The sequence below is a fragment of the Erinaceus europaeus genome, chromosome 1, assembly GCF_950295315.1.
Source record: "Erinaceus europaeus chromosome 1, mEriEur2.1, whole genome shotgun sequence".
NCBI lineage: Eukaryota > Metazoa > Chordata > Mammalia > Eulipotyphla > Erinaceidae > Erinaceus > Erinaceus europaeus.
Genome location: NC_080162.1, coordinates 62,482,767 through 62,554,855, shown reverse-complemented (window position 1 = coordinate 62,554,855; position 72,089 = coordinate 62,482,767). Strand labels below are relative to the sequence as shown.

General features: G+C 38.1%; 1 non-coding gene across 1 annotated transcript; it reads right to left on the bottom strand.

The window, feature by feature from the left end:
* Positions 1–38,075: 38,075 nt before the first annotated feature.
* On the bottom strand, positions 38,076–38,270 carry LOC132542613 (U2 spliceosomal RNA). Its single transcript, XR_009553573.1, has one exon. It is a non-coding gene; the product is annotated as a U2 spliceosomal RNA (small nuclear RNA).
* Positions 38,271–72,089: the final 33,819 nt, after the last annotated feature.

Here is a 72,089-nt window from a genome sequence, read left to right as displayed (position 1 = left end):
TGGAAAATCCATAAACAAATACAAATGGAAATACTTTGTGATCCAGCAATTCTACTCCTAGGCATTTATCCAAAAGATATAATAACACTGATTTGAAGGGATATATGCACCCCCATGTTCATAGAAGCTTTATTCACAATAGTGAAATCTTAAAAATAACCAAAATGCTCTTCAACAAATGACCGGATAAAAAATATGGAACATAAACTTAGTGAAGTATTATTCAGCAATAAGAAAGATGATATGGTGTGATTTTTGGAAAGTGTATGGAACTAGAGAAGATTATACTTAGTGAAGCAAGTAAGGAGGTGAAAGATGACTACAGAATGTTATCTTTCACTCATATGAGGAATATAGAGAATTAAACATACAAATGTGAAAAAAATGTCAGTCTTCAACCTCTATCTAAGACTGTGGGAGGAATATAGTGGTTATTTATGGGGTGGGAATGGTGACACAAATATTTGGTGATGGCAGTGGTAAAAAAAAAAAGACTAGACTGTAAACAATTACTCATTAAAGCTCTAAAGTTCAAAATAAAATAAAATGAAAGAAAAAAAATTGTCCTATAGCAGGCACTCAAAAACAAAGCAATGAATCCTATGCATTCACATTGCTCATTTGACATGAAATGGAAGCACAGTCCTTTATTGCATTCACTAGAGTCACTAAATCATATGTGGATAATGTCTTGACCGAGTGCCAATACAGCAAAAAGGTTAACTCACCCTCTGTATGAGTCCAGTTGCTAGAGACTATTGCTAGAAACAGATCCAGCCAAAGCCACCATCTTCAAGATATTTAGAGCTCTTTTAAGTGAAACAAATAAACAGGTAAATAGATATTACATGATATAAGTGATAAACTTTTCTACTAGAAACATAATTTGGGAGAGAAATTGACTAAGGGAAATGTGTTGACTAATAACATCTTCCAGTTCCACGGCTTTTGGGGGAGCTCTTAATTTGAAAATCAAATCCATGTGTATCCTCAAGGCCTGTGGACAGTGTTGTGCCTTTTTAGAAAGTAAATGATACAGCTAGATAGTATAGAATTTTGTACCTTAGGATTTGCTATCTCTGCCAGCTAAAGAACAAAGGAAAGGGCTAATGCTTAAGGGTTGTTAGTTTCTATTACTTGGGAATAGAGGCAGCACTGTCATTATTACAGTGTCTCTCAATTATGCCACATATCTAAACTGTTTCAGAACCTTCACTCTATAAAGAAAAAGAGATCTCCTGCTGAGGTTTTCACAAGTCTTTGTGGAGCCTCTTTGGATATGATTTGGGCATTCTGAGAGGAATGAATTGAGTATTCTTTCAGCTATTTGTATTTTTTCGCTTATCTCTCTAACCCTACTTCCATCTCTGCTTTAAGATAGTTTCTTATCTACTTTTATGAAGTATGCACTACCATTATTGTCATTGGTGACACATGAAACATACTTTCAGTACGATTCAACTTTTAGAAAAAAAAAATATTATTCTCTTTCCTTCCTTCCTTCTTGTCAAGATTCAGTAGGATGAGTCCTTCTAAAAGAATGAAAACACAGCTTGAATTGAATATCACGTATGCAGTCACCCTCGCTGCCAGTTTGGATGCGAAGAGCAGATAAAAATCACCATTTATGCATAAGTTTCTTCGGCCGGCTCTTCCATGTTAGTTTATTATTTTTATTTTTTATATTTATTTATTTATTTAATTTTCCCTTTTGTTGCCCCTGTTGTTTAACATTGTTGTGGTTATTGACGTTGTTGTTATTGGATAGGACAGAGAGAAATGGAGAGAGGAGGGGAAGGCAGAGAGGAGGAGAGAAAGACAGACACCTGAAGACCTGCTTCACCACTTGTGAAGCGACTCCCCTGCAGGTGGGAAGCCGGGGTCCAACCGGGATTCTTCCTCTGGTCCTTGTGCTTTGTGCCACATGTGCTTAATCCTCTGCTCCACCACCCGACTTCCCCCTGTTATTTTTTGAAGACTTTGCTATTCAAGTGTATCCCATTTAACTGAAATCCTATGGAAATGGTGCTACCTTCAACAGCTATTCTCGCCCCAGCCAGAAATTGTTAAGGGTTAGTATAAAAGAAGATTCAAGGACCTGGAAATGAGAGAGGAAGATAACTTTGGAATAATAGTGTGACCATGAAGGGGAATTGCAACTGTTCATTATCGCTCTCCAGGCAGTCCAGCTGCATTCCTTGACGCCATTGCTTCTTACACTATGGTCAGTCTAATTCCAGTCTCCATACAAGCTGGGAATTTCTTAGATATGCAGGATCTCAGGCTCCCTGAGATCCGCTGAACCATAATCCTGGGGTGGAGTCCAGAAAAATGTATTACTACAAGCACAGGGAGACACAGAAGCACATACTAATTGGAAAAACAGTGATCAAAGATACTTGTACAAGTCCACTTGTCTCTAACTTTTCTGCCCAAGTAGCAGTAGCATAAGCTCACAAAATATTAGACTTTCTCTGGTATAAGGAGAGTTTAGTGAGTGTGTCCTCCATGAATCAGTCAATATCCTTACAGTGCTTGTGCTGAAAACATACACTGTGGAATAATACGAGTTCTTTTTTACTGTATCTTTGTTTTCCTCTCCTTTTCAGTTGCCACAAAAGAGCAACTTTTGAGTCAAATTAATGATAATTTCAGTGATGCCAGAGATAATTTTCCACAGTTCTTTTTGATCCAGAAGAGTCTATCATAATTCAGAGATAATTACATGAAATTTGGGACTGTCACAGGTTTGTGTATAGAACTGAACACCTCTATGGATAGGAATACAGAATATAAAGAAAAAATGCATGGTGGCCTAAAAAGGAGAAGCAGCTGTTGAATATCTAAGAATTCCATTTTTTTTTTTTTACTGCAAAGATAGCAGGAGAAGAGATCTCCCCCCTCTCTTATTCCTGATGATATTTTCTACTGAGTAAACATCATTTAAAAAAAACATTAAAGTCAGTAAAATTTCTGAAGTGAATTTTAGAATACTTGACTTTCATTCTATCATGGAGATTCACAAAAGTCATGTGATCTGAAAAAAGTCTATCACTTTCTGAGTCCTTGTGCCTGTTCTGTAAAATGGGATTATAGTCCACTCATTTTCTATTTTGAAGGTTGTTATAAAGATAAAATGGGGTAGGTAGGCGGTTGTACACCTGATTAAGTGCCGACATTACAGTGCGCAAGGACCTGGGTTCAAGCCCCTGGTCCTCACCTCCAGGGATGAAGCAGGACTGCATGTATCTCTCTGTCTCCCTCTCTATCCACCCCTCCCCTCTCAATTTATTTCTGTCTCTATCCAATAATAAATATTAAAAAATAATGATAAAGTGAGGAAAATGTGTATAAGTTAATATGAGGAATACAGGATAGTAGTCTGAGTCACCCTATAAGAATTCTCAATATCACAGCCCATCTGCTTCCTCTCTGTCAAATAAAAGGGTGAAGAGCCAAAAGGTAATGCTTGAGGTCACACCTAAGCTTTCTAACACTGCCAGTGGAAGGAAGAATATGGGAAGCCAAGCAGAGATGGCTGGCTTACTCTGTAGACTCACATTGATAATTGCAGATTTTGCTGTAAAGAAATGTGTTCAGCAGAGATCTTGGAAAGGAAATGTACTTGCATACATGGGCCCCGTGAATTTTAGAGGGATTCTCTGAGATTATGATCTGGGCATTTCTAGCTGCCAAATAGAAAACAAGTAGCTAGAAATTTTGGGAAATTTTAATAAATCATAAACTCAACACTGCTACTGAGAAGTCTTTAGAATTCCAAACAGCAAATAAATAAAAAATAGTAGCAATTTGTTGAATGATATAATTATTAAATTTTAATTTTGAACAAACTTCTTAGGATATGACCAGCATAGTGAATATGAACATCTTTGTTACTTTAAAGAATTATAAATAAATGAAGTTCATTTTCAAGTTAAGAAATTATGAGAATAAAAGGGACGAAAAGAAACAAGGAAAAAAGAAATTGCTACTGTAAATTAAAAAAAAAATAGAAAAATAACAAAAAAGAAACAAATCACTGTAAAGATGTATAAAAGATTGGCAGATGAGCATGATTAATTGAAAATTTTTTTAAAGGTGCAATTTGTGGTTTGTGGAAAGGAGGGAAAACTACCAATTTGTGAAAAATTTAAAAATGTATTAGAGAATGCTACATATAAAAAACTGCAACAAGTTTTATTTCTTGGAGAAGTATAATCAAACAGTCCGAGGCCAGTAGAATTTAAAGTATAAAAATTAGGCTAATCAAAATAATGGTAAAAAAATTAGATAGCTACCATTAAAAAAAATCACTTGGAAAAAATATCACTCTGGGGTTAGATGGTGACATACTCAGTAATGCACACATTATCGCCATGCACAAGGACCTGGGTTTGAATCCCTGGCTTCCACCTGCAAGGGAGAAGCAATGTTGTAGGTGTCTGTCCTCTATCTATCCTCCTCCTTCTGTCTATTTCTCTTTGTTTCTATAGAAGAAGTAGAAGGAGAAGAATAGCGGTGGGTGACTGCTGGGTGTGATGGTTTATGCACTGAGTCCAAGCAATAACTTGACTGGCAACATAAATTTAAAAAAGAAACAAATAAATAAACATTACCAGCCCAGATAGTTTTAGAGAAAAATGGATTTGCCCTTTAGAGTGTCAGAAATTTCCTGTAATTTAAGTAATTGTTGACTGCAGGAAAGTGACAGAAAACCGATTTACATTAAAATGAAAAAAAATTAGGGATAAATTTTACGATTGCTAAAATTAAGTGTTTGACAAATTCCAATTGATATAGTGCAGCCATTAAACAAAATAATAATGATAATATAGCAGGTGAAGATATGCTGTTGTTGATTTGTCTTATACTTTGTGTGTGTGTGTGTGTGTGTGTCCAGGGTTATCACACCACAAATCCATCAAATTCACTGCTTGTGGCAGCCATTTTTTTCCTTCTATTTCATTTGATAGGACAGAGAGACATTGAGAAGGGAGGGGGGGATAGAGAAGGAGAGAAAGATAGACATTTTAGACCTGCTTCACTTCTCATGCAGAATCCCTACTGCCAGTGGGGAGTAGGGGATCAAACTCTGGTCCTTGTGCATGATATTATGTGCACCTAACTATGTGAGTAGCCTGGCTCCCTCTTATGTTATTCTTTAGTTTACTTTGTCTTATTTCACAAAGGAAGAAACCATCACTACTAGGAAAGATCCATCTGACCTAGAAACATAGCTCCTTACTATCAAGTTATCAAGGGGGGAATACCACAAACTTCCAGTCCAATTTCCTTCATGATCACACCTGGTGATGCCTGTTGACTGTGAGAAAGGGGCCTTCTCCTGGCTGCATGCAATAATCTATGGCCTCTGTTTCTTAAACTGCTGTTCTCTTCTTTAACTATGAATAGAAAATGACAGGACTGCATTATCTGCCTCCAGCACTCAACCGTCATTCTTTCCAGGTTGAATTCTAATCCTAATTAAGGGTCTTAGGTGGGAATCTGTTGACTGTAATGATGGATTAAATGGGTGCTTAAAGCTGATAGGTTGGCAAGAGGGACAGGATTTGGAGAACAATTCTGATAGAAGGTTGCTATTTATAAATTAATTTAAGGTAGATAAGGTAAACAACAGACTCAGCTTTGATATGTCATACCTATTCTAAAGTAGGGTCAACACTATAGTTTTTTTTTTTTTTCTGACACGAGGTTGAGGGAAAATAATTCTCTTAAATTTTATAAATGTAGTGTCAGACATCTAGATAGCCCCCACTCTCTCTGCAATTACAGTGTCAGATTTGTCTACCACAGCGACAGATTTTACACTTAGAGATCAGTGAGGCAGTCTCTTTTGTCCCTGAATCACAGAGAACTTTTATCAAGATCTGGGCAGCTAAGTTTGGATTTAACCAAAATTGGTTTATGGCTATGGATGCTTAGATTCTGCAGAAACAGCCTCAAAGGTTACAGCTGGAGTATAAATCAATTGCGCAGGCTGAATGTTCTTACAAGGGAATTGAGACAGTAAAGGGAAAGAAGCCTAGTATGTGTTAATGACAGGTTATACCATAGGCCACCATGTCTCAGTATCACCTGGGACTTCTAAGGAGCACTGTACAATATACTCTGGCCTCATCACAAATAAGTTAGTAATGAAAAACTGGGGTAGTCATTCACCAACTCCCACCCATCACTGATTTCTGGAGGAATGAGCTCTCTAGAACTTCTGATTAGTCAGTCAGTCAGTCAGTCCTATGTGGAAAGGCCTCAGGCAGGGAGCTGGCAGTTTGTTGTAGTAGGTCACCAGTACTGGGGCACCCACACCATCTGTCACAATGTCCTTCTGGAAAGATAGTTCATATCTTAAATTTTCACAACTTTTTTGCACAAATAGGTCAGAATTTCTAGTTTGACCTCATAAAGATGATTTAACCTATATTCTTAAGCAGAGTACAAACAGTAAATTCATTTATTGATTAACATTTTGTCTTTACTTCTAGTTAAAGGGGAAATAATATTTTTAATTAGGATTCTAAATCTTTTTTTTTTCTTGTTGTTGTTACCTGAAAATACTGAGAGTGACTGATAAGACCTAGGCCATTAAACAAAAGACCTATGATATTTAACACACCTACAATATTTAAAACCATTTTATCTCAGTTTTATCTCATTGGCAGTAAATGAAGCTTCCACAACCAATTACTTTTTAAACTGTCGATCAGTTAGAACTGACAGCAAGGTATATACATTTAAAAGCCCATGTTCAGATGGGAAGCAATTATAGTAGCCAGACTTTCTACCTTCTGCATCCCACAATAACCTTGGGTCCATACTCCCAGAGGGTTAAAGAATAGGGAAGCCGGAATAGTGCAGATGAAGAGTTGGGGGCCCCCCATTTTGTAGAGAGCTAGTAGGCATATTTTAGTTATATTCCAAAGGGCCTGTGGCTATACTAGTTTTTTCTTTTTCTTTTTTTCCCCTGAGCCTGAAATCTGATGTGCATGTGGATGCAAGTTATTGTCTGGGAAGATGATGTCATGGCTGGAAAAAGGACCAGAAAGCTGGATCAGGGAAGAGAGTAGCTCCCTAATATGGGAAAGCGGTATAAATATTGTTGACTGTAAACCCCATCGATTTGATGTGGTCTGATCTGGGGACCATATTCTCTCTTTTCAACCACCAGGTTCTAAATGCTAGCATGATACCGACCAGACTTCACTAGACAGACAACCCCAACAATGTGTCTTGGAGCTCTGCTTCTCCTAGAGCCCTTCCCCACTAGTGAAAGAGAGAGACAGGCTGGGAGTATGGATCAACCCGTCAACGCCCATGTTCAATGGGGAAGAAATTACAGAAGCCAGACCTTCAACCTCCTGCATCCCACAATGACCTTGTGTCCATACTCCCAGAGGGTTAAAGAATAGGAAAGCTATGGTGGGGGTGGGGGGAGGGGGGAAGGGGATACCGAGTTCTGGTGGTAGGAACTGTGTGGAGTTGTACCCCTCTTATCCTATGGTTTACTCAGTGTTTCTTTTTTATAAATAAATAATAAAAAAAAATAAAGCTTCCCCTTCCAATAGAGAAGATGGGACATATAACTCTGGTTATCAGAACTGTATGAAATTGCACTCCTGATATCTGTATGAAATTATAACCCTTTTATCTTACATTATTAAACCACTGGTAAAAAAAATCTAAAAAAAGAATAGGGAAGCTATTGGAGGAGGGGAGGCGATACGAAGTTCTGGTGGTGGGAATTGTGTGGAATTATACCCCTCTTATGCTATGGTTTTGTCAATGTTTCCTTTTTATAAATAAATTTTAAAAAGTATTTAATATACTCACACTGAGTCTAGAAGTCACCATAGTTATTCAGTTCACAAGTTCTGGTCAATGGTGACAGATATAGGTCTTTATGTGTCTGTTTCTCCGTATTTTTCTGTATGCATTTCTTTCTCTGTTTTTTGATATCACCACATTGGGATATACCAAAGAATAGAGACACTAAAACCAATCCTGTTTTTGCTTTCTGTGAGAATATTCTCTTGCAACAACAATCTCTTTTTTTTTAAAGTGATTTTCTTCAAATATGGACTCGATATTGCATTATTAAGGCTGGCACCAATATGCCATAGCTGCATTTTCATTTGAGACTTGTGTCATTATCAGCCGGTGGCAAATCCCACTTTCCTAAGACATAAGGGCAGAAATATGTGTGTGCCATTATAATATCACCTGCTCTGTTTGGTTTATTGGAGAAATTTCAGTCAAGATTTAGAGCTCATCCTGAGCAGACAACTATGCTGATAGTATTTAAGGATTTATTGAAAGTTTTCAACTCCATCTCTTTTTCCCCTTAAGTTTCAGTTGATGGATTTAGCTGTGAAGTTGGAGTGTTTCAGATGCACTGGAGGAAGATATGCACAGAATGCTATGGAGATTTGTTAGGTCTGGAAACATAGCTTCTTGCCTTCCTTTCCTTTCTTACACTTGACCTGGTTGGATGGAGTTTTTGACAGTATTCTTAGATAGGAAAGGCCTAGGGTATCACCCAAGGCTCTCTAGCACCTCCTGACTGTAGAATCTGCTGCCAGTATGTTAACATGTTGGTCTTATGAGAGGACACAAGGACACTCAGGAGGGCCAAATGAAAGGGGAACTTGGTGTTTAGCAACATAAAGTGAACTTATTTTACTGGGTGCATAAAAATTTACTGGCAATATAAAAACCATTTCCCTCAATATATCATTATATTTTTTAATGATCTATTTTTATAATTAAGGTTTAGTTTATTTAGTTGTATGCATGTTAAATGCCTGGGTCAATGAATACATATGTCCATGCCACATGCATCCTTATCAAGATACAGATCATTTTTTAAAAAATTTCTTTATTGGAGAATTAATGTTTTACATTCAACAGTAAATACAATAGTTTGTACATATATAACATTTCCCAGTTTTCCATATAACAATACAACCCCCACTAGGTCCTCTGTCATCCTTCTTGGATCTGTATTTTCCCCATCCACCCACCCCAGAGTTTTTTACTTTGGTGCAATATGCCAATACACAGACCATTTTGGCCACTCCAGAAATCCCATGCCTTCTCTAGCTAGCACTCCATACTTAAAGCCAGTCACTCTTCTGCTTGTTGTTACTATAAAAGCTTTTTAAAAAAAATTTCTTGAATTTCACTAAATAGAATCACTTCAGTGTACTGTTTGTAGGCAGCTTCCTTCACCCAGCGTTATATTTGGTTTTTGATATTTGTGTAGGTGAGCATATTTGTTTTTTATTGCAGAATAGTATTCTATTGTATGAACATACAGTGTTTCTTTTTCAAATTTCCTGTTGATAGATATTTGTATCATTTCCATTTTTTGGCTGGTATGAAAGAAGCTGCTATAAATATTCTTATACAAAACTATTTGTGGGCATATGTTCTCACTTCTCTTGAATAAAAACCTAGGAGTAAAATTGCTGGATGAGAATAAAGGTTCATACATAAATTCCCGTTATTTTTATAGGTTAGAAATATTTACTTAGGTTCTATAATGAAATATAGTAGACTTCCGTAGGTGACTTTTAAGATTTAGAGTATAATTTTACCTACATATAGTATTTCAGAATTCCTACAGATATACAACCAAATGTTCAGCAACTCAAGGTGTACTTAAATTCACTGACACATGAGGATGTAATATAAAGGCCATACTGAGTAGTATATTCATCCTGTGCCATACTTCAAATCCAATTAACCTCTCTAGCAAGAGAGGAGCCTATGACATCAATTAATGCATATTGTGTTACCCTAATTCTATTACATTTGAATCTTTCCCTGGGAAGTGATCACTCTTGGTATCAGATCCTGTGTGAACTAGAAAAATTGATGACCACTGTGATGAATAAAAATGATGTGTATGAAAGGGTATGTGACTTTTTAAATGACAAAAAGAAAATGTGAAGTAAAAAAAAAGACAAAACATACAAATGACATAAAACATGCCACCAAATTGCAGATGCAACTATGATTCTATCTTGATCTCCCAGGGCAGATGACCTCAGCAATGTGTCCTAGAGTCTTACCTCTCCAGAGCCCTACTCCACTAGTGAAAGATAGAAATAGGCTGGGGGTATGGATAGACCTGCAATTTCAAAGTCCAATGGAGAGGCAATTACAGAAGTGAGAACTCCCACTTTCTGCACTCCCAAAGTAATTTTGGTCCCTACACCCACAGGGGGAGAAAGATTACGGGGAGATAACTAGGCGGCTCTGAACTCCAATTCCACTAAGTCCTGAAGCATTTGCTAAGAGGAATCTTGTTTTTATACCATCATTGAAAGGGAAGTGAATCAAGAAAATACTAGAGAAAGACAAGCATTTGTTGGGCTGAGCCTCAGAGGAGAGATAGAGGAGATCCGGAGTGAAGAGGGAACACAAATCTTTATTCACACGGGCACCTCAGAGTTGGGTGAAAGCGTAGTGGTTTGGGCCACATGGAGCTAGCAAAAATGGCTGTGTCCCGCTACCTGCAGCACCCTTCCTTGCATCTAATCACCGAGGTGAAAAGCGAACAAGAGAGAGAAAGGCGGAAGTAGGAGGGCTTTATAGGGCAAAAACCAGGAGTGACGAGTTGGGACAGGATTAGTTGGGAAAGGTACTCTGAGAATATCGTGTTAACTCTCGTGGGAACTGGAAATAACTTGAGGGGACAACATGGCGGAACAGGCACTCCGAGAATATCATATTAACTCTCATGGGAACTGGCAATAACCTGAGGGGACAACATGGTGGCTGTGGCTGCATCTGCACTATTTCCCAGCAAGCACTGTTTCATCTATCTGATAGAGAAGAGGAATCAAAGAAGAGCATTTGGAAGTAGTATTAGTTGTAGATGTGACTTAAAAAGGAAATGAAGCTAGGACAAAAAATGACCAAGAAATTATATAGATAGTTATAGATAAAAAGTCAGCCCATATCTGTGATCTTGGGAGAACTATTATTATTTCCAATGGAAGGGGTGGAAACACAGAACTCGTGGTGGAAACAATGTGGAATTATATACTATGTCCCTCTTTTCTTATAATTTTATAAATTAATATTAAGTAACTAATAAAATAAATAAATACAAAGTTTTTGGAGTAGCAAATAAGGATGGAGTGTTGTAGACAGAGAGCCATTTCAGCTGGTAGAGCAGGAGACTGGCAAATCTGAGGCTCCAGTTTCATGCCAAGTGCCACACACACTGAAATGGTGTTCTGGTTTCTCTCTCTCTCTCTTGAAATTCTGTCTCATATGAAGTAAATATTTTTATTAAAAGCAAGAATGTGATTAGTATTTCATTAAAAACAATGGTGGTGTAGTTTTAAATGTATAATTTACTTTTATTTAAATTGTTTTCTTCTCTGTGTTTTCTATGCAGTGATTAATGAGAAGGTAAATAATACTCTCAAAGTGTGGGAGTGAGAATCTTCTAGAGAAGATATACTGCATTTTGGCAACTGGAAAGATACTCTGGGATAGATTGAGTTATAATAGAAATGGAGTTATATGCCTGTGTACCCATAGAAATTCCTGGTCAGATAGATGGTCTAATTCCTTCAGGTCCTTGAGGGCCAGGCTAAAAACAGTATTGTAAAACATATCCATTTACTATGAACTGACCAACTTCTGACCTTGTTATGGTTTTAGAAATCTGTGAAACTAAATCTCTCACTGTTATCATTGTGTAACATTAACAAAATATTGGGTTTTAGCAGACAGCCTCTGTAGTTTTGCTTCTAGGTATAATGCTAGATCTTTCTGAAGCAATTCTTTAATTAGATAATGGGATTTCAATCTGGGTTTACATTTAGTCTGTGGATTTCTTACATTAACAATCATCTAATTTGATTATGTGAGAATTTCATTGCTTGGATGGAATATTATTGGAAATTCAACATAATTAAAGTGTCTGGAGAGCATCTTTAAGTAGAGTTGTCAAGGTGTCCCTTTGTCTTCTGGTCTTTGAATGGTTATATATTTCTCATACCTTTGCACTCAACTTTATACCATTTATGAAATAATGCCAGGTGAGAATAAGTCTCAGGAAGATCTGGAGAGATTAATGAATACTTAGTTATTTGGAAACTAGAGGGCTATCACTCTCCTCTTGTGAGAGTGCTGCACTGTGGCATTTATGGAATGTAGGTTACCCAAAAAGCAGGTCCCATATTCTAATATATATATAAATTAGGTGCCCTCCACTGCTAGATATTGAATTATAAACAAAATCCAGTGTTGGATTCTAAATTTCTTGAACAATTTTAGCCTGAAACTAGACTGAATGTATTTGCTTAATTTTTTGTCACCACGTGTCCTTGGTCAACCTGTGAGAATGGAAACAGATAATTTAATTTGTTCACAGTATAATCTTGGGCCCCTTTTGAGTAAGAGTTTTTAGCAGCTCTGCTGCCTAATTATTGAATTTACTACCAGTTTCCTGCCACAGTACCCTGCCTGTCTCTTATTAAATAAGCAAAGATTTTATACACTCCCTGGTGTTTGGAACTACCAGGTGGGGCTAAAGGTAATATGAAAGATGTGAGAGAAGTACTCATTGCTCAATGCCCGGATTTTCTCCAGAAAAAGTGGGTGCACTAATTTTCACTCATGTTTCTTATTTCTGCTTCAAGAGTCTGAACAAAGAAAATAAGAGTAATAGTCATAAAAGCCAAGAATACATTTGAGGAGAAACATGGAGAAGTAGAAGCAGAAAAAAATAGAGGGAGGACAAAGCTCTTGAAATGGCCAAGGAGGGAATGAATCAACCTATTCTCTCATGTCCTTTCCTCCCACTTCTCTGTAACTGCAGTGAATTTAGTGGCTTTCTTAATTCAGTGACGTTCACATATATCACAGGGCAGTTCTTTTTGCTGAAATATTTATTTGCCTTGAGTTGGACTGTATGAAATATTAACCATAGACTCAGTAGCTGATACACATTATGTTCCCTTACTTTGCTAGTAGCCTTTGCCTGGGGAATCAAGACTTGAAGGAAGGTGTGAAACACCTTTAAACATCCTACTCCCCACCCCTAACAGCCCCCAGAGTCCTAGAGATGTGTGCAGTGACAATCACAAGTCATCTCCATAACCATCTTATCCTCCAGTCTCTGAGATGAACTCTTTAAGATCTAGCTTTTCCTTTGTTGCTTATTCATTTAATTTATTAACTGTAAGGCAGAGGGAGCACATTTGCAAGAATTCTGGTAAAAGCAAAGTGGTGAAGTGAACAGATTTATGAATATGATTTCATTATAAACTCCCCAGGGGAGTTGGAAATCCTTTCCCATTGCTATACAATGAGGTTATATAAAAACTCCCTGCAAACACATGCCACAGCATAGGGTGCAAAAGATTTTGTGACTCCCAAGACTCCTGATGATCTGTGTTGGGGTCATAAAATGACATGATGAATAGAGATTTTAGCTTTCAAAAATATGAGGGTAAATTGTTGATGGCACACACACACACACACACACACTTATAAGTTAACAATCACCATATTTTCACAATAAGAAGAGGTGTGTTATTTCAGTGACTAAGCTATTCCATGGGGTTCTGAGACTCTACTCAATATACCCTACATTTGATTTTTTATGCAGTTTTGGGGATTTAGGGTAGCATTTAGGAACATTCCAAGCTGCCCCAATATCAGGACCCATCTTCCTCAGGTATAGCATAGAGTATGTTGTCCATCCTCCCTTCGGAGGATGCAACATTCTCTACCATTGTTGGTCCAGTTTGAGGGCAAGGTCCTATGGGGGGGCCCACAAAGAGGTCTATTTTGTTGTTTCTGATAGAAATGACAGGTATCAATGGAGAGAGTGATTTATTCGAGGTCTAGGCCCATCATGTCTCTTTAGGAATCTCAGGACTCCCTGATTAGGGTCCCAGCTGATGAGGTGGCCTGATAGTGACTAAAGAGTTACCATTAAAGTATGCCAGTCTCTTGTCCTTATTAATCTTTTGCAGTCCTTAGTTTGATGAGGTTAACTTTGGAGTGAATGAGAGAACTCTAATAGGAAGTAGGTGAGGAGGGTATCTAAGTCTAAGTGGACACTATTTCATTATGAACATTGTACTGACTCACTACAGACTATTGTGTATTTTTGCTTTCAGGTATATATTTTGCCTTAATTTATGGATACATGTGAACATATGCTCTATCTTATGGGACCTGGTCTATATCTAATTTTGGGACTTTGTTAGGAAGTGAACCTCATGGAATGGAATTAGAAAATATGAAAGGAAAGTTCTCATCCAAGTAATGAGGATGAAGGGTTGACATTCCATGCCTGACGTCTCTGGACACAGTCTGAAGTGAAGCATGCTGAGGTGATACTGGTTGCGTTGATTAGGCTGGGATCAGCATCAGCAGATGCAATATCATTTGGTATGAATTGAGAGGAGCATGCAGGAAAAAGAGCTCCACCATAGATGTTCCAGGACTGGGGAAATATAGGCTCTATAGAGGAAGCGGGAGGTTCCTGCTGTCTTAGTGTTTAAGAAGACAATATATAGTTACTGCTATAATCACATTATTTGGCAATTGGATTAACTTTGAAATATCCCTTTGTTAGGATTTGCTGTATCATATACAACATCACCATAATTTATATCCTTTGACATTATTTGTATATAGCTATGCCACCAGTGTCTTCTGTTCTCCCTGGACTAAGCTTTTAAGAGTCAACATATCAAAGGCTCAGCCTATGTATTAAAAAGATTCAGTCTGTACTTTAAAATGTGTGAGACATTCAATCAATTTTTCCCCTCTCATATTAATTAAATAGTGATTTATATGACTATAATTTAATAAAAGTGAGCTTTCCTTATTTTTATCCCTGTGGAAGTATGGATCATTATGGGGTGCAGAAGGTGGAAGGTATGGCTTCTGTAATTGCTTCCCTGCTGAACATGGACATTGACAGGCCGATCCATAACCCCAGCCTGTCTGTCTCTTTCTCTAGTGGGGTGAGGTTCTGGGTAAGCCGGGCTCCACATTTTTTAATGCCTCCAAGGATATTGGTGGGGATCAGTGCTCACACTACAAATCCACTGCTCCTGGAGGCCATTTTTTTTTCATTTTGTTGCCCTTTGTTATTGTTGTTATTGCTACTGTTGTTATTGCTTTTGTCTTTGTTGGACAAGACAGAGAAATCAAGAGTGGAAGGGAAGACACATGGGTTTATGTGTGCTTAACCCGTTTTGCTACCACCTGGCCCCGAAAAACTCATTTTAAAAGTCATGTTCTTCTCCATCTGCACTATTCCAGCCTTTAAGTTTATGATTAGACAACAAGATGTTTGGCTTTGTATGTTAACTCTCTTTTCAGCCACCAGATTCCAGATGTTAGCATGATACCAACCAGACATCCCTGGACAGACAACCCCACCAATGTGTCCTGGAGCTCTGCTTCCCCAGAGCCCCACCCCACTAGGGAAAGAGAGAGACAGGCTGAGAGTATGGATCAACCTGTCAATGCCCATGTTCAGTGGGGCAGCAATTATAGAAGCCAGACCTTCCACCTTCTGCATCCCACAATGACCCTAGGTCCATACTCCAAGAGGGTTAAAGAATAAGAAAGCTATCAGGGGAGGGGATGGAATACAGAGTTCTGGTGGTAGGAATTGTGTGGAGTTGTACCCCTCTTATCCTATGGTTTTGTCAGTGTTTCCTTTTTATAAATAAAGATAAAAAACAAAAAAGTCATGTTCTAAAGACAAAAATAGGAAAATAAGTCTGTTGTGGTTTGTGCCTCACATAATGGTGTTTCTGTATCTTGAAGTATCTACATATGTGTGTATGAAAAGTAGAATGTTAGTGCTGAAGAGCATATGTATATATTTAATTTCTTTATTGAGGAATTAATGTTTTACATTCAACAGTAAGTACAATAATTTCTACATGAATAACATTTCCCAGTTTTCCATATAACAATACAACCCCCACTTGGTCTTCTGTCATCCTTTTTGGACCTGTATTCTCCCCCCACCCACCCACCCCAGAGTCTTTTACTTGGGTGCAATGCTGTGGGGCTATGTGTAAACTTGGTAGAGCTTGGGAAAAACTCCTTCCATCCTTGGATGGAGGTCTTGTTAGCCTCTCTCACCCAGATGAGCAAAGGGGAAAAACAGTCTCTCAGACTAAGTTCTCCCTTTTCAGACTCTCAAGCCCACAGAGATCTCACTGTTTCCCCCCCACTAACTGCAGGCCACATGGCTACCTGCTTTAAAGTCCATTTACTCACAGTTCACCTCACCTTCTGATCACAGAGGAGAACACACCTTATCACACACTCCATCATATACCTCAAACCCCAGACAAGAGAAATTCCAAACTCTATGGCCTTTGATAACCATCTTCTCTCTGTCTCACCCTACTGGTTTAACCCCTATGTTTCTCTCAAATACCTTTGGATAATTAAGTTGCTTGCATCATGGAGAATAATTGTCTTGTATTGCATCAATTCCTGTCATACCAGCCCCCTACCATAGGGGCAAGCTGAACTTTAAGAAACCTGTAATTTCTGACATATTTGAAAAATGTTCTTTGTCTGTACCCCTATATATATATCCAAGCCCACCCCTGAATAAATTGAGAGTTGAGAATGTTCCAAATCTCCCCAGTGTCTCTTGTCTCTATTTTGTGTCGCCTCTTGAATGAGCAAGGGAGAACAGGTAAGCTTACCTTTGTTGCTGAGTCACCCCGCATGAGCACCGGCACAATATGCCAACTCCAGTGCAGGTTCTACTTGTGCTTTCTCTTCTGATATTTCAACTTCTGCCTGAGAATGAGATCATCCCATATTTATCCTTCTGTTTCTAACTTATTTCACTTAACATGAATTTTTCAAGGTCCATCCAAGATGAGCTGAAATTGGTGAAGTCACCGTTTTCAATAGCTGAGTAGTATTCCATTGTGAATATATGCCACAACTTGCTCATCTGTTGTTGGACACCTGGGTTGCTTCCAGGATTTATTACAAATTGCACTGCCAAGAACATATGTGTATACAGATCTTTTTGGATGGGTATATTGGGTTCCTTAGGATATATCCCCAGGAGAGGAATTGCAGGATCATAGGGTAGGTCCATTTCTAGCCTTCTGAGAGTTCTCCAGACTGTTCTCCATAGAGGCTGGACCAATTTACATTCCCACCAGCAGTGCAGGAGGGTTCCTTTGACCCCACAGCCTCTCTAGCATTTGCTGCCGTTACCTTTTCTGATGTATGACATTCTCACAGGAGTGAAGTGGTATCTCATTGTTGTCTTTATTTGCATTTCTCTGACAATCAAAGACTTGGAGCATTTTTTACTGTGTTTCTTGGCCTTTTGAATCTCTTCCGTGGTAAATATTCTGTCCATGTCCTCTTTTCATTTTTGGATGGAGTTATTTGTTTTCTTGTTGTTGAGTTTGGCAAGCTTGAAGAGCATATTTGAGATGTTATGTACGTGAGGATTTAGAAAAAGACACTCAAAGAAATAGACAGATTTGGAAGACTTCTGTTCTAGCCCTTGGTCCCCACTTGCAGGGGGAAAGCTTTGTGAGTGGTGGAGCAGTGCTGCAGCTGTCTCTTTCTCTCTCCCTCTGTCTTCCCCTACCCTCTCAACTTTTGGCTGTGTCTGTCCAATAAATAAAGATAATTTTTTTAATTAAGGGAGGGAGAATAAAAGACAGAAAGAAAACAACAGAAACAAAGGTATGAGGTGTGTCAGAGGTAGGTATATTGGAATTTATATTTCCTCTTCAATCATACATAGTTGGTATGATTGAGAATAGGGATTTTTTTGTTCTTTTTATTTTCTTTTGAATAATTGCAACACTAAGGATTGACCTTATTTAGGTTTAAAGAAGTCCAGAATTCAAAAAGAAGATCATGCTGAAAATAGAGAAAAGTTACAGTTCAAAAGAGGGAATCTTGGAAGGCTGGCGGTTGCACACCGGGTTAAGTGCATATAGTAAGACCCACTCAAGGATCCTGGTTCAAGTACTCAGCTCCCTACCTGCAAGGGGGTCATTTAATAAGTGGTGAAGCAGGTAGGTGGGTGTCTTTCTCTCTCCCTTTTTATCTCCCCACCCCCTCTTAATTTCTCTCTGTTTTATCCAAAAAAAAAAAAAATCAAAATAATAGCCATAGGAGCAATGGATTCATGGTATCTGTGGAGATAAAGAAAGAAAGAAAGAAAGAAAAATAAATTAAAAGAGGAATCCTGTTATTCTGAAATGACAAAATTGCCTAGGGAATAAATGTATTCAGATGGACTCCAGTTCCCTGGGCTTTGAGCTAGATGCTGGTGATAGACCTGCTGGCAAGCTACTGTTGGAAGGTGTTTGGGTTCTGAGCTCTTTGATGAGATTACACACAGAAATTATTATGATGTAGGTATTCAACACTATGGTGACTAAAAAGGTATTTGTGAATCAGGACTTTAATAAGCAGATGCCTTTCTGTTGTTCTTACTCATCCAGGTGAACTCCAGGCCAGTTTCCTTCTTGGCATCCTTGCCTACCTGACACATAAACAGAAATAATTATAAATTATACTGTAGGCTGGTCAATAGGAAGACTTCCACATCCAGGTTTTTTTTTTTTTTCCTCCAGGGTTATTGCTGGGCTAGGTGCCTGCACCATAAATCCACCGCTCCTGGAGGCCATTTTTCCCCCTTTTTGTTGCCCTAGTTGTTGCAGCCTCATTGTGGTTATTATTGCCATTGTTGAGTTGCTTTGTTGTTGGATAGGACAGAGAGAAATGGAGAGAGGAGGGGAAGACAGAGAGAGAGGGGGAGAGAAAGATAGACACCTGCAGACCTGCTTCACCGCCTGTGAAGCGACTCCCCTGCAGGTGGGGAGCTGGGGGCTCGAACCGGGATCCTTACGCCGGTCCCTGCGCTTTGCGCCACGTGCACTTAACCCACTGCGCCACCGCCCGACCCCCCCACGTCCAGGTTTTAATTCACTTTGGGTGATAATTTATCTTGCACAATCCCACCAGACAGGAATAACTTATTTTAATTGGCCATAATTCTTGAACTGGAATCTGGTCTACTTTAGAAGGGACACTTCCACTTTATTTGTAACTGCATTTATTTGACTTATGATTATCTAACTGAACAGAGATCAGTTCTTCATAAATCATAAAAGTGTGTGGAAAATAAAGTGAATTTCCTTCTGAAGTCCTTTCTGTTTTCTCTACAATGCAGAAACAAACAAATAACTTCAAATTCAGAGCTCATCTATCTATACTTACAATTTCCCCCAAAAGGTGGCCTGAGAAGGAATGAATAAGAGACAAGAGTCATGACCTAAAGATGGAAAAATGAGCAAGTTAAAGAGGCCAGCCTGTAGTACATCTGATAGAACACATCCATTAGGCTGTGTGAGGAGCCAGGTTCAAGCTCCTGGTCCCCATGTATGAAGGGGAAGCATCACAGTGGTGAAATTGCTGTTAGTTCTCTGTCTCTGGCTCTCTCTCTCTCATTTTTTGTCTTCATTTTTTTTCTTCTCTCAATTTCTCTCTATCCTAAATAAATAAATAAATGGTTAAAAGAAAGATTATTGCTCTTGAGGAAGAGAAGTGTGTGTGTGTGTGTGTGTGTGTGTGTGTGTGTGTGTGTGTGTCTGTGTGTGTAGAAACAAGATGGATCATTCTCCAAACATCTTTGGCCCTTTGTTAACTGGGTTGATACAATCGAGATTCAAGTAGATAGATAGTACTTAATTTATCACATGGAATACACGCTCTTTGCTATTTATATAGACATATTCCTAGGGACTAGGGCAATCATTTACATAATGGTGTTAGAACTTCTTCAACCTTGAAACGCCAAATAACAAAGATAGGCCTAAGGTGTGTGTAGACGAACTATAAGGAAAGGAAGTCCATATTTGGTCTCTGTAGTCACACTATTATGTAGACAGATCAGGAACTCAAGTGTCATTTGCTTTTATTTTTTCCATTGTCACTAGAGTTATCACTGGGGCTTAGTGCTGGAACTATGAATCCACTGCTCCTCTCAGCCAATTTCTCTCTCTCTCTCTCTGTCTCTCTCTCTGTCTCTCTCTCTTTTACTGGATAGGATAGAGATAAATTGAGAGTGGAGGGGGAGACAGGGATAGAGAGAGAGAGAGAAAAAAAAGATACCCATAGACTTGCTTCACTACTTGTGAAGCTTCCCTCCTGTAGGTGGGCAGTGGAGGTTGAAATCTGGGTCCTTGTGCATGGTCATATGTGCATTTAACCAGGTACGGCACTGCCCATCCATCTCTCACTCCTCTCTGTCATTTGCTTTTATCAATTTTTAGTAAATTTATTTTTAAAAAAGTCATTCGGAGGGGGCTGGGAGGCAGCACAGCAAGTTAAGTGCACATGATGGCAAAGTGCAAGGATCAGTGTAAGGATCCCAGTTCAAGTCCCCGGCTCCCCACCTATAGGGTGGTCACTGCATGGGTGGTGAAGCAGGTCTGCAGATGTCTGTCTTTCTCTCCCCATTTCTGTTTTCCCCTCCTCTTTTGATTTCTTTCTGTTCTATCCAACAACAGCGACAGCAATAACAACAATAATAAAAACAACAATGATAAAAAAGGCAACAAAAGGGAAAAAAATAGCCTCCTCTAGGAGCAGTGGATTCATAGTGCAGGCACTAAGCCCCAGGAATAACCCTGGAGGCAAAAAAAAAAAAGTGCTTAGGAGATGAGAGGAGGGATAATACAAACACTTTATTATCAAGAATTGTCATTTCTGTCACCATCATTATTATTACTAGTATTATTTTGTAAAAAAAAAAAGCAAGCAAAAGTTTTATTGCCATTTGAGTACTAATTAGAAGCCTGAGTAATAATCAAATCAATCTCATGAATTTATATCAGCATAAAGAGAGAATCTCAATGGGGTAATCAATCTAAATAGCACAGTGTAATCACAATGATAACTCCATTGAAGATCAATGAGTTTATGGACTTCCATCAATGGACTCTCATGCTGGATGAAAGGCCCTACCCTCCAGCAACACCAGTGCTGCTCTTTTCTGGAAGTCTCTATGTAAACAGCTATATAAAACTGGCTTAGCCCTGTACTTTCTCTAGTGGATGACAAAACACTTTTGGTTCCTGAGTAGTTTTAGTCATAGCCTTTTAAACTTCAGAAGTATCATGAGTATTTGAGAATTTTTGAAAGGGAGAATGTGCTTTTCAAGATAAAAGAGGATCATAGTTATAAAGGAGATGTAGGTAAAATGTACATATGTATACATATGTAGGTCTGGTGTCAATTCTATACATAATGCAAATTAGAAATAGTTTTAATGCAGTCCTAGGGGAATGTCCCCAAGGCCTTGAATATAGTATTACTACTGAACTGGCTCAATAATTTTTTTTTGCCACCAGGGCATCACTGGGACTTTATTCTAGCAAAATTCTACCACTCCTGGTAGACTTGTTTGTTTGTTTTAGATAAGGGGTTTGTTTGTTTTAGATAAGAGAGGAAGAGAGACAAGGAGAAGAAGGGAGATCCTATAACACAGCTCCACCATTTGTGGAGCTTCCTTTTTTGGGTGGTGACAAGGCCTCAAATGTAGATGCTCATGGAAGGCAAAGTGTGTTCCTTACTGAAGACATCCCTTGGCCCAGCTCATTTTTTTATTCTCTTTTTAAATTTATTTTTATATATTTTTTGAGAGAAGAATGAAAAAGATGTAAAGAGAGAAATGGAAAGAGAAGACAACAAAATTCTGCTCCATAATCCTTGCCTTTACCATGGTGCTGTCCATGGTGCTCTCATGTGGTGATAAGGTTCAAACCCAGGGCCTCACACATGGTAAGGCATGTGCCTTACCCATGAAACCATTATCATAGCCCTAACCCTCTGAGTTATGAATATTTAAAAGATGAAAAGTTGAAGAATAACTGAGAACCATTGTCTATATTCATATGCAGTCTGCAAGAGTTCACATATGTGAAAATCAAAGTTTTTGGAGTGAATCACTTCTTGGAGATATTTAGGCCACTTTTATTTTCTGGCAGTGTTTCTGATAATTGAACATCACAATTCTCTTCCTGATGTACCACGGTTCTCTCTATGCTGCACTCCAATATATAAAGAGAGAAATGAACATCATCATTTAAGTCTAAGATTGGTACTAAAATATATTGTACTTTGGAGTATCTTTTTATATGTTTGTATAAAACACACACACACACACATATATAATATCTTTTCACAGAAAAATACTTCATGACTTTTCTGACAAACATATATATATATTTACATATGTCAACAGCATTATATATATGTATGCAGTGAGGGGTTAAGTATGATTAAAGCAATCATTAGTAAATACTTAAAATTAATTGCACTTATGTAAACAGGGTATATTTTAATTTGGAATATAATACTTTAGTAGAATTTTTTTTTTTAACCAGAACACTGTTCTGCTCTGGCTTATGGTGGTGCAGGGGATTGAACCTGGGACTCTGGAGCCTCAGGCATAAGAGTCTCTTTGCATAGTCATTATGTTATCTACCTTCCACCCAACTTTTTTTCTTAAGCTATTTCTGACTTGGATATTTTCACATGATCTATATTAGCAATGTATTTCAACTTAATATACTTTTCTTATTTTGCTTCCGACATCAGATGAAATTGGGCATGTCCAGGGTGGTATGGCTATCGATCTTTTCTTATTTTTTTTGTTAATACGTGGAACCATTTAGTAATGGATAATTGAGCATAGAAGGGTAGAGAAATTCTTAATTCTGCAGGGGAGAGGTGTGTTTTGGCTAGTTGGAAGAGTCTCCCTGTTCTGTATCTGTGAGTTTAGTATTCTGGAACCATTTGTTAAGTGGACTTTCCTGTTAATAAACTTGTGGCTGGGGGGTTCCTGGAAGATGGCGGACTGAGAAGCTGCTAGTGGCTTGAGCTCTGATCACATCTTCTGGAAACAGTAGGATTTTCTGGCTTTAGTAGGCCAGTCAATAAGGGGTCCTAGCGGTGACACCAAGGAGGTGACTATAACTTAATTTGGGTTAAGAATTAGAGTAGGGAAAAAGGGGAAAAAAAATGTTTTTTTCCTTTTAATTTTCAAGCATACCTCCTTCCCCGCCCCCCCCCCCCCCCATAACCAGTCCCTGGGGACCAGCTCCTAGCAAGATACCCTGCTAGGAGCTCCTTTTCTTTATCAAATTCCTGTCCCAACTGGGAGTATCATTAATTTAAGTCTATACCCTTCTGAAACCTCTGGCCTTTTTTATTTCTAAGTAGCCAACCCCCCCACCTCACCCCACATAGCTAATTAAATAATTAAAAATAAATACATTAAAAAAAAACCCTTTCCTTTCACTGCCCTTTTATGACTGTTCTTTTTCTTATCTTTTTCTTTTTTCTCTCTCTTTCTTTTTTTATTTTTCTTTTTCTCATTCTTGTCATCCTTTCTTCCTTAATCCTACAGCTTCCAAAGTCACAGCCCCAAGCCCCCACACCACCAAACAGTGTGCTTTTTTGAATTCACTGATACACATTTGGGAATTTCCTATCACTGCTCTTTAATTATAGCTCTTTTTCTTATCTTTTCCCTTTTTTCTCTCTTGTCTCTCTATCTTTTTTTTTAATCTTGTCATACACTTCTTCCTTCTTCTTTGCCTTTCTGAATATGTGAATTATTTTAGGGAAGAAATCGGACTCAGAGTGGACTCTCTATATGTGTATCTCTGCTGTAGTTCCCTTTCCCCTCTTGTTACACCTAGAATATACAGTGGATAGTAGATTTGCATAACTGTCTATTTTTGCTATCCTTTCTTTCTTTTCTCTTTCTTCACTGGGATTTGGTTACTATTTTTTCATGGACTGGAGAAATTGTTTGGCTAACTGGTAACGATTAAACTACTTCAATACTTGCTTCAGTTGCTACTGTAATTCCAGAGGTTGGTGAGTGCAACTGTCATAAAGGTATTTAGTACAATGTTACTTGTACTCAAGACACAACAACTGAGGAACAAAAGAGCATAAAAAAAATAAACACATAAATCAAAAAAATGGGGTTATCAAAAATAAATAAAACTGCTACTCCAATGAATGAAGACAAGAGCCCAGAAGAAACTACAAATCAGCCAGAAGTAACCACAGATAAGAAAAGTATGCAAGCAGTAATAAACTTATTAATCACAGAAATGAAAACAACATTGGAGGAAAGGAATGGCAGTATTAGGGAAACAACAGTTGAGACCCCAAGGAAAATACTGATTATCTTGAGGCAATTAGAGAACTGAAAGCTGAAATAGCTGTATTGAAGGAAGAAGCTGAGGCAAGGGAAAGCAGACTAACAGAAGCAGAAAACAGAATTAGTCAGACAGAGAATGAGTTAGAGAAAACAAAGAAAGAGGTGAAAGAGCTTAAAGAGATTGAGAGACAATGAAAACAACAACGGAGACATATGGGATGATCTCAAAAGAAGTAACATTCATATAATTGGCCTGCCAGAGGAAGAAAGAGAGGAAGGGGAAGCAAACATTCTAGAGGAAATAATAGAAGAAAATTTCCCAGACCTGAATAACAGAAAGGACATCAAGATTCAAGAGGCCCAGAGAGTACCAAACAGAATCAACCCAGACCTGAAGACACCAAGACACATCATAGTCACAATGAGAAGAAGTAAGGATAAAGAAAGGATCCTAAAGGCTGCAAGAGAGAAACAAAAAGTCACATAAAGGGAAATCCCATAAGATTATCTGCAGACTTCTCCACTCAAACTCTAAAATCCAGAAGAGAATGGCAAGATATCTATTGAGCCCTGAATGAAAAAGGGTTTCAACCAAGGATAATATATCCTGCTAGACTTTCATTCAAACTAGATGGAGGGATCAAAACCTTCTTAGACAAACACCAGTTAAAGGAGGCAACCATCATCAAGCTGACCCTGAAAGAGGTACTAAAAGACCTCTTATAAACAAGAACATCACTATAATACTTGCAATATATCAGAGCAAACAAAAAATTTTTTTTTGAACAATGGCACTACAATACATTAAATCCATAATATCAATAAACATCAATGGCTTAATCTCACCCATCAAAAGGCACAGGGTGGGGGGATGGATCAGAAAACGTAACCCAACCATATGCTGCTTGCAAGAATCCCATCTGTCACAACAAGATAAACACAGACTTAAAGTGAAAGGATGGAAAACTATCATACAGGCTAATGGACCACAAAAAGGGCAGGAACAGCCATTCTCATCTCAGACATTATAGATTTTAAATTAAATAAAGTAATAAAAGATAGGCAAGGACATTACATAATGATTAGAGGATCAGTCAGACAAGAAGACTTAACAATTATTGACATCTATGCACCCAATGAGGGACCATCTAAATACATTAAGCACCTACTGAATTTAAAAAATACATCAATAGTAATACAATAATAGTGGGAGACTTCAATACCCCACTCTCACACTTAGACAGATCAACAAAGCAGAGAACCAATAAAGATACAAAAGAACTGAATGAAGAGATTGACAGACTAGACTGCTTGGACATTTTCAGACTCCTCCACCCCAAAAAACTGGAATACACCTTCTTTTCAAATCCACATAACACATACTCAAGGATAGGCCACATGTTAGGCCACAAAGACAGCATCAATAAATTCAAGAGCATTGAAATCATCCCAAGTATCTTCTCAGACCACAGTGGAGTAAAACTAACATTTAACAACAATCAGAAAATTATTAAAAGTCACAGAATTTGGAAACTAAAAAACATACTCCTTCAGAACCACTGGGTCAGAAACTAACTCAAGCAGGAAATTCAAATGTTCCTGGAAACAAATGAAAATGAAGACACAACCTATCAAAATATTAGGGACACAGCTAAAGCAGTACTGAGGGGGAAACTTATAGCCATACAATCACATATTAAACACCAAGAAGAAGCTCAAATGAACGACCTTACTGCACACCTCAAGGACTTAGAGGAAGAGGAACAAAGGAACCCTAAAGCAACCAGAAGGACAGAAATCACTAATGTTAGAGCAGAAATAAACCACATCAAAAATAAAAGAACCATACAAAAGATCAATGAAGCCAAATGTTGGTTCTTTGAAAGATTAAACAAAATTGACAAACCCCTAGCCAGACTCACCAAACAAAAAAGAGAGAAGACTCAAATTAATAGAATTGTAAACGATGCAGGAGATATCACAACTGACACCACAGAAATCCAGAGAATCCTGCAAAACTTCTATAAAGAACTATATGCCACCAAGCTAGAGAATCTGGAAGAAATGGAACAATTCCTAGAAACATATGCACTTCCAAAACTGAACCAAGAAGAACTACAAAATCTAAATGCACAATCACAGACAAAGAAATTGAAACCGTTATTAAGAATCTCCCCAACAACAAAAGTCCTGGACCAGATGGCTTCACAAACAAAGTCTACAAAACTTTCAGGAAACAGTTAATACCCATACTTCTTAAGCTATTCCATAAGATTGAAGAAAAAGGAATACTCCCTTCCACCTTCTATGAAGCCAACATCACCCTGATACCAAAAGCTGATAGGGACAGAACAAAAAAGGAAAACTACAGACCAATATCTCTGATGAACGTAGATGCCAAAATATCAAACAAGATCTTGGCCAACCGGATACAGCAACATATCAAAAAGATTGTTCATCATGACCAAGAGGTATTGATCCCAAGAATGCAAGGCTGGTTCAACATCCATAAGTCAATCAATGACATTCACCACATCAATAAAAGCAAAGCCAAAAACCACATGATTATCTCAATAGATGCAGAGAAAGCCTTTGACAAAATCCAACACCCATTCATGCTCAAAACTCTACAAAAAATGGGAATAGATGGGAAATTCCTCAAGATAGTGGAGTCTATATATAGCAAACCTACAGCCAACATCATACTCAATGGACAGAAGCTGAAAGCATTCCCCCACAGATTGGGGACTAGATAGGGCTGTCCACTGTCACCGTTACTCTTCAACATAGTATTGGAAGTTCTTGCCATAGCAATCAGGCAAGAGAAAGAAATCAAAGGAATACAGATTGGAAGGGAAGAAGTCAAGCTCTCACTATTTGCAGATGATATGATAGTATACATAGAAAGATAAAGAATCCAGCAGAAAATTACTGGAAGTTATTAGCAATATAGCAAGGTATCAGGCTACAAAATCAATGTACAAAAATCAGTGGCATTTCTTTTTGCAAACACTAAATCTGAAGAAGAAGACATCCAGAAATCACTCCCATTTACTGTTTCAGCAAAATCAATCAAATACCTAGGAATAAAGTTGACCAAAGAAGTGAAAGACTTGTATGCTGAAAACTATGAATCGCTACGCATGGAAATACAAACTGATACCAAGAAATGGAAAGATATCCCATGCTCATGGATTGGAAGAATAAATATCATCAAAATGAATATTTTCCCCAGAGCCATATACAAATTTAATGCAATACCCATCAAAGTTCCACCAAGCCTCTTTAAGAGAATAGAACATACACTACAATCATCTATCTGGAACCTGAAAACACCTAGAATTGCCAAAACCATCTTGAGGAAAAGAAACAGAAATGGAGGCATCACACTTCCAGACCTTAAACTATATTATAAAGCCATCATCATCAAAACAGCATGGTACTGGAACAAAAACAGGCACACAGACCAGTGGAACAGAATTGAAAGCCCAGAAGTAAATCCCAACACCTATGGGCATCTAATCTTTGATAAGGGCCCCCAAAGGATTAAATGGAAAAAGGAGGCTCTCTTCAATAAATGGTGCTGGGAAAACTGGGTTGTAACATGCAGAAGAATGAAACTGAACCACTTTATCTCACCAGAAACAAAAATCAACTCCAAATGGATCAAAGACCTAGATGTCAGACCAGAAACAATCAAATACTTAGAGGAAAACATTGGTAAAACACTTTCCCACCTACACCTCAAGGACATCTTTGATGAATCAAACCCAATTGCAAGGAAGACTAAAGCAGAAACAAACCAATGGGACTACATCAAATTGAAAAGCTTCTGCACATCCAAAGAAACTATTAAACAAACAGAGAGACCCCTCACAGAATGGGAGAAGATCTTCACATGCCAGACATCAGACAAGAAACTGATCACCAAAATATATAAAGAGCTCAGCAAACTTAGCACCAAAAAAGCAAATGACCCCATCCAAAAACGGGCAGAGGATATGAACAAAACGTTCACCTCAGAGGAGATCCAAAAGGCTAACAAACATATGAAAAACTGCTCTAGGTCACTGATTGTTAGAGAAATGCAAATTAAGACAACACTAAGATACTACCTCACTCCTGTAAGAATGGCATACATCAAAAAGGACAGCAGCAACAAATGCTGGAGAGGATGTGGGGACAGAGGAACCCTTTTACATTGCTGGTGGGAATGTAAATTGGTCCAGCCTCTGTGGAGAGCAGTCTGGAAAACTCTCACAAGGCTAGACATGGAGCTTCCATATGATCCAGTTATTCCTCTCTTGGGGTTATACCCCAAGGACTCCATAACACCCAACCAAAAAGAGGTGTGTACTCCTATGTTCATAGCAGCACAATTCATAATAGCTGAAACCTGGAAGCAATCCAGATGCCCAACAACAGATGAGTGGCTGAGAAAGCTGTGGTATATATACACAATGGAATACTATGCAGCTATCAAGAACAATGAACCCACCTTCTCTGACCCATCTTGGGCAGAGCTAGAAGGAATTATGTTAAGTGAGCTAAGTCAGAAAGATAAAGATGAGTATGGGATGATCCCACTCATCAACAGAAGCTGACTAAGAAGATCTGAAAGGGAAACTAAAAGCAGGACCTGATCAAATTGTAAGTAGGGCACCAAAGTAAAAACCCTGTGGTGAGGGGTAGACATGTAGCTTCCTGGGCCAGTGGGGGGTGGGAGTGGGTGGGAAGGATGGGTCACAGTCTTTTGGTGGTGGGAATGGTGTTTATGTACACTCCTAGCAAAATGTAGACATATAAATCAGTAGTTAATTAATATGAGAGGGGGAAAATCAATTGTATGTCTCAAAGTTTCTCAAAACACAAACTGAATCTTTTTAATATATAGGCTGTGTATTTGATATGTGGACTCTCTCAAAAGCCTAGACCAAGTAGATTAGAAGCATCCAATAGCACAGCTATATACAAGATACTGGGTACTGTACAGCACACCCTAACAAAAGGACTTTTCAAAGTTAACCCAATTAACAAATAATGTGATGATAACAGTAACTATAGATTGTCTTTTTGAACCCTAAGACAGCAGGAACCTCACATCTCCACTATAGAGCCCCTACTTCCCCCAGTCCTGGAACCCTTGGATAGGGCCCACTTTCCCATATGCCTCTCCCAATCCATACCAAATAATATTACATCGCTGATCACAACCTAACCAACGCAATGATTGCCACCTCAACATACTTCACCTCAGACTGTGTCCAGAGACTTCACATGTGGAATGACAACCCTTCAGCTTCATTACTCAGGTGAGACCTTTCCTTTCATAGTACACTCTAATTTCATCTCAGGTGGTTCACTTTCTAACAAAGTCCCAAAACCTAGATATACACCAGTTTCTGTGAGAGAGAGCTTATGTTCACACGTATTCATAAACTACTGCAAAATATATACCTGAAGGCAGAAGTACACTAGAGTTTGCAGTGAGTACCTCCCTAACTCTTCCTCTCCACTATTCCAAGCTTTGTGTCCATGATTGCTCAACAATTTGTTTGGCTTCGTATGTTAACTCTCTTTTCAATCACCAGGTTCCAGATGCCATCAGAATGCTGGCCAGGCTTCTGGATTGAAGACCCCACCAATGTGTCCTGGAGCTCAGCTTCCCCAGAGACACAGCCTACTAGGGAAAGAGAGAGGCAGACTGGGAGTATGGATTGATCAGTCAATGCCCATGTTCAGCGGGGAAGCAATTACAGAAGCCAGACCTTCTACCTTCTGCAACTCTCAGTGACCCTGGGTCCATGCTCCCAGAGGGATAGAGAATGGGAAAGCTATCAGGGGAGGGGGTGGGATATGGAGATTGGGTGGTGGGAATTGTGTGGAGTTGTACCCCTCCTACCCTATGGTTTTGTTAACTAATCCTTTCTTAAATAAAAAAAAAAATAAATAAATAAAACTTCTGGCTGTACCTGCAATAAAGTTTGAATCAATCCTGTTGTGTCTATTTTCCATCATGCCAATTTAGTTTTCCAAAGCTTCCTTGTGACTATACCTTTAAAAATGGGTTGCTAGTAGGTAGAAACAAAAGAAAGATACAATTAACCACTTAAGAATGCAAGGAGTCAGCTCTGAGTAGTTATGCATCTGAAGATATCTGGAAAGTTTGTTGCTTTTAATTGGCACAGCTTTTCTGTGCTCTCCAACTCACCCCACATCTGTAGGTGTTAGGAAATCTTTAAGGGAGCTTGACATTTAGCTCTGAAATGAATATACTCTTTTTGGTTCTTAACAACCATGGTAAGTTTTCATAGGCAATTTAGCAAATGTCAAACTTTTCTAATAATGTAGATGTGATTTATGCAGCCATGCTTGTTATTTTTATTAGCAGGAAATCTGAGAACTTAGGTGGTTTTCACTCCCTTCTCTTTTCACTCCTTATCTGCCCATTCTCCCAAGGAAGATCTGGGCCTCTCTCACTTCTCCTCTTCCCCACCTTATTACTCTTTATCATACAAACAAAAGTCACTTGTCTTGATAAAAACACATTTTCCTACCTTTTGGTGATGAGAGCAGCACGAAGTGGAAGTTATGGTATGACATATGATCTGTCAATTAAGACATATTTTTTGATATTTTTGTTCCCTTTTTTCATCTTTCTCTATGTGCCTGTTATTTGGTTCATATCACTGTTCTCCTAAGGCCTGTTCCTATGTCATGGTCATCCTGTGATTCATTTTGAACCTAGAATTCCCTTGACCTTAGTGACTGACAGATATTTATATGGATGCAGCAAAATAGCTCATTCGGATAACATGGTATGTTGCCATATGTGGTACTCAGGTTAGAATATCCCCACTGAATTGTCAGAAACTTTGATGATATGGCATTTCTCACTCTGCCTTTATCTTTTCCTGTGTCTGAAAAAGTTATCTTGGGATGAGGAAACCTTAAGACAACAAAATAAAATAATTTAAAATAGACATTTGGTCTGCTGAGAGTGAAAATCAAAGTTGAGAATGGCAATGCAAAACAACCTATTTTTCCATTGAATCTGTTGGGAAAAATGAATTACAAATATGAATCTATAAATGACCATGAGATGGAATAGCCTCAGGGAAAAATCAAAATGAAAGAATGGAGAGAGGGACACATTTTGAATCCTTGGATCACCATACCTAAATGAAGAGCCTACATATGGTCTTTTTATTATTATTCCTTATGTCAGTTTGACTTGAATTTTCTCATTTGCAGATGAATGAGATATATTCATCTCTAACATATAGTGCAAGCAGTGAATAGAATCAAATCATTTTTGATATATGAAATAACAGAGACAAATGTGGGGTATGGGCTATCACCATGAGTGAGGAGTATCTGTGAAGGTGTTACATTCCAGACAATGTGGTTCTGCCTGGCACTGAAGGATGAAGAGGATTTGGAGAAAATTCTCATATGAGTATTCCTTCTTCTCTTTCACTTCCTGGACACATTGTGATCTCTGTTTGGTGTCTACTCTCTCCACTAATCCTTTAATACTCCCTTTTCTCAGGACTTTATTCTTGGATGACTTTCTACCATGCTTTCCAGCTTTTGGTTCAATCAAAAGCCACTGTTTTTGATTACCACCTCTGTGTGAAAACGATTCCCAATCCATTTTTTTTCCTGGCAAAATATCAATGTAGAATTCTAGACTACATTTCCAACTGGCAACAATTTTCACTCTTTTGTATAATATGTCTCACATATTTAATATATTAAATATAAACTGACCATCTTCCCTACCCTTACCTCTTTTTTTCCTCTAGATTTTAGTGATAATTTTGACCAATAACAGTCTCCCTTATGACACTATATTCATATTAAGGTGTAAACCTTGGGATCATCCCAGTTTCTTCCCAATTTAAACTTAGTCAAATGTAGTTTATTATGTTGCCCCAATAGCCTTCAAATGCATGTCCTTTCTATTCTCTCTGCCTTTAGACAAATGTGTATAAGAGCTTAGCTGGTATACTTAACAGCATTTGCCTTTCTAATATCAGGAAGTTTTCTAAAAATCTAATTTTGTCATGTCACATATATCTTTGGCTCTATTTTTCCAAGCAACATTACATACAGATTCCATAGCATGGTGTATAATAACTTCCATCATGGTCTGGCCCCTGACTTCTTTTTCTTGAATTATCTTTTACAGTTTGCTAAGGTACCTCCAGATGTACCAAACTAATAGTTTCACAAATACATATATGTCTTATGTACAAACAACATACTGGTAAATGATATTGATCTATATAGGCACTATCAGGCACTTATGTCCTTTGCATGAAACAAAGATACAGAAGGAAGTCAGACACAGTTAACATTTGAGACAGAGAGATTAGGTGCAATTTATTTTAATTTTTTCTAAATTTCATTATCTTTATTTATTTGATAGAGACAGCCAGAAATCAAGAGGAAGGGGGATATAGAGAGGGAGAGAAACAGAGAGACACCTCCAGCCCTGCGTTACCACTTGTGAAGCTTTCCTCCTGCGGGTGGGTACCAGGGGCTTGAACCTGAGTCCTTGCACATTGTAACATGTGCACTCAACCAGATGTGCCACCACCTGGCCCCTCTAGGTGCAATTTTAGTTGCAGTGAAACACACACTTGAGATAAAGGGGATGAGCAAAAGATGATAATCATATGTTAATAAGTGGGCCTCATAGTAGACCTCCAGGAGGTCTAACTGTGTCTTGCCAGACTCACCCCTACTTACAAATAGTTGGGAAGCTCTTTCTCCAAATTTAGGGGAAATAGAACAGGAATCATCTCAACTAGGTTAGATGTCCTACAATATCTTGCATATAAAAAATTCAGAACATTTAGGAATGAGCAGAGGTTTCATATATCACTATTATAATTGCTGGATTAATGTTTCTTGGTTCAAAATCATTTCAGGTCATCCAATCATCTCTGGGGTTATACTAATCATATCCTTACACCAGATACTGAGATCACACAGTAAATACAATAGTTCCTACTGTTGAGTCTTTACATGTTTATTTCTCTCTTTAAAATTGTTTTGTTGGAGAAATAATGGTTTGGAGGACAATTGTTGACAGATGATGGTCCTTTCTGGTCAGTTCTTTTTCACTTTTTCTACTTGGCAAACTGCTACTCATTTCTCAAAGCTTACATGCATGTCATCATCTTTATAAAAAGTTTTCCTCCCATTAGAGTTCTGTGTCTCTCCATTCCCTCCACTGGAAACTGCAGTAGTTTTCCCAAGAGGAGGTGTGGAATTATACTCCCATTATCTTACAATTTTGTAAATCAACATCAAATCACTAATAAAAAATTTTAAGTATGAAAAAAAGTTTTCCTCCTTTTCTTTTTAAAAATATTTATTCATTTTAATGAGAAAGAAAAAAGAGATACACACAAACACACACACACAGAGAAAGAGAGAGAGAGAGAGAGAGAGAGAGAGAGGCTCCAGAGTATTTTTCAGCTCTGGGTCATGGTAGTACTGGGGATTGAAACTGGGACTTCAGAGTTTAAGGCTTGAAAGTCTTTTGCATAATAATTATGTTGTCTCCATATCCCTCGTTCTTTCATTATTGCTAGAAAAGCCAGCTTTTAAAAGGCAATGGACTGGCCTTTTTCGTCAATTCTAGACTACTCCATCATCTAGGATCTATCATATCTGTATGATATGATAGGCCTAGACCTCTAATAGAGCCCTCTCTCCACCATCACTGGTCAGGAAAGTCAGCATAAGCTCTCTTGTGGGTCACTCCAGGAACTTGTCCTCCCTATAAAGTAGCAATAGTATTGACTATGACTATCCACTCTCCAAAGAGAGGCTGGGTCATCCTACCCTGTCAATCAAGGAAAACTGGTCCAAAAATGAGTGCAGCCTAGAATGTTCCCAGCTGTGACCATGAACTTAAAGCTCTGACAGGAACTCAGAGTTTACACAGGTTCCTGTGCTAAATATAAAAAATAATATACATATACATGTAAATGTAAATATAAATGTAAATATAAATATAAATGGGCCTTGGGTCAGGTTGATAGGGTAAATAGTTATTTTTATTCACAGATTTTCTTTAAGATTGAGAGCTAATCTCTGCCCTAGTCTAACTTTCTAGCCCTATTCTTAATTCTGATACCATATTCTTAGACAATATTTTTGTGCAACTCCATGTGAGTTATCAAAATTGACAAAAACTACAATAATCATAGCCCCTTAGGAAGATACCTAAAAGATTTACTCACTTCTCTCCATTCTAATATTCCTATTCTCATCTGCTCTATTCCTACTATTTGGTTCATTTGTCCTAATTTATATCTTACCACCTTTCAGCCACCAAATTGTAGTAGCCATCATGATTCCATTCTGACTTCCCTGCACAGATGAGCTCACCAATGTAACCTGGAACCTTACCTCTCCAGAACTCTACTCCACTAGGGAAAAAAGGGACAGGCTGGTATGGATTGCCCTACCAATGTTCAGTGGAGAAGTAATTAGAGAAGGCAAGACTCCTACCTTCTGTACCACAAAAAGAATTTTGGTCCATAGTCCCAGTAGGGTAGAAATGATAGGGGGAATATAAACTCCCAACTCCACCAGGACCCAGAGAGAGAAGAAAGAAAAAGAAAAAAAAAAAAAAAAAAAAAAAGGAAGGACATTCAGTAAAGTAGTAATAGGTGTATGTGTGACTTGGGAAGGAAGAGAAGACAGAATTGTGTGAGTAAATGGACAGGTATATATAAATATAGGCAGATAGTTGTAGAAATAATATTTACCCCATATCTTCTACCTTGGGAGAACTGCTATAGCTTCCAGTGAAGGGAACAGGAATACAGAACTCTGGTGGTGGGAAAGGTGTGGGATTATACTTTATAATTATATCTTATAGTTTTGTAAATCAATATAAAATCTCTAATAAAATTAAAATATAAAAAGTGGCCAACTTTTGTCTACTTCTTGTACTTTTTATATCCCCTCTTGCAAAGTTCACTGCATCTTGATTGTCTTTCTTAGATCATATTCTATTTATCTTGGCATCCTGACCACATAGATAATATCTGGCACAGAGCAAGTGCTCACAAATGGTTTTTAAGTAAATAATTGAATGAGATGAAAGATGGAGAGAGCAAAGATATGAATGTATAGAGCCACATATACATAACTTGCTTCAGAGAGCTTGAGAGGGATGGAGTGTATTATACAATAATTGTCAAAATTTGTTGGAGAGATTAATTTTGCTCTAGTAGTGAACATTGCTTTAAATATACAATATTATAAATTTGAATTAAATATGAACTATCTAAACAAATGTACTAACTTATTCTTGTAAATTGTTGCTGTCTAAATGTATTTATTGCAAAAATATTCAATTTCAAAATCAACTTGTAGTATTGATATAGGATAAGATTTCAGAGTTGCCTAAGAGAATAAACAATACAGATGTAACTATTAGTGTATGTTAACTGCTATAACAAGCACTTCTAAAACTAAATTGCTTGACCTAATAGAAACTTATAACTCAGGTTAAAGACAATGAGTGTATTCTTGGTTGTGTGAATGCTCCAAGCAATGAACCATGGACCATACAGTTTCTATCTCGAGATTTGGCCATAGTACAGTGTCAGGATCACATTATCACATTGTTATGTAACTGGTGGCAGGAATGTTAAGAAATGGATAAAAATTCATATGAGGTTTTCATCTATGGTCTTGATTGGGGTATGACTTAATTGGGTTGTGAGCTAGAATTCTATTGCATAGACCTATATATGTTAACTGGAGCTAGGATATGTGGCTTTCCTATATACCTAGGAGGAAAAGTATTGTTTCTTATAAACCAAGTATTATTAAAATTTTTTATTTATTTATTGTACAGCACTGCTCATTTCTGGCTTATGATGGTAGGGTAAACTAAATGTGAGACCTTTGGTGCCTTAAGCATGATTTTTTTTTTTGCATAATCATTATGCTAGCTCTCTTGCCTAAATAAGAAATTAAAAAAGGATATAATCCATTTAAGGAAAGCTGTAACTCAGTGTCATTAATATTCAAAAGTCTGTTTTGTTTATCTTAAGAAGTCTACCCTACACAGAATTTGTATAAAATTTGCAAGTCATATGACATTATTTTTTCTTAACTTCGTAAGTGATTGCTTTGTATTCATTCAAGTAGAGAGGATAATTTAATAGCAGCAATTCTATTAACATCATCATCACCATCATCATCATTATCACATTTTCACTGAAAGCATAATATGATGTATAGGTCACTGCACCTAGTAATGGAGTTTCAAGGAAGCATAAAGTCCTTGAAGGTCTTATAATCAAGTTAGGAAGTCAGAGTAAGTACATTTATAAGGTAAATCATAATGCAAGACTGAATGCACTTAGTACTAAAGGAGTGGAAGTGATAGTATGGAGAAAAGGGCCTCCTCAAGGTAGACATAATGGACTCTAAGAAATATGGGCATTGCCTATATTAGTGAGTCATTGACTATAAATGTCAGGCCTCTAGGAATGTAGGTCAAGTCTTTCATTTCAAGTATAACAGCTTGTTTAATCTTTAAAGATTCCCTTCACACTCCCAATTTTGTGCAGTTATACTTTTTTTTTTTTTTTTTTAAATAAGACCCTCTCTTTGAAAGTATTTTGGCCTCATGATTGCTTATTATAGAGAGAATGTATACGATGTGATGCCAGTTGTTCTAAACCTTGAAAAGAATGGAAAATTCCTGCTTTGGTCCTTGAAATACATACTTTGGAGGAATCAGTTCATTAAGAGATCCACCTCTCTGAGGCAACAAAGCTGTGAGGAAGTCCAACTTAGTCAGTAGAGAGGCCGTATCAAGAAAGAGTTGCTAAGATTGCTATTAACTATTCTAAATGCCAGAAATGAGTGAAGCAGTCATCTTAGACTTCTAGCCAAGTCTGTCATTCAGATAACTCCTAATCTGGTTATAGTTACAACCACATAAGATAAGAGATTCTAATATAAATTTTCTAGTGGCCTCAAGCCTACTCACAGAACTCTGCTTAATTTAAGGCACTAGATTTAAAGAGCTGTTTCACACAGTGGTAAGTAACAATAACAATGATGAAATTGAGATCACAGAAATGAAATTAGCTTCCCAAGGGTCAGGATCAAATCTATTAATTTCTAATTCAGTGTTTTTGAAACTAGAATTTCTCAAATTTTAGTGGTATCATAATAACAGGGAGAGGTTGCTATGTTTTCGATTCTGGGGCTCCACTCTTAGATATTCCAATTCCATAGGTCTGAGAATTTAAATTTCTAATGAACTCCCAGGTGATGCTGATGCTGCCCATCTGTTGACTGCCCTCTGAACAGACCTGCAGTGGGCCAGGCCAGAGCTACATCCCCTGCACAGGTTAGATGACAGCATCTGCTGATTTACCATTGCACTTCCTCATAATTGCTGGCTTCTGTGCTTCCAGGTAAATAATTGAAAAAATTGAAATAATTTTCACAAAGTGAAAGGTCACATTCAGGAAGTGCCTGTGTAGCTGAGCCCTACTTTAACTTTTCCAGCAGAAGGCTCAAGAAGCTCATATGGTTTATGATGCAGACCCCTTATCTGAGTTCTACTTTCTCTAGGTATGACAGCCTGTATTTCATAAACTTGTTACCAGAAGCAATTAGGGGTATCATCCAGATTTTCAGATCCATTTCCCATGGAGACACACTTTAGGAATCTCCCATGGTGAATTTAATTAGCAGAAAACGTAGCTCAGCCAATGGCCTACAGTGCAGATAACAGTAATGGCTGCCCAAAGATAGTGGCTCCTTTTCTTAAAATAAAATGACAAGTTTCCTAAAAGGCAGTGATGAGTCTTAGCCAGGCACTAGGTGGGACTCTGTACTGTCTGACTTCATGTAGCCAAGCAACTCATACATCTGGCTTCTGTTCAATTTAAAGAACTTACCTAGACACACACTACACTTGATCTTAGCCAAAAGGCCGAGAAGCGATAGAGAGATGGTTGTGAGAGAGGATGATGACTTGCAGATGATAGTGCTGGGCATTTCCCTGCTGTATCTGGGAGTGTGTTGACCAGTGATATATCTCTGAAGATGCTTTAGATGTGATACAATAATTATATTTATTTCAGGCATTGTTATTGATTATCTAATGAGTATTTACAACCCACATTAGTGGAAGGTACTGTGGATTTGCTTTATATCTATGCATAAAAATGTCATAGGATGAGAATTTTTCATTGTGAGCTATTAAACATGACCTTGCTAGGAACAGCAAAATAGACCCCTTTGTAACCCCCCCCCATAGGATCTTGCCCTCAACTTGGATCAATGACAGTAGAGAATGTTCCATCCTCCAAAGGTAGGATGGACCATATACTCTATGCTACACCTTGTCGGCTTTCTGGTGGGGTGATCTCCAGGAGAAAGGTAACGGATTGGTTCTTTCTCGCTCGTGCAAGGGATGACACGAAGTAAAGACACCGGGGAGACTGCAGCGTGCTCAGATCTCAGATCTCAGATCTCATTTATTAGCAGGTTTAAATAGAAAACCAAACAAGGAACATTATTCAAATATGTCAGAAATTACAGGTTTCTTAAAGGTCAGCTTGCTCCTATGGTAGGGGGCTGGTAGGACAAGAAATGATGCAGATAAATAAAGGTCAAGATAATTAGTCTACTGATGCAGGCATTTAATTACCCAAAGGCATTTGAGGGTAGAATAGGGGTTAAACCAGTTAAGGCAAGATAGAAGATAAACAAGGTTTGATGCAAGTTGAGGACATCAAAGGGCACTGCTAGGAGTGTGTGATGAGGTGTGTTCTCCTCTGTGTTCAGAAGTTGAGGTGAACTTTGAGTAAATGAACCTTAGGTCAGGAGGCCATGTGGCCTGCATTAATGAAGAGAGGCAGTGAGGTTTCATGGGCCTGAGAGTCAAGAAGGAAAGAACTAAGTCTGAGTTTCTCCCCTTTGCTCACCTCGGTTGAGGGAGACTCACAAGAGGGTACCTTCTCAGACCTCCATCCAAGGATGGGGAGTTCTCCCTAAGCTCTATCAAGCTTACACGTAGCCCCACAACACCTGAGGAAGATGGGTTGATATTGGGGCTGCTTGGAATGTTCCTACTCGTGACCATAGAATGTGAGCTCAGATCTAGAGGGATGCGGAGGTCACATAGGCTCCTAAGCTGAATATAGGCCCCAGACCAAATCAAGTCGATGGGGTTTACAGTCAACAATATTTATACCCCTTTCCCATATTAGGGAGCTACTCTCTTCCCTGATCTAGCTTTCTGTCCCTTTTGCAGCCATGACATCATCTCCCCGGACAATAACTTGGATCCACCTGCATATCAGATTTCAGACTCAGTGAAACAACAACAACAACAACAAAAAAACTAGCATAGCCACAGGCCTTTGGAATATAACTAAAATATGAATAAAATATAAATAAACTATTAGCTATCTACAAAATGAAAGACCTTTCAAAACTTCATCTGTACTATTCCAGCCTTTAAGTCCATTATTGTCCAACAATTTGTTTGGCTTTGTATGTTAACTCTCTTTTTAGCCACCAGGTTCCAGAGGCTAGCATGATGTGGACGAGACTTCCCTGGACAGACAACCCTACCAATGTGTCCTGGAGCTCTACTTCCCCAGAGCCCCCACCCTACTAGGGAAAGAGAGAGGCAGGCTAGGAATACGGATTGACCAGTCAACGCCCATGTTTAGTGGGGAAGCAATTCCAGAAGCCAGACCTTCACCTTCCTCCTTCTGCATCCCACAATGACCCTGGGTCCATAATCCCAGAGGGATAAAGAATAGGAAAACTATCAGGGGAAGTGATGGGATACACAGTTCTGGTGGTAGGAATTGTGTGGAGTTCTACCCCTCTTATCCTATGGTTTTATTAATGTCTCCTTTTTATAAATAAATAAATAAATAAACATGACCTTCCTGAGTATTAATGAAAGTCATAGCAAACATTTATCAAATATCGGTGGTGAATAAACCCTCCTATGCAGAATACGCATGCTATTACAATACCTATTAGACATGATGTGAGAAATTGATTGAATATGCTCTTTGTAATACAATATTATATGAGGATTAATGAACATATTAAGGACCAGATGGTATAATTTGGCATTAACTAAAGTTATTGGTAACTTTTGCTTCTAGTTTAAACTAATTGATTGATGACCAAAATTTGGTCAATGTTTTTGCATTATTGAGGCCATATCTTAGGTTCATGATACTGGTAGTATGTTACTTCTCATGGGAGAATTTGATCTGATTTTAACTCATGGTAATAATTATCACTACTAAAGACAGCAATATTTGATGAAGTTTACCCATTTAAAAAAAATCATTTCTGGGATAGAACAGTATTATAAAAAGAATTTTGAGAACCTCACACCTTTTCAAAATCACAACATCTTTTTTACTGTTTGTGTTTATTTCATTATTGACAAAATAACATATATTTGTCTTTTTTTATTGGGTAGTTTCACCTCTCTTTCAAACTTATTCATGAATATTAACATTTTTTTGTTGGCATTTTTTGCTGTTCTTTTTTTATTTGTTGGAAATATTTGTTATACAAAAGACCAAGCCTCAGTCCTTGAACAGTTAGTAACATGGGTAATGAGGACACTGAAGAGTATCTATAAATTGTATTCCCAGTTGATTATATAATGGCAAATTGATTAGGTAATAGGAGTTGGGAAGCAAAGGTGGATTTCTGTGAACCCATCCTAAATGTCTGCATGTAGCATAAATGAATATTGGTAAAAATGGAGCTAGCAGGCAGCTTTCTAGAGAAGTTGAAGTTTTGGGTTATATATTAGTTTAATTTACATTCACTTTACAGTCTGTGCACATGAGAATTATTTGAAAGAGGTTTAATTTTACTAGCTGCTGAAAGCAGTGAGGTCGCTTGCAACCGAGCAGAAAGAGCTAGGCTGTTTGTTAATGCACTTGGGCCATACTGTAACTACACAAGGCAGGGCTAAAGGCAATGGAGTCAATAAACATGCAGTACTTTGACTTTCTGGGTTATTTGTTTTACTGAACCACCATGTTTTTCCTAGTTAACATTTTCTGTAGTGTTTTGTTTTTCCCTATGTTGAAAGGCTTGTAAATAAGGCTTGAAGGGACTGTGGAAAGAAAAGGTATTGCCAATTTCTTTTTGGTTGATTAAATTCATTGCATTCTCTTTTTCCCCTGAAACCTAAATATGCTGAGTTTGTATGTTTTTTGGAATACGGCAGAACCAAACTTAAAACCTCAACTTTATCAGGTTAGAGAACCTTCATCTTCAGTAGTCTCCAAAGAGCTCTTAAAATGACCAGAAAAACTTATTCAATTTTACCATGACCTACCCCAGTTTCTCACATTTATTATCTTTGAAGTGACAAGAATGTTTGGCCATTTTAATCAGTGAAAATAAAACTACATTTGCTTGGAATTTTAGTTTGCTACTAGTAGGAAATTTGATTTATCTGTTTTGAGCAACCATCTGGAGTAAGTTTATTTGTATTACGTGTCATGCATATATTTATGCTGCAAGATCAAAGTCTTTAAATTGCATCGTTTTGAAATTTTATACATTATATAATGACAATTGCCAATGAAGTGATTACATGGCTTTCAAAAATGGAAAAATTGTGAAACAAAAAGATTACAATGTATAATGAACAAGTTCATTTACTCAAATATAAATGTGTGGTGAATAATGAGATGCATACACTATAAGTTGAGATGAATCTTCTGTCATTAGAAATACAATTACAGTGTATTGAAATTTCCAAGGTCTAACAAAAAAATAAGTAGATCTATTGTTATCCATCCAAAACCAGATTCATTTATGAAAGTTTTACTTAATTATGCTATAAATACACCGAATAACTTATAGTTAACAGAGGCTGCAAACTAGTGTGTGTGTGTGTGTGTGTGTGTGTGTGTGTGTGTGTGTGTGTGTGTGCACGTCCTTTGACAATGTTTATCTGGGCCTGCTCTGTGTATTATCTGAAGTCTTCCTAGGTAACTTTCAACGCTTTGCTATTGTCCCTTTACTTCACACCTTCTGTATCTTCCTAAAAGCATTATTGACTCCCTTTATGAATTATATGCTTCTCAGCAAAATTATTTTATTTCAGAACATAATAATGCCAAATGATGAATTAATGAAACACCAACTCTACATGTATGTATCATTAGAAGATTCCTGCTGACTTCAGAATCACACTATTTTGAGTTATAATACAAAATTGCCACTTTGTACTTAACCTTGAGTAAGTTACTTAATATTTGTGAGTTTTCTTTTATAGCTAATGATGCTAATCTTCTAGGGTTTTGGTGAAAACTAAGTATTGTATTGCTATTACGCTTTACTGAGTATGTTGTCTATGATGGGGTAATAATGTCATTTACTTTCCTTTGCTATCATGGCAATCCCTTTATTTTACTGATGGATGTGTGGTGTTTTTGGCCAGTTTAAATAATATCTCATATTTCCTTCCCTGTAGGTAGGAAGTTTCAGATAGAAGTTACACAATACCCACTTCAAAGTAACTTAGACAGTAAGAATGATTTTTATGGCTCATACAAATCAATCTAGTGATAGATAACTCTAGGGTTTGAACATTGGATGCATGATGTTAAAGTTCTCTCCCTCTTTTTAAAAAATGTGTTACTTATTTATTAATGAGAGTGATAGGAGGAGTGAGAAAGAACCAGATATCACCCTGGTACATGTGATGGTTATGATCAAACTCAGAAGCTCATGCTTGAAAGTCCAGCACCTTATCCATTGTACCACCTCCCAGAACACAGGTTCCCTGTTTCTGATCTCTACCTTTATCATAGTAGATTGTTTTTTTCATTTTTTTCCCTCTTCATGGATGTAAGATAGCTGCTACAGCCCTACGCATCACATAAATCCATCTGAAGAAGGATGGGGATTCTTGTCTTATTAAAGAGAAAAGGTTTCCCTATCCATCACTCTTCCCCAGTACACTAACCCTCAGATCCCACTGACATATTCCCATGTCTTTATTTCAAGAAAATACATGGAAGTAACAAGAGATTTTTCTTTCATAGTTACTGGGAATTCACTGCTCTGGGGTGACTTTCTGAGATGGAAACAGAACAAAGAGAAGGAAAGACATCAACGCACCAAAACTTCCCCTAGTACTATGTAGTCTGGGTTCCAACTGGGCTATGCTCATGGAGAATTCATCCTCCTACTAGGTGAGCTGCGTGACCACCCATAGCTAAGAATTTTTAGTCTATTTTTATAAGTAATAGAACAAAGAAAATGGGGAATTCTCCCAGGAGTGTAGGTCACATTCCTAAACCATGCAATGTATTTATCTTGATGAAATAATATGGATATGGACTGAAATGTATAGCATATATATGATTATCAACAATAGATGATCCTTTTTAAAGGAATTTTAAACAATTTTATTTATTTACTTTAATTAAGGATATATATAGAGAGATATAGATAAATAGATAGATAGAGAGAGAGACCTGCTCATCTCTGGCTTATAGTATTTCTGGGGATCGAACCTGAGATTTCAGAGTCTCAGGCATGAAAGTCTTTTGCAGAAACATTATGCTATCTCCCCAGCCCAACAATAGATAATCTTAAAAAAAAAAAAACCTAAGGTCAATTTTTGATTATATTTAACTCATGGGGCAGACATTTAGACCTGTTTTTCCTTTGCAACAGATAAGTGGGAATCACCTTGTAATGGAGTCTTAAGGATTATGTCTTAGTTTAATTATGAGAAAGAAAAGGCCATTTAGAAGTTCAGACTGGTGGGCCAGTATTCATAAGAAACTCAAGATACGATGCTAAGTAATACATGTCTCTGCTCTGTCCAGAAATTCAACAGTGAGACCTTTGGGGTTAAGAGAAAGTACAAGTAATCCTCAGAAGGGTAGACAAGGCCCAAACATTTATATTTGTTCATTTATCAAATGAATATCCATTGAAAACCTGTTATGGGGCCAGTCGGTGGCTCACATTACAGTGCACAAAGACCCAAGTTCAAGCCCCTGGTCCCCACCTGCAGGGGGAAAGCTTCACAAGTGGTGAAGCAGGGCTGCAGGTGTCTCTCTGACTCTCTCCCTCTCTATCTCCCCTTCCTCTCTTGATTTCTGGCTGTCTCTATCCAATAATAATAATAATAATAATAATACCTGTTTTTAGCTGACACAGGAATAGGTGCTGGGTATCAATGAATACAAGACAGTCCTTGTTCTCATGGGACTCATGGCTAAATGACAGAGGCAGCCATGTACAAAAAAACCCAGTTTTGTTTACTGGATTGCTTCAGTAATATATTCTATGATATGGTAATGGAAAACTTAGGACACATAACTCAACATGGAAGAGGGACTTCTTGGAAGTATCTATATTGGTGGTAGTATCCATATTGAGGGTAGAAGAAGGAGGCTGTTCCAACTTAGAAGAAAATAGCAAAGGACTGATGAGATAGCTCACCTAAAAAGGCAGCTGTATGTCTAGTATGTTCCTAGTCATGACCACAGAATGCAAACTCAGACTAACAGGAATGCAGAGGTTACACAGTGCTAAATATAAATAGAGATGGGCCCTAGGTCACCTTTATGGGGTTTATAGTTAATGGCATGTATATACTTTCCCCATGTGGGAGCTTCTCTCTGCCTTTATCTAACAGTCCCTAAACACCTCTTTTAGTCTTGCATTTTTGAGTATATCCTCTTGTAGTATTCCTGTATACTGTATTAGAAATTTTGTGAATCTCTGTTGTTATAATCTTGGTTTATAATTTTTTAATCTTCATCATCAATATCATCATCATCATTTTGCCATCAAGATTATCAATGGCAATCAGTGCCTATATGCTTCCACTGTTCCCAGTGACTAATATTTATTTTTTGATAGAGAGTGAATAACAGACAGAGAGAATAGACACCCACAATATAGCTCCACCATTTGTGAAACTTTTCCCTCTCAGGTGTCGACCAGGGGTTTGAACTTGGGTCTTTGCTCATAGTAATGTGCGCTAACCAGGTAAGCCACCACCTGGGCCCTACTTGTTTACTATTTATTACGTAAATACATTTTCTGTTCTTAGCAAGTGAGAAAAGTTTCCAATTCAGATCTTTAAAGTCTGGCTTTACAAGCTACTAATTTTTGAATCCTATCCAGATTAAACTCTCAAAGCCTCAGATCCCATGACTTAACCAGTCATGTGCTAGTGTATTCTCAGCGTTAGTCATGGAAACAAATAATCCTATATTTGTAATGTATCAGTCACATCCATAGACCTCTCTTCTTTTATACCTTTAAGTTACCTAGAGATTTTCAGCCAGGGAAACTTGACATTTCTGGTCACTGATTCATCCTGGGCACTATGTCTCAATCCAAGCTACACATTAGAACAGTCTGAGGGAAATTAATAGCCAGCCTCAAGTGTTGCTTAATATTTAAGCTAGACTATTGCTTATTCCTATTAATAGTCAAGCTAGACCACTGCTTCTTAAACTTTAATAAACATACACATCTCCTATATTCCAAACTTTTAGCTTTGATTTGATAGGTCTGAAGTAAAGTGTAAAATTGCATTTCTAGTGAACTTGTAGGTAATTCTTATGCTTTTGTCCTATGAACAAGCTTTTAATTATCAAAGGGAGCTGGGGGTTAAGATCAAATTGTAGGCTAGAATGTGCATGCAATAAAGCAAGGGAAGCTGGATGATGTTCCCAAACCCGGTGGTGGACTGCTTTGAAATGACCCAATTATTTTTCTTACTATTAAATAACCCAGGGGAATTGAAAGAATTACCAAATGGACAGACTTCATCCCTGACCAACTAATCATTAACCATAATGCTTTGGTATCACATTCCCAAGCAACTCTAACAAACATTCACATCACAGAATTATATTGTGTGAATTATAGCAGTGAAGTATGGAACCATAAGAACTCAAGAGTTCCAAGCATTGAAGGTATTCAGTACTGAGTTAACTGAAATTCCTATTGAATTCCTATAATAAAATAGTTCTAGTAAAATGTAGTAGGAAATTCAACCAGAAGGGAATGTTATAGTTCATATCAGGAAATATCTTCAATATTTTAGGGACTACAAACATAATGAACCTTAAAATTAAAATATATAGATAAAGGTGAGATAGCCATTTATATTCCTATACCAGTTTTTGAATCTATTGATTTGAGTGATGTCCTGTTATTATTATTTTTATTGTTATTTGTTATTTGCTAGGGTTTCATTGCTCCACACTGAATTTTTTTTTCACATAGGGAGAGAGGTAGGAAGTTGGGGGAAGGAAGAAGTAGGAGAGAGTATATATATATATATATATATATATATATATATATATAGAGAGAGAGAGAGAGAGAGAGAGAGAGAGGGAGAGAAAGAAAATGATACGAGAGGGGCCACAGCACCAAAGCTTTCTTTCTCCAGTTTTGTGGGGGGCCTGGCCCAAATCTGAGTAGCATGTATGGCAGAGTGGACACCCTCCAACATGAACTGTCTTTCAGGCACAAACATTAGCATTTTAACCAGTTCCTAGCTAATGCTGTTGATCATGATTACAACTTGGAAAGAACTATTTTAAAGGCCAGCAAAAGAGGTAGAGTCTCTGAAGACTCCAGTCAAATGTTCTTTTGCTGGCCTTTAAAATAATTCTTTCCAAGTTGTAATCACCCCAGCCTAAACTCTATAGATTGTTCAAATCAAAAATCTGTTTACATTGTTCTTTGGACCAGAGCTCTGCTCTGCCCACCAGTCCCAGTTCAGCAAGACTCACTTTAATGTTCAATGTTAGTGGGAAAATCCCCATGCCACACCCTGTCTTGAATCTTCCCTACTGTAGGGCTTTTGGCTAGCAAAACACTCAAAATAAATATACTAATTTTCCTCTTCTAAACTATCCTTTTTTTTTTTTTTTTTTAACATTTCTGGTTTTGCAAATGAAAGCTTTGGTTTTTAACAATTAGGTTTTTGTCTCTGGAATGGACTTTCAGAAGTAATTTTGTTCACTTGAGCCCTTTCTTTGCTCCTGCTCCTCCCTGGATTCAACTTCAACTTCTTGCCACACATACTCCATGGGAGGGAGTAGGTGGAGGGGGAAATAGTAATAAAAATGTATTAGCCAACACTTCAAACTGACACATCACTGTGCTATTAAGGCCCGGGAACCTGAGTAGCCCTGTGCTTATCCTTATATATTTGTCCAATCTTTCTCCTCCAGTCACTCAACTTTCTTCTCATTTTCCTTATTTTCTACTATTCTGAGTTCTCTGAGCCAATGTAACTCTGGGACAATGAGACTCAGCAACATTAATCAACAAATTTTTTGCATTGCTTTTCCCAAATTCAAAGAAATAACACTCAAAGAATGTATAGTGTTTTCCCCTCAATTGTCAATAACATCTAAAGGATTCTTTTTTCCCTTTGATTTCCTAAGCTAAAGCAAAAGTGAAAAGTAGAGGAGTTTGCATTTCCTACAAAATATTTATCTTACATATGGCTTTAGATGCCAAGCTTGGGATAGTATTATGGGACTTTAATGGAGTCTATTTATGTTTAAAGCTAGTGTACGATCTCAGGAAAAAGTCTGCATATATTGAGAGCCAATCTCTGGAACTCAGAATATAGGTACATTTAAAAGATAAATCTGGAGCCAGAAAGAAGCTGTGTTTCAGTGTGCTGACTGCCCTTTCAAAATGTATGCAGTCTGAATATATAGAAAATCTTTCTGCAAACAGCCAGGACAAAACACTGAAAATCTGAAAGGCAAACTGTAAAAATGCTTGCAGCTGGCTAGAACACAGTGATCTTGGGGGACAGCTCTCACAAAGTCAACAGTGGTAATGGTCAACTAATGAAATAGGGCTCATTCTGAAAAGCATACTACATTTAGACTTTTTTTTTCTACTAGATGACCAGTTACAAAACAGGCCTTAACTGGACCCTAGGGTTCAGCTTTGTGGCATGTCTCAATGCGGAGATTATTTATGTTGATTCATCTTTTATTTTTTCTTAACCATCATGTTTTTATTCAGCTGACCCATATTAGCATAGTTTTTACTGCAGTTATTATCACTGGTGTTGATTTTATGAGAAGCAAAGCCTCTGTGTTAGCAGCTCTTTGTTTGTGCTTAATAATTTCTATGTATATAAACATATTATGATGACCTGAGACTCTGACATGCTAGTCAAGTTTAAATGCTTCATTTGGATGGTGATTACATAGGTTACGTTTTATGAAATTTTAAAATGACCTTTTTGCTGTTATTGTTTGTTTGACCATCTTATTTCAACAAAATAATGTACTTAAGAGTTTCAGGAAAATCTGGGTTTTATAGAGGAAGCAGAAGGTTTCTGCTGTCTTAGGGTTTAAGAAGGCAATAGATAGTTATTTGAAATAGTTAATGAAATTATTTGGCAGTTGGGTTAATTTTGAAAATACCATTGTTAGAATTTGGTGTATCATACATGACATCACTATCATTTATGATCAACACATACCTTTTGTTATTAAGGCAGAAAAATCTCAGAGGAACTAGTTATGGTATATGGGACTATGAGATATTTTAGATACAAGAACTTTGAGAATATTATAAAACATACCATTCAATATGTCAAATGAAAAAGAGAAAAAAGAATCTAAAGTTAAGGAGTTCTGCATGTAGGTGGTAGAAAGGACATGGGAATCCAGGGCCACATTTTCCACAATGTCGTCTGAATATGAATATATGGAACCCTTATTAAATAGTAAGAGCTTCTCATACAGTGAATATTGAATACTCTTTCATCTCATTTTACACATAAAACATTTCTTTTCGAAGTGAAGTTTTGTTCCCATTTCTTTTTAAGATCAGGAAAGTGGAGCTCCTTTAAATCAGTAACTTAGTTAAGGCTAACTAGCAAGTTCCAAAGTTGGCATGGGATGCCTAGTGTCTGGAACCCTCAACCTCAGCTTTGAAACATGCTGTAGTTTCTTTTTTCCACACCTACATTTTTCTGATTTTTGTTCCCATTACTTCTGTATTCTTCTTCTTCTTCTTCTTGGTATGGAACATTAAACAAAGGACAAAAAGGTAAGACAAAGGACAAAGCTTTGTAAGGATGAAACTACATGACTATAGACTTTGTCTATCCAGTATATTTTTATATATTAAAAACCATATCCATACTATTTATTTCTTTGGATATGAGTGCCAACATTCTATCTACTTAAAGAGATTAAAATTTTTTTTTTTAACCAACACTGCTATGAATGTAATATTAAGCCAGTGAACACAGAGGCTGCTAGAAAGAGCTTATTCACAGAACAAAGACCTCTTAAGTCCTTGAAATAGAACTTACAAGTTTCTGTGGTAAAGTAAAAATAAGCTGGGAGTGGCCTTTGCCCTAATGACATGTCCTTTACCCACATCAATTTAGGGAAGCAAATAGCCTGCCTTGAGGATGCCAGACACTGCCTTGCATGAATGCCAGCCACCTTCACTCCTGAATTTGAGCCTAGCTCAGGTTTTTTTTTTTTTTTAAGGTGATTATGTGATTGCTTTGATGATAAGGGTATACACTAAATGCTATCACTACTGAGTTATAGTAGCTGGAAGTAATTTTCCCTTAGCATCAAGGACCACAGAGAACCTGTTCTGTGCCTACTATAAGTATACATTGAAGACAATTCATTTGTTGGGGGGAATTTATTAAAATACTCCAATTCACCATTTATGTGAGAACTAATAAAAGTGATAAATTACAGGTTAGCAAGAGCAGTGAGCTCTTTTGTTTCTTCCTTCTGGGACCAACTGCTGATATCTAGTGTTTACTGTGTTGCAGCTTCTTCAGTGAATGATTGGTCTATTTGTGTGTGGGACTAAAAACATATGTTCTTGGAATGTGAGCCAAAATGCAGCCCAAAATTCTGCCACTCTGTTAAACTATTGCCATTCAATAGTGCATTAGTGTCTGTAGTCTATTCAAAGGTAGTGAAATCTCATTTTTCATTACACTATAGTCTTGACTTGCTGAAAAAATAAATAAGAAGTTTATCTTGGAGCTACTGATTCTTAGATTTTAGTCTTCCTGCTAAAAGGAATTTAAGACTTTATCAGGAAGCTTAAAAGTCAGTGTGTAAGTGGAAAAAGAAGTGTGTGCACACGTGTGTGTGTGTGTGTGTGTGTGTGTGTGTGTGTATGTGTGTTGTGGGGGAGGGGATCCATCTCCGGGGCTTCATTGCTTCAAGCTGACTTTTTAAGATAGGCAGAGAGAGGATAAAAGGAAATGAGAGATAATGAGTTAACATTTTATCAGAGTTTCCCCCTGTGCCATAGTACTCCCAGTTCTCCTAGGTAGTATGCTAAAGGCTTGAATCTTGCTCTTGTGCAAAGCAAATTAAGTATCCTCCCAGATGAGATATCTTACCAGCTCCCCCTTATTAATTAATTAATTGATTAATTAATTAATGTTTACCAGAAGACTGATTAGCTCAGGCTATTGGCAGTACTGGGGATTGAACCTGAGTCATTTCACATGCAGATTTTGTGCACTACTGCTGCTGCACTTTTCCTCCAGTCCAATACACTAGTGCCAGGCTAGTGTCACCAGAGAGAGAAGAGACCAGGAACTTGTGGCAGAGTGGGAACACAAATCTTTATTGATGTGGACACCCCAAGTCGGGTGTGAGCACAACGGGTTAAAGCCACTTGGAGCTAGCAGAATGGCCACCTCCCGCTATGCATGCCAGCCCTTCTCCTGGTCTTCTCCAGGTCAGGATGTGGAAGAGAAAGAAAGTGAGACCAGGAACAGCAGCAGGCTTATAGGGTAAAAATGGAAGTGGCAAGTCAGGAACAGGATTGGCTAGGAAAGGGGGTGGAGAGAGGCAAAAGGCATGCTGGGAAGGTGGAAGCACCCTTAGCAACTGTTGCTAGGGTTTTAGCTGGTGGGAAGGGGCAATACACTAAGGGGGTAATGTGGTGGTGGAGGAGTAATTTTTAAAACAAGGCAGAAGATTGATATGTAAATAATAATACTCTTGTGGAAATATGGTGGTTTGTGGGTCCTGTCTAACTCAACCACATCTGTACAATATCCCAACAGACAAGTATTCTTCATTTATTGATTTTTGTCATTACTGAGTATTCACTGCTCCAGCTGACCTTTTTTATGTGTGTGTGTGTGTGTGTGTGTGTAGTGCAGAGGGTTAAGCGCACATGGCGCAAAGTGCAAGGACTTGCAGAAGCATCTGGGTTCGAGCCCCCCAGCTCCCCACCACAGGGGAGTTGCTTCACAGGCGGTAAGGTGAAGCAGGTCTGCAGGTGTCTATCTTTCTCTCCCCCTCTCTGTCTTCCCCTCCTCTCTCCATTTCTCTCTGTCCTATCCAACAATGAACAACAACAACAATAATAACCACAACAAGGCTACAAGGGCAACAAAAAGGGGAAAAATGGCCTCCAGGAGCAATGGATTCATGGTGCAGGCACTGAGCCCCACAAATAACCCTAGAATCAAAATAGAGAGAGAGAGAGACAGGGAGAGAGAGAGAGAGAGAGAGAGAGAGAGAGAGGAATGAGAGAGAAAGAGGGAAAGGGAGAAAAAGGGGGAGGGAAGAGGTAGGAGAGGGAGAGAATAAGAGGGAGGAGGAGAGTGAGAGGGAGGGGGAAAGAAAGGGGAGAGGCAAGGGGAGGGGAGGGGAGAGGGTTGAGGGAGGGGAGGCAAAAGGGAGAGGGAGCAAGAGAGGTAGAGGGAGGGTAGGGGGGGAAAGACACTATAACACTGAAACTTCCTCCAGTGTGTTAGGAGCCAAGTTGGACCATGAGTTGTGTACATAACAGAACAAGTGAGCTCTCTGAGTAAGCTGTTCTGCTGATTTATGCAAGTTATTTTTACCTTTTTCTGAATTTCACCTTGAAATGTACAGTGATTTTTTTTCATACTCCTTGAGAGCCTATATGCTGTTTGCTTTTTCAGTCTCTAAAGCAATTTTCCAATGTGCAAGATTTTCCCTGTATTATACACTTTCTCCTTCCGTGATGTCATGAACATTTTGTCCCATACTTGCTCTACTTTTATAACACAATTTAGTTACCACTGTCCCTAGAACTAATGTGTTTCCTTATAAAATAGCTATAAATCGTGGGACTATGGATGTTTGGAGAGCAGGAGTATAGCACGTTAGAAACTATGACAATTTAGACTTATAGGAAGATCTGACATAATCAAGTTACAATTATATAGAAAACATTTGTGTTAAGTTGAACTCAGAATATATTTCTTTGTCTATTTTTTTACCCAACTGTCTCTGAGACCAATACTGACTAAAAGAAAATAGAACCATATCCTATTTATCAGACTTAGTCTTTCTTCCTTCCTTACTGCATTCCTTTCTTCCTTCCTTCCTTCTTCCCTTCCTTCCTTCCTTCCTTCCTTCCTTCCTTCCTTTTCCCTTTTGTTGCCCTTGTTATTTTTTATTGTTGTTATTATGTCATCATAAAGTATTTTTTTAGGGAGAGAGAGAGAGAGAAGGAGAGGGACAGAGAGAGACTATAGCAGCGAATTTACCTTCGATGCCATGGCATCTTGCCTTAAACATGGGTCATGACATGGCTGAACAACACACTATCCAAGTGAGCTATTTTGTTGACCTGGAAATAAGCTGTTTTAATAATTATGGTCACCCTGTCTTCAAGGTAAAAATAATTAGGTCTAACAAGAAGTCTGGGCATTTAGAAGAAATGCTTTCTGTTTATGAGGACTTAGGTCAGAGTACCTTAACTGGACACTGAACTATGGAGTAAAGGAAACATTAAACATTCATGAGTATTTAATATTTCCAAAGGCTCTCCATTTACAGCCTGGAGGATTTTTGAAATGTTGTTCAAAGTTTCTGAAAAACATATTACCTGCCAAGATTTGGAATTAACCTGTTTTAATGATAATTCACAATCACAATAGCAACTGCTTTTTGCAACATTTTGACTTTATTTATTATGAAAAAAAGAGAATGAGATAGGAGGGAGGAACTTTTCCTTCCTCCATGCCTTTCCTTGGATCCACTATGATTCCTGTTTTCTTGAACTGAGTTTCTTTGTGGATGACTGACCTTTTGATAAATATAGCTTTGTCGCATTTTCATGCTTTCCAATATAATGTGTCCTAATTTCTGAGCAATAAATTGAGTCCAAAGTAAACATACTTACTGGAATTTTATTCTATAATTTAAAATAGATAGCATGAAACTTTTGGGAGGAAAACATTTAAAGCTTCTGTTTTATACACTGACCATCATGCAAAACAAAGTTAAAATTTTATACATGGTGTAAAAATAACCTTTTTGCTAGTTGTGTAAATTGCCAAAATTTGTGCATTTAATTGGAAAGGGAAAAAAAGAGTTATTATAATACTGGGCAAAACTTGAAGTATTGACTACCAATCTTTATTGCTGTTTACATTCTATCATGATAAATTTTCTGAAGGCTAAAAATTGATTTGTCCAGCCTCATTTTCATTATACTTAAAGACATTATGTGAGACAGCAGCAGCTCTTGTAAAGTGGGGAAATATATCTATCTTCACAATTAATTAGGAGACTAGCATTTTGGTATTTCAGTCTTTTGGGTTCCTATTCCTGCATATAATTATTAAATATGTGATGTTCTGAAGTGAATCCTCCCACTTAGGTAACCTTTTCTATATTCTGACAGTAAAGTTTGATTGTATTTCCCTTGCATTCTGAAACCTAAATGCATTTTTTCTTTTTAATTAATCAGCCATTTACTAGGTATTAGGGAATATGGAACCATAAGAAAAAATTTTTTGTCTTTTTTTGCCTCCAGGGTTATCACTGGGGCGTGCCGGCACTATAAATCTATCCTGGCAGCCATTTTTCTTTTCTTCTCTTTCTTTCTTTCTTTCTTTCTTTCTTTCTTTCTTTCTTTCTTTCTTTCTTTCTTTCTTTTTAATTGGATAGGACAGAGAGAAATTGAGAGGGGAGGGGTGATACAGAGAAACACCACAGGTGAAGCATCCTGCCAGAGGCTCTAGCTGGGAGGGTCTTTGTGCATTGTACTGTATGCGATTAACCAGTCCCCAAAAACAGTTTCTATCCATAAATACCTCGAATTTTTCTGGGGAAGTAAAATGAATGAACAAAAGAAATGGTAGAAAGCAGGCACTGTGCATAAAAGCACCAGGTAGGTATTTATTTCAGGAATGAATAAATGAAGATCTGTATAGGCTGAAGCTGGGAAGCAGTTTTCCTCAAGGAGGTAGTACATTATTTTGACTCTGACTTCTTTTTAGAAAGTAGTTGAGCACAGAGGCAGAGGCAGTTTGCAAGAAACCTTGCCTGGAAGGGATCCATAAAGTCAGAAAGAGAGTTAGTAGAAAAAAAGGTGTATAAGGATACTGAGGGAAATGCTGATAGAGAGAAGTAACCTTTTGATTTGAGATGCTACTTAGAGAATGAACTAGAGGCTAACCTTACATTAGAGGGGGATTACTTCCTCCTCAGAGGCAATGAGAGAGAAGAGGTAGATGGAGCTATTGACAGCAATTCTGATGGATTGGTTGGAGATGTTTCAGGAAAGCAAGTATTCTTTTTTTTTTTCTTTTTATTTATTTATTTTCCCTTTTGTTGCCCTTGTTTTTTTTTATTGTTGTTGTAGTTATTGTTGTAGTTATTGATGTTGTTCTTGTTAGATAGGACAGAGAGAAATGGAAGAATGCTAGAGGTAGAATTCTAATTAGGACTTTTGACTCTGGCTGAGAATTAGAGACCTAAATAAAATAAGATAAAAACAAAATAACATCTATCCGGATTACACAGAATCAAAACAGAAGAAAGCATGTGTGGGTATATTTTAAAACTTTCAGGGGAGTCGGGCAGCAGTGCAATGAGTTAAGCGCAGGTGGTACAAAGCACAAGGACTGGAGTAAGGATCGTGGTTCGAGCCTCCAGCTCCCCACCTACAGGGGAATCCCTTCACAGACTGTGAAACAGGTCTGCAGGTATCTTTCTCTCCACCTCTCTGTCTTCCCCTCCTCTCTCCATTTCTCTCTGTCCTATCCAACAATGATGACAAGGGCAACAAAAAGGAATAAATAAATAAATATTAAAAATAAATAAATGGATGAATAAACAAAAACTTTCAGAAGACTATAGTGTATAGCAAGGATTTAGTTTCTGCCAGATACGATTTTTATTAACAATCCACCCATAATTCAGTCAACAAAGACAGTATTTACTTATTTATTTATACTTACTTTATTTTTATTGGAGGGTTAGTGTTTTACAGTGCAGTTTTTGACACATAGGCATAACCTGCCAACTACCCTTGATAGGTATCTGGGAGACACTTGCTCCCACAACCTAGGGCTCTCTCTCTCTCATCATACACCAGGTCCCCAGTGTCCCTTCATCCTTGACTTGCTGCCCTACCCCGGAGTCCTTTGCTTTGGTGTCATACACCACACCCCGGCCAAGTTTCACATTATGTTTTCTAGGCTTAGAAAGTATGAGACCTCACTGTACATTATATTGGTCAAAGTAAGTCATAAATCCATCCTGGACTTAGAACAGGAAGAGAATGCAAAATTATAGATTCCATGTGTGCAGATAGAAAGAGATTAATTTTTAAGGTTAATAATTCATTGCCAATTAGATATAGCTCCTGACTTTATGGTAGAATAACTGATTCTTCAGAGTGATTGTTTTAAGATTTTGATGTCATTCATAGATTCACAGGACTAATTCTCCCCTTCCCCCACTTGTACCTCTTCATTATGGGAAATATTCGATGTTTGGCCTATAGTCGTGTCATAGATACATTTACATAAACTATAAGTTCATACCTATGTTTAAAAGTCTAGTTCTGGGAGTCTGGCAGCAGTGCAACGGGTTAAACGCCAAGTGGTGCAAAGCACAAGGACCAGTGTAAGGATCTGGTTTGAGCCCCTGCGCCACACCTGCAGGGAAGTTGCTTCACAGGTGGTGAAGCAGGTCTGCAGGTATCTGTCTTCCTCTCCCCCTCTCTGTCTTCCCCTCCTTTCTCCATTTCTCTCTGTCCTATCCAATAACGGTAACATCAGTAACAACAACAATAAAAAACAAGGGCAACAAAAAGGGAATAAATAAATAAATATTTGTTGGTCATTAAGCCAGCCCCCCCCCGCTTTATTGCTGATACTATGGCCTATTTACATAATCATTGTTTTGCCTGAAAGATTCCCCATCCATTCCTTTGATCTATCTTCTTTCTACCTTGAGACCTGCCCTGCCTGCAGGGTAACATTAATCCCACCAGTTAAAACCATGGAAACAGTTGCTAAGGAAGTTCCCAGTGTGCCTTTTTTCTTTCTCCACCCCCTTTCCTAGCCATTTCCGTTTCCAACTTACCACTTCCAGTTTTATCCTATAAAAAGCCACTTCTGTTTCTGGTTTCTATTTCTTCTATACCTTTTTTGGTGTCCTGACCTAGAGGAGGGCAGGCGTGCAAACAGGGAGGTGGACTCCAGCCATTGCGGTTTTGTGCCATGTGTCTTAACCCGCTGTGCTCACACCCAACTCTGGGGCTCCCATATGAATAAAGAATTGTATTACCATGCCGCCACGAGTTCCTGGTCACTCTCCCATGAAACTAGCCCAGCAAATATTAAAAAAATAAAAAAAATAAAAGTCTAATTCTTTTATGTTGATGTTGTGAACTCAATTTACAGATAGAAGATCTACAAATAAATGGACAAGTTTAGCACATACTTGAAATTCATTTCCTAAAGTAATAACTATGCATTGTTAATTGTGAAGTATTAACCGTTGGGGTTTATCTGAGAAAGTTATTATGGGCATTTAAGCTCTTACATCTTGGAAATCCATATTAGGAGAGTCTTATATTTCTGTGGGTTTCCTTGCTTGATTATTTATTTTCCCTCATGTTGTCCTTGTTGTTTTATTATTGTTGTTGTAGTTATTATTATTGTTGTTCTTGTTGATATCGTCACTGTTGGTTAGGACAGAGAGAAATGGAGAGAGGATGGTGAAAGATAGACACATGCAGACCTGCTTCACCACCTGTGAAGCAATGCCCCTGCAGGTGGGGAGCCGGGGGCTCAAACTGGGATCCTTATGCTGGTCCTTGTGCTTTGCGCCACATGCGCTTAACCCACTGCAGTACCCTGGACTCCCTATACTTTTTTTTTTATGTATGTCTAGCTAAAAATCTTGGCTTGATTGGAATAATTCCTGGCTCCTTACTGTTTCTCCTTTTCACTCTTTCCCTAAAGAACCTGTTGCTCAGAATTGCTTTTTGACATCTTCTAAGACTGTTTTGGTCACAATAACCTTTCCTTTCACTTTCCTGAGTAACTAGGTAATTTATTATCTGAACCAGTTGACACCCTCTGCCTTAAATAGCTGAGGAATATTTTAATTGTGTAAGCTTGCCTGTCTGATTGGCCACTGAGTCTACTGAGTCAAACAAGCTTAACTCTTTCGAATACTCTGCTTTAACTGAACACATTTACATGGGTATCAGCTCCATGAAGCCAGGGAGCTCACTTGCTTTGCTTGTTACTATAACCATAGCACTTAACTATAATAGATGATACTTACTAGTATCTATTGAATGGATAAAGAAAAGTGGAAATCCAGTAAGTACTTAATAAGCTTGTGTGTTTGACAAAAATGTTAACAGTTTGAGTGTGCTTAGAATCTACTATTTGTTTATTTATGTAATTTAAACAGATCTCAGTATGCTAGGCATTGGGGAGTTAAACACAAACAAGACCTAGTCCTGTCATCAAAGATTTTATAGGTTTGTGTGAGGAGGCCAACATATCTAGCAACTTCTGTATTCAAAGTGCTGATGCAGGTGTTGGAGTAACTGACTTGCGCTATCATCATCAGCAGCAATAAACTGCAATAAGTTCTAAATCCTAGGAAATAATTGCTCTGATCATTGTTCCAGAAATAGCTGAGGGGCTTGAGGAAGGTACTTAGCAATTTGGGCCTCAAGGTTTCCATCTGTGAGATGAGAAGAAAACTTCTAGTTCTTATTTTCTTTGATTAAGTTCTTTTACGAAAGGCTAAACAGCCTTCTGATGAAACCACATGATTTTAAATGAATGGAAACAAATTCAAAACTCAAAAGCATGTGATTCTTCTTCCATTTGTCTTGCATGCCTTTCAGCGTCAGCATGACCCTTCTTTATCTCAATATGGTTGTGTATATTCAAGGTTTTCAAGGCAATGCTACATGCCTATAAGACACTGTAAGACCAAAAACCCTGTTACTTTGCTTAACCCCATCTTCTCTATGCTCCTGAATTTGCTAGGGCCAAACAAAACAACAAGAATAGAAGTGTTTGTTTCTTCTTGACTGGGCCTTATCTAAAGGGTATATTGTTGATTCTTGTTGCTCATCCACCTACCCAAATGTTCCCTTAGAATCTGCCTAGGAACATAATGTAACATTTGGAGATTCATAACTGTTAGTACTTTCCTTGAACTGAGAAACCGAGTAGAATGCTTGTTCTGGCTGATCTTGGACTTTATTGCTCTACAGAATATAAACCCTACAGAACACTTGAAATTGTCCCCAGGGGCAGGGGGGGCACAATCTTAATCCCGCTGAGACTCAAAGGGCAGTGGTCCATGTCTTTCTAGACACGTGTGTTAGTTGCCATTATCAGGGGCTTTGCCCTGCCAAATTTTGTAAACTTCCAAATTGAACACTTTCATAAACTCAGTCCCAGCGGGGGCAGATAGATGCGTTGATATGTTTGGAACATCAGCTAGGTTGGAGTTTTTAAAATGCTCTTTTCTTTGAATCTCTCTGCATTGAAAAATGCTTTGTTTCTGGGACTGTGTTTGCTTGTCCTCCCACACAATGAAGCAAATGTCCCCATGACAGATGGGCTGCACTGCAGTCTCTGAAAGTCAGCAAACTAGAGGTTTATTCAATAGCTAGAGTAGAGAACAAGGTCCAGAATCTCCCATGGAAAGCATCCATCCTCTCACCACACTTGAGCATTTATAGTTTTAGTGAGCTATATCTTCATGGGAATTGAAGTTGTTCAGTAACATAGGCAGTGCCCAACTCACATTCTCTCCGCAGCTGAATGGCTAGAGCGTGTCGGAGAGGCAAATGTTATATTTTTATGGCCAAAAACAGGCTGATCTGATCAGTCTGTGAGTGAATTAGATTCTGCAAGTGCAGAATAGCTTATAGAAAGTAGGAGGAAAATCCTCTGCTTTGCCAAAAAAAGAATGAAAAAAAAATCTCTGCCAAGCAGTACTTAAGGAGATGTGCACCTGCTTGAGACTTTGATGACACTCACACATAGTCCTGTGTCCAGTGACCTTTCCCTTACAGGGGAAGGTGGGGCACTGGTAGTGGTCTATAAAAGCCTCTTGGATATTTGGTTTCTCTCCTATTCTCCAAATGTCTGATAATTTACTAGTTCAAGTTATAGTTCCTTACTCACTTATTTTAATCATCTAACCACTACAATACTAACTCCCCTCATCACTCTATAGAATGGTTTGTGGCAACAGGAATCATTTATTTTTCTCACAAATCAGCATTCTGGAAAGGCTCATTAGTGTGTGTGTGTGTGTGTGTGTGTGTGTATGTGTGTGTTGGTGGTAGGGGAACGTATATCCAATATTTTCCATTTATGTACATGTTGGCTGTCAGCTAGAAGTTGAATCCCTATTCTTTTTCATGGTGACCTGTTTGTTCTTGGTTACCTCAAAATATGGCCATTGGATTTGGGGGTAAACTTCCCAAAGTAAAGAGATGAGCACAAGCTACTCTGCTTTTTAAGGTTTAGTCTAGAAGTCACATCGTGTCACTACTTTCATACTTGTAGAGGTCTGTCCAGGTCTCAAGGGAAAGAGACACAGACTTTATATTTAGATGAGAAGCCAGGCATGGTGAGACTCTGGAAGCTCATATAGCTATATGCTGAGAGCAATAATGTGGTGGCTGCATTGGAATATCAAATATGTGACTGTTTTTATACTACACCAGGCATGTTACAATTGAGGACTGGGACTTAGCTTTATTTTTGTTTAGAATACTCCTATCCTAGATATGTACTTGACTCATCCCCTCAATAAATAAAATTACTGTTAGCCTAACTACTTTGTTCTGTGTGAGATTTTCCCAGAGTACCCTGTGAAAATGGAAACCTGACCCACTTTTAAAAAAAATGGCTTTATTTATTTATCTATGAGAGAGAGAGAGAGAGAGGGAGAAAACCAGATCATGACTCTGACATATGTGATGCAGGGGATCAATCTCAGGTCTTCAGACTTGAGGGTCAAACACTTAATCCACTATTTCCTCTCCTGTATTATCCACCCTGATTTCCCCCACCTCACTTTGAATGACAAGTCCATTGGATAAGAGGGGTACAATTCAACACAAGTCCTGCCACCAAAGTTCTCCATCGAATCCCCTCTGTTGGAAGCTTTCCTATTCTTTATCCCACTGGAAGTATGGACCCAGGATCGTTATGGGGGTACAAAAGGTAGAAGGTCTGACTTCTGTAATTGCTTCTCTCCTGGACATGGGTATTGGCAGGTCAATCCATACTCTGGAGCCTGTTTCTGTATTTTGCTAATGGGACAGGACTCTGGAGAGGTAAGGTTACGGGACATATTGGTGAGGTCATCTGCCCAGGGAAGTCACATTGGTGTCATGGTATCCTCTACAGCTTGTTGGCTGAAAAGCATCAAGTTATAAAGCAGAAAACATTGTTTAATAGTCAGAAACCTAAAGGTAAGACTATGGCAGATGAGACTTGGGTTCTCCATTTTGGGAAAAGTTAGGAAGTCTATTTTATTCCAAGATGCCCATGTCCACCCCACTTTCTGATCTCTTGCCTACTTGATTTTTCTCTAGAGAACCAGATGCCATCTCTATACTGTATATTATAATTGTTTATGTTGCTTATTACCTCCCCTTTCCTTATATTGTAAATTCCAATAAAGGGAAAGGTTTATTTCTGTTTCATTCATTGCTGTTTCCTTACAGCTATTAGAATGCCTGGCACATAGTGGGAGCACAATACATATTTGTGTAAATTAATGAAGATCTGCCCTCACCGGTTATTAGAAGTGGCAGTGACCATTTGTTTTCATTTACTTTGATCCATAGGTCCCTGGTAAGTGCCAGGCAGATAGTAATTCTACAATAATTCAATTAGTGAACTACTTAAATAAATACAGTGGTTTAAAACTGCTTCTAATTTTGAGAAAAAAATACCCAAACCTCCCAATAAATCAGCAGTTTTCTATTCACAGTCATCACTGTTCACAATGACTCACTAGCAAAGTAGCAGCACCAGTCAATATGGGTATTAAATTCTTCTCTAACACTGTTCCTCCTGCCTCTAATTAGAGCCAGAAAGCTGAAAGAACAGAAAGAGGAAATTGCAGGGGGATGTTCAGGAAAGGAGATATGAGACAAAGCTCTGACAGGGAGCCTTTAGGTGTCTGCTTGCTATTTGCTCCAATGTCATTTCTAGAAGCTGACCTGTGAGTCAGTTGGGAAGTGACTTCTCCACCACCCTTTCCTCCATGTTCAGTGTTCACAATTCAACAAATAAATGTCTCAGAAAAATTGGAAGAAAGTAGGAAGACAATTACTTCAAACATTATGCATTTGATTGGGCAATTTTGCTCTCCTAGAGGAACCATGTCTCTTATTTTATCATCATTTTTTAAGCAGATCGTCATGGCCTGGGGCTTGTTAGCATATTCTCTAGAGGCTTTTGGACTAAAATGGTGGCATTTCAAACTAGAGAAGCAAAGGATGCACAAGTTGGATATATTTATGAATTTCACTTAAATATTATTCACTAAAAATATAAGTTAGCATCAGGCTGGAATGCCCTGGACCCTATCACCAGGTATATTTATTCCAGAAATTCAAAAGGCTTCAATTCTTAGCTGGGCTTATGTCAGTGTGGCTAACGCTTGAAAAATGGTTTCCCCACCTACTAAAGTAAAGAGAAACATGAGATATAAGCCCAGACAGCTTCAACTTGGTGAATAGGATTGTATTGGTGACTTAAATATGCCACACGTGTTGGTTCAGCAGGGCACAGGGTTACTATTACTCCCTCTTAGATCAGGACTTTGTATCTGGGAATCTAAAACAAGACAGAAGGAGACCTTTTCTTCATAGTTGGGGGAGGAGGGGTGATTGAGAGAAAGGGCACCAAGAAGTTCTTCCAGGGCTGCTTTCTCTACAAGTAGAGGTTAGGCTTTGAGCTTTTTCTGAGACTAGATAAGGAGACTATAAATGATTAATATAATTTATGAGCAGAAGCATTTGGAATATAAATGAAGCAACCAATGGCCCTTTTGATTGGCATTTATGTATTCTTTTATAGAGATCAAAGAGTAGTGTTATAATTCTTGACAGGTTTGATTGTAAAATATATGAGACATTAAACTCTCTGCAAGAAAGCAGAGGATTAATATTAATAATGGGCAACTAAGTACACAATAGACATGAGTAATATGTTTTCTATTTATATAGTTTTGGTTTTAGTTCATTGGAAAACACTATATGCTTTATTGTTATGAATACCATAATAATAATAAATTATACTTTCTAGGTCACATAAAATAAGACATTAAAATGGCCAAGGAGGTGGCTCAGTTGCAGTATACTTTGCAAATGTGAGGTTCTGAGTTCAATCCCAGCATCTCAATACAACAGAAAAGGTAAAAAACAAGCAAACAAATAAAAGAAGACATCCAAACTAATCCTAAGTCTTACTAATTTCTTTACTCACATTTCATGGGAAAATATTATCCACATGACTCTGCAATTCAACTAATATAGTTCTAATAAGAGTATGTATTATGATGAGAGAGACTATCTCTCAGATGATATCTAACACTTGGAAAATTGCAAAATGTTTTACCACCTCTGCTCCCCACTTTTCTTCCCTTCCTATGAGTCATCATGTACATGTGGAAAAGTGAGTAAGGTGGGGGTGGGTGGGTGGGTAGAAGTTGGAGGAGATGCACAGTGATAGTGTATAAGACTTGCATGCAAGAAATCCCAGGTTTGTTCCCTGTCATCATCAATAGCTAGAACTGAGCAGTCCTCTGGTAAAACAAACAAACAAATAGTGACTATTGTGACAAGCTTAAAGTTTGTTCTTAAGTCAAAATAGAACAACAAATCAGAAAGAAGGATGCCACATAGGAAAGCTAATGTATGAAGGCTTCACTAAAAAGGCAAATATAATTATTAAGAAGCAAATATATAGTAAGATAGAAGTAAAGTTTTGTGGGCGTGAAAAATTTGATCTGCCTTCTCTAGTCCCAAACAAATAAATCGTAAGTACATTGATTTCTGGAAAGTTCTGGTCACTTGTTAGAGTGGAACTTAAATTTGTATCTGTTTTTTTTTTTTTTTTTTCCTCCAGGGTTATTGCTGGGCTCGATGCCTGCACCATGAATCCACCGCTCCTAGACACCATTTTTCCCCCCTTTTGTTGTCCTTGTTGTTGTAGCCTCGTGGTTATTATTATTGCCATTGTTGATGTTGTTCGTTGTTGGATAGGACAGAGAGAAATGGAGAGAGGAGGGGAAGACAGAGAGGGGGAGAGAAAGACAGACACCTGCAGACCTGCTTCACCGTCTGTGAAGCGACTCCCCTGCAAGTGGGGAGCCGGGGGCTCCAACCGGGATTCGTACGCCGGTCCTTGTGCTTTGCGCCACATGCGCTTAACTCACTGCGCCACGGCCTGACCCCCGTATCTGTTTTTTTTAAACCAAAGTTAAAAAAAATAAAATATATATACACAGCTATATAGTTTACTTAAGCTTAACAACTATTCTCAAAAATACTTGTTTTATTTCTGAATTTGAAAGAAGCTTTCCCTTTAATCTTATTTTGTGATTCCCCCCCCCCCCATTTGTTTTGTCTTCCTTCCCTTATGGGATTTTAAAATAAGATTCTGATGATAGAGACAAACACATTCTACTACCCTTTGCAATTTTCTGTGGTTTGGAAAGTCTGTCTTACATGAGGAGATGCTTTGACTTTCCACTGCACTGTTTACTTCTGACATCATATACTTTATTTTTAGTGGTGCACATAATAGCCTTTGCTGCATAAACAAACTATTTCAAAACTCAGTGGTTTATACCAGGAGTCACCTGTTTTCTCAAAGTCCTGTGGGTTGTCAATTTGGGATTTGCTAGGCTGAGCCACTCTTTAGTTAGACTTAGTGACTAAGCTCACTGGTGCACCTGCAGCACCCAGCAACTCAGTGGAACTGAATGAACAAAGATGACAACATTCACATGTTTGGTAGTTGGTTGGCTGAAGTTTGGGGTGCTTTGTTTAGCCATTCTATTAAGCTTTGTTGGATATTTTTTCAGTTTGTTATCTCAGAGTTACAAGCACAGTTTAAAAAAGATCCAGCCTCAGCTTGCAAGTTTTTTTTTTTATTTATAAAATAGAAATATTGAGACTATAGGATGAGAAGGGTACAATTCCACATAATTCCTACCACCAGAACTCCGTATCCTATTCTTTCCCTTGATAGTTTTCCTATTCTTTATCCCTCTGGGAGTATGGACCCAAGAAAATCATGGGGTGCAGAAGGTGGAAGGTCTGGCTTCTGTAATTGCTTCCCTGCTGAACATGGGCTTGTCAAGCTTGATCTTTACTCCTAGCCTGTCTCTCTCTTTCCTTAGTGGGGTAGGGGTCTGGGGAGGTGGGAGTCCAGGACACATTGGTGGGGTTGTTTGCCCAGGGAAGTTAGGTTGGCGTCATGGTAATATCTGGAACCTGGTGGCTGAAAAAGAGTTAAGATTTAATGCAGAACAAATTGTTAACTAATCATGAGCCTAAAGACAAGAATATTGCAGATAAAGACTTGGGGGTCTCCATTTTGGAAAAATCTGGTAGGTCTATTTTAGGTATATTCCAAGGGCCCATGACTTTACTGGTTTTTGCCTGAGCCTGACATCTAATATGCAGGTGGACCCAAGTTATTGTCTGGGGAGATGGTGTCATAGTTGGAAAAAGGACTAGAATGCTGGATCAGGGAAGAGAGAGAGTAGCTCTGAAATATGGGAAAAGTATATAAATGTTGTTAATTATAAACCCCATCAATTTGATATGGGGCCCATACTTCACACAGGAACCTAGGTAACCTCTGCATCCCTGTAGGTCTGAGCTCGCATTCTGTGGTCATGGCTAGGAACATTCCAGGCTGCACTAATTTCAGGATCCATCTTCCTTCAGTGGTAGGTAGAGTATGTTGTCCAACTTCCCTTCCAATGTGGAACAGTCCCCTACCATTGTTGATCCGCAATGAGGGCAAGGTCCTATAGGGGCCTACAAAGGTTAAAAAACAGTTCATGATGGAGATGATGAGTGACAGTGGTGGGAGGGATCTGTTAGAAGTCTAGCAAAGAGACTCTCATGGCTAAGGCTCCAAAGTCCCAGGTTCAATCCCCCACATCACCATAAGCCAGAGCTGAGCAGTGCTCTGGTACAAAAAAAGAAAAAAAAAAAAAAAAAAAAGAAAAAAAAAGTCTAGGCCCATTGTGTCTGTGTGGGAATCCCAAGACTGCCTGACTAGGGCCCTAGGTGGTGGGATAGCCTGGTAGTGACTAAAGAGTCATCATTAAAGTATGCCAGTCATTTGCCCTTATTCAGATTTTGTAGTCCTTATTTTGTCTGACAAGGTTAGCTTTGGAGTGATTGAGGGAAGTGTAATAATAGGAGGTAGATGAGGATGTCTAAGTAGGTCTATGTAGAGACTATTTGATTAGGTACTTTATGGTATCTTTTTAGTTCTTTCTACTTGCTTGCTGCATTTATTGACTTACTGCAAACTATTCTGCACTTTTGCTTTAAGGTATATATTTTCCCCTAACTTGAATATATATATATATATATATATATATATATATATATATATATATATATATTCTTTTAATCTAAGCACTTAAAATTTTAAATTGGTAACCAGACTGAATTTTAACAGTGGGCTCAAGTTGTTAATACATTTCTAATAACAACTTGTTTTTTTAAATATTAAATCTCCTAAAAGCTTAGACCAGGGAGAACAGAAACAACTGGTGGTGTCACTTTATAAGATACAGCTATATGTAAATAGCATAAAAGGACACAAATCATGGTGAGGCCTAGTATAATCCAGCAAATTTTAACAATGGGATTTTCAAAGTAAAACCAATTTCCAAATTATTTGACTATGGCAGTAACTATATATTGCCTTCTTAAACCATGAGACAGTAGGAAACTTCTCCTTTCTCTATAAAGCTATATTTCTCCCAGTTCTGGAACCTCTAGGGAGGGGCTCAGTTTCCTGCATGCCTTTGCTTATGTCCCATTAGGGGTCAAATCAAGTCATATGACTCAGCTCAGACTCAGATATAGAGAAACAGACTTCTTTTACAAGTGGTGCCTGCAATGAATCTGAGGTGCTTGCTTGAATTTATTTTTTCATTCTTTATTTATTTAATTTATTTTTTTGTAATCTCCTACAAGTTCAATTTTACTGCTGCTTCTACAGGGAAGAGATCACCTGTCCCTTGAAGAAAATAATTATAACTTCTATCCCTTGCATAAAATTCTGTGCCCTACAGGGCACCTGCTGGACACTCTTTCAGAAAGAAATAAATTCTTCTCTCCACTTAACATGACAGAAAATGAGAAACCATATGACCTTATAAGTATGGGGAGAGGAAGAAGAAAATGAGTCAAAATATAAATGCAGGAATAAAAAATGCAGGTGAAAATTGTGTGTGAATATATACATGGATGCACACATTGGAGGTGAGAGAAGAAAGGTATTATGTATTGTTAATCAGTTTGAATTTTTGAGGGCAAAGGAGAATTATTAAACAGCTTTAGACTCTAATTAATCATTTTCTCATGTCCATACATGATTGTGGGGCAAGAGGAAGTAAAAAAACATCATCACGAAGCAATATTTCTCTGGAAGGACCTTTCAAGGTGCCTTCTTTATTTCTGCCAGTCCCTGGGAGGCATCTAAATGTTCTCACAATCACGGTCTTCAAGGCTACCATGTGGTGTCTACTGTTTTCCCTGCTTCAGTTCCCTGCAGGGATGTCAGCTGCCAAGGCCGCTGATGCTGGTAAATGCCCTTTGAAGGTGCTGGGGACACGCTGATGCAGGCTTTGTCATGAAAGTGCTAGCACCAGCATAGTCAGATCTGCAGGTAGCCCCTTGTGCTCTTATAGCCATGTTAAGCTTTTCTTAAAACCATAGTCACCTATGGACTTTGCTGAATTTTATCCTTGGTTCCTTGACTCAGTTGGCTGAGTTCTCTGTCAGTAGTTTTCTCTGTCCTTTTAGTTTCATGTGCAAATAAAACTCTGATGGGTCTGCTTCAAATAAGCCTTCAACCAACTACCTATAATCACTCATTCGCTTGCATAGCAAATAACCACAAAACATGTCTGTGGGGCCACCTCAGCGCTTTTTACTCCTAAATCTAATAGTAGCGACTGTGGCTGGTCAAGTAGCTTAGCTGATATTTGGCTCTGTTCTCTGATATATTTGGGAAACTCAACTATGAAAATGAACTTAGAACTGAAACTATGGCTCTCCTCCATGTTCTCTTGCCCCCCCCCCAGTAGACTAACTTAGGTTTGTTTTCATGTCATTGGCAAATCTCCAAAGGCAAACACTAAAAGTGTCCTGAAGCCTATTCAGAATCTCCAAATGTCACTTCCACTGCTCAAAACAAGTCATCAGATTAGCCATGATTCAGTGGGTGGAGATACAGTCTTTATCCTTTGATAGAAGGAGGTGCAAAATCACAAACAAGAAACAAATACAAGGAAGGGAAGAGAATTAGTGCCACTGTTACCATCTGTCTACCACACACCCAAATACCTATGAGTCCTGGGGCAAGCACAGGCTGCAGATCCAGACAACACTAACTGCATTTTAGAAAGATTGATTTGGTAATCCTTCTAAAAAGGTAGAAGACAAATTGATTTGGGTAGTGGTAGGGGAGGTTGGTGTAACCAACAAAATGGCTTTTGCTTTAATACAAGTGATAAATCAGCAAGGTCTACAATAGGAATAGCAAATAGGTTGCACATTCTGTGATTAATCTCTAGTAAATGCCTGGAATGGGGTATTGAGGAGAATTATGTGGCCACTTTCCTGGGCTGCACACAGAACCTTGATAAGTCGGTCATATTCACTATAGACAATGGAGTACCATATGAGTGACAGTATGTACCAATATTTGCCATTTGGGGGATGTAAGATTAAAGTACCTTTTTAAAATTAATTAGAATGTAGAATTTAAAGGCTTTAGTGATCAAGTGAAAAGAAAGTAAATTATGTTCTAGGATAATTGTGATTTGGTTACCACTAGGTAAATAATAATTTCTTTTTTGCAAGATTGATTTATTCATTTCAATGATATAGTGAGAAAGAGAGAGACAGAGAGAGAGAGAGAGTAGATCAGTGCTCAGCTTTGACATGCAGCAGTGCTAAGGATTGAAACTGGGTCTCAGTTCACTTCTTGATTAGGGCATATTAGATAGGAAGTAGAGTTGAGTCTGAAGTATGTAGGTCAGTCTTGTATTTTATTGTATAAGGAGTTCATTATTTTTTCTGACATCTAGTGAAGTATAACAAAAACCCCACATATTTAGAAGCTGTAATGTTCAATTTTCTGTTTGCATGACTGGGCCATAGACATCCCAGATATTTTGTCAAATGTAATTGTGACTATCGCTGTGCAGGTGTTTTGGGGGAGTGACTAACATCTGTATTAGTAGACTAAGAAGATCATGTTGCCCTCCCTAACATGAATGAGGCTTATCTAATCAACCAAAAGTTTGACAGTAGGAATAATGACCAGCTCTAGCCCATGTTAATGAGAATTCCTTTTTTTTAATGTGTAGATACTTTTATTTATTTATTTATTTATTTATTTATTTAACAAAACCATAGGATAAGAGGGTTCAACTCCACACAATCCCCACCACCAGATCTCCATAATCCATGCACTCCCCTGATAGCTTTCCCATTCTTTATCCCTCTGGGAGTATGGATCCAGGGTCACTGTGGGATGCAGAAGGTGGAAGGTCTGGCTTCTATAATTGCTTCCTCGCTGAACATGGGCATTGACTGGTCAATCTGTACTCCCAGCCTGTCTCTCTCTTTCCCTAATAGGGTGGGGCTCTGGGGAAGTGGAGCTCCAGGACATATTGGTAGGGTCGTCTGTCCAGGGAAGTTTGGTCAGTATTATGCTAGCTTCTGGAACCTGGTAACTGAAAAGAGAGTTAACATACAAAGCCAAACAAATCGTTGACCAATCATAGACCTAAAGGCTGGAATAATGAAGATGAAGTATTGGAGGGTCCTCCATTTTGTAGATAGCTAGTAGGCATATTTTAGTTATATTCCAAAGAGCCTGTGGCTATACTAGTTTTTTTTTTCCCCCGAGCCTGAAATCTGATATGCAGGTGGATCCAAGTTATTGTCTGGGGAGATGATGTCATGGCTGGAAAAGGGGCAGAAAGCTGGATCAGGGAAGAGAGTAGCTCCCAAATATGGGAAAGGTGTATAAATATTGTTGACTATAAACCCCATTTTTTATGAATACTTTCAAACTGAGATATTAACTTTGCTTGCCTTCATACTTAAACGGAAATATCAAGTCCTTCTTAGTGCCAGGCTTCTGGATCTTTTGATTGGATTTATACCCAGAATTTTCTTGGTTCTCAAGTTATTGGACTCAAACTAAAACTAAATAGACTTTTCTGGGTTTTCAGCTTGCCAACTTACACTATAGATCTTGGGACTTGTCCACCTCCATAGTTATGTGAGCCAATTCCTCAGATGAATCACGAATACATTTATAATGTATTTTCCCTGGATAACTCTACTACAAACCTAAAAAAACTATTTGTATTCTTAATTGGGATTATGTGTGATATGTGTGGCCTCAGTGTACCTCCTCTGAGGCCTCTCCTCTCAATGTAGTCTCATCACATGGGAAGTCTAGTCTGAGCTTCATTAGAATTTGGCATAAGTCTCCAGGATCAAGTTTTCACAAGATAATCACTTCTTAATATTATGCTTCTGTCACATTCGATACCTTCTTACTGGCCAGAGCACGTCTAATGGTCAAGACCAGAGTCAGAGAAATCATAAGTGTTTGGAGATCTAGTTCGCTGGGGTTGCCAAGTCAAAGTTTACCACTAGGGTAGGTTTTGTGTTCCATATTGGGCATATTTACTGTTATGCAACTCTGTGGTGTTAAAGCAGGGACATTAAGGTTACAGTATAGATCAGAGGCTAAGAACAGGTGATTTGAGAGAATAGTTATATTTGTAAATGAATAGAGTAAAGGAAAAATCCCATGGTCTATACAGTATAGACAACAGACATCAAACAATTAGAACAGGTGCTAGCTATAGCTTTGGAAACATGGCCTCAGTGGTCCACTGTTATTCCAGTCTTTTTCCCTTTAGTTTTGGATCATTGGATGGTGTTTGGAGATCCAAGAAAAAATGCAGGCTAGTGGGAAGGGTGATGGTAACAACTGTTTATCAACCTGTAGGAAACATTACGATGTTTGAACATCTAGTCTGAATAGCAACTTGTATACAAGTTGTTGCTGAAGCTATGGACAGTATGATTGAGAATGTATGCATAGAAGTAAGACATTAGGTAAGTTAAATAATGTCAGCAATATTTAAATATATTTGGCTTACAAAATGAACCTAATCAACAATAAGACAACAACAGAAGTAAAGTTGACACTAAATTTTAATTAACAAATCTATAAAGGGAATCCTCACTACAAAAGCTGGATAAGGACAAGATTCTGGCACACTTTAATGATGGTCCTTTTGGTCATTACCGGACCACCCCATCATTTGGGGCCCTAGTCAGGGAAATCTTGGATAGCCACATAGATATGATGAGCCTAGACCTCTAATAGATCCCTCTCTCCACCATCACTAGTCATCTTCATTAGGAATAACATTACAAACCCCCTTGTGGGCTTTAGAGGACCTTATAGGACCTTGCCTCCAGGTAGAACAACAATGGTGGGGACTGTGCCACTCTGAGAAGGGAGATTGAGTCAACAAACTCTGCTACTAGTGGAAGACTGTTCCCGAAATGACTGAAGCCTAGAATGTTTCCAGGTGTGACCATGGAATGTGAGCTCAGACTGACAGGGATGCAGAGGTTAAACAGACTCCTGTGATGTGAATAGGCATGGAGTTTACGATGGAGTTAGATTGATGGGAGTTTACAGTTAATGGTATTTATATACTTTCCCCATATTTAGAAACTACTCTCAGTCCTTTTCTAGCTTTTTAGTCCTAGTCCCAACTCTGACACCATCTTCCCAGATAATACTTTTAGCTTCATGTTACTGTTGGGCCCATGCAAAAGTTAGTAAAGTCATGGCCCCTTTGGAATACACTTAAAATAGTCTTCCTAGCTACTTCCAACATGAAAACCTCAAATCTCATCTGCTATACTCCTACCTTTAGGTTCCTGATTATTAAACAATTTGTTCTGCATTCTACCTTACAGTTCTTCAGCCACAAAGCTGTAGATGCTACCATGACTCCAACCTGACTTCTCTGGGCAGACAACCTCACCAGTGTCCTAGAATCCTATCTCCTCAATTAGGGAAAGACAGAAATAGGCTGGGGGTATGGCTTAACTTGTCAACACCCATGTCTAGCTGAGAGCA